Source organism: Diabrotica virgifera, chromosome 5 (genome assembly GCF_917563875.1).
Source record: "Diabrotica virgifera virgifera chromosome 5, PGI_DIABVI_V3a".
NCBI lineage: Eukaryota > Metazoa > Arthropoda > Insecta > Coleoptera > Chrysomelidae > Diabrotica > Diabrotica virgifera.
Window position 1 is genome coordinate 162,719,241 of NC_065447.1, and position 72,089 is coordinate 162,791,329.

General features: G+C 32.4%; 1 protein-coding gene across 1 annotated transcript; it reads left to right on the forward strand.

Moving 5' to 3' along the window:
• The first annotated feature begins 19,312 nt into the window (after positions 1 to 19,312).
• On the forward strand, positions 19,313 to 49,452 carry LOC114328461 (uncharacterized). The gene is made up of 2 exons (XM_050651639.1): positions 19,313 to 19,425; positions 48,920 to 49,452. The coding sequence occupies exons 1-2, from the start codon at positions 19,379 to 19,381 to the stop codon at positions 49,344 to 49,346; spliced, it is 474 nt and encodes a 157-aa protein (XP_050507596.1). The 5' UTR covers positions 19,313 to 19,378; the 3' UTR covers positions 49,347 to 49,452.
• Positions 49,453 to 72,089: the final 22,637 nt, after the last annotated feature.

A 72,089-nucleotide genomic window follows, 5' to 3' on the forward strand; every position in this document is an offset into this window, starting at 1 on the left:
AAACGAAAGTAGGTTTCGTCTCGGTCTTCTACTTCGTAGAAGTGTCTCGTTTTTATTAGTTCGATAATTTCTTTTCTTTATGTTCTGATGATTCTTCATAATTGTCTTTTCTGTTTTCAAAAGCTCTCCTAGTACTCTTTTATCTAAGGTAGGTAATAGCTCATATCCACCTTCAGTGACTGCAGTAGTAGACTTATTCCAATACCCGCTTACATTACTTTTTTGTATGGCTAAGTGTAATAGAAAACATAGTGGGCAAGGTTTTTTTAAGAAGGCTCTATTTAGAGGGCTAATAATTGATAGTTAACTAAGCGATGGTGTTCCATTAGGTATTGATCCTTGTGAGATATATAATAATATACTTTAAAAGAAACAAAGATTAAAATTTTATTTAAAATTAACAAAGTTTGTCTCTGTAGTCAAAAGATGTGTTGATTATTCTATGTACGTTATTCGTGCAGAAGGTCATTCGTTCATCAGCTCTCCATGTTTGTTTTTGCTTTATTTCAATTATTAGTTGGTCTATTCGAGCGTTAATATTAGTCTATTAGTCAGTATTAGGATCTTCCCTCCCACTTGGTGTAATACTTGTAATATATAATTATTCAAAAAGATTTCCTTATTATATGAGTCTTGTTATTTTCTGGGCCATATCATTATCATCAATCAGCAAACTGTATGCACTTATGCAGGCCTCCCTTAATTCTTTTCACAGTTATCTACATTTATTTTTCCGTCCTACAAGATTATATGCTAGTTATTATTGACCTTATAGTTTTCTTGTAATTATATTTTCTTCTGTTTCCATATTCTATTTTCTCACACTAAATTTATTTATTAAAAAAGTATAAAAGCTATGTTTAAAATAATAACCTATTTTGCCACCAATAAAATATTTTTATTTTCTTTGCAGATCTTCATGTAACCAAAATAACAATAACGTTACCAAAGCAGCCTCAAATGGTGTTAGAAAACCTGCGAAGCGGCAACTGGTCAAAGTGCTTTCGCTAACACCACCTGTAATTAAAATTCCAATAAAATCCATCACTAACGATGTCCAAAAGAAGAAAACAGACCCAGCAGTTTCAATTATTCCAACTGATGAACAGATACCAGTTACAACCAAACGAGTCATTGCAGTTGTTGAGGAGCACAAAATGGATACTACAGAGCCAGTTGTTACAGCTGTTGAGCAACGGATACAGGAAGCACAAGAGTATAAAATGTATGTATAAAAAATATTTTAAACTTATTTTTAAACACTAACCTATTTTATCACAAATAAAACAGTCTTACATTCTTTGCAGATCTTCATGTAATCACAATAACAATATTGTTAGCAAACCAACCTCAAATGGTGTTAGAAAGCCGCTGCAGCAGCAACTGGTCGAAATACTTTCGCCAACAGCACTCACGATTCCAACAAAACTAATCATTACCGGTGTCCAAAGCCCAAAAACAGACCCATCAGACCCAATTATTCAAACTGGTGAACAGACACCGGTTACACTTGAACCAATCCTTGCAGATTTACAGGAGCATAAAATGAATACTTTAGATGCAGTTGTTACAGCTGTTGAGCAAAGGATGCCGGAAGCACAAGATTACGACTATTCAAATGGGTGCCAGGATTTCACAACCTATCATCACAAGATATTTGACAGATTACGGAGGAATTATCTCTTATCAAGAAATGTTGTTACAGCTATTGAGCAACAGACACCGGAAGCAGAGGAGAATAAAACGTATGTATAAAAAATTATAAACTTAATGTTAAATCAGTAATCTGTTTTATAACAAATAGAATATTCTTATATTCTTTGCAGATCTTCGTGTAATCAAAATACCAATATCGCCACCACACGAACCTCAAGCAGTGTTACAAAACCTGCACAACAGCATCTGGCCAAAGTCCTTTTGCCAACATTACTTACGATTCCAACAAAACCAGTCATTACCGATGTCCATAGGGTAAACACAGACCCATCAGATCCAATTATTTCAACTGATGAACAGACACCGATTACAACCGAACCAGTCATTGCAGTTGTTGAGGAGCACAAAATGGATACTACAGACACATCTGTTACAGATTTTGAGCAACAGACACCGGAACCACCAGAATACAACTATACAAATGGGTGCCAGAATTTCACAACCTACCGTTACAAGAAATTTGACAGGTTACGCAGAAATTATCTTTTATCAAGACATGTTGTTACAGCTGTTGCGAAACAGACACCGGAAGCTGAGGAGAATAAAAAGTATGTATAAAAAAGTTATAAACTTAATATTTTTCTAAAGACATGTCTTTGTGGAATCTTATGCAAATTATTATTTTACTTGGGCAAATATAAGCTACAATTTAAGTTGGAAATTTATTGAGTTTCAATTTCCACTTGGGAAATCGTTATCGAAATATAAAATTAATAACGGTTTCTGAAGTGGAAGTCGAAATGTCAATAAATTTAATTTACAACTTAAATTGTGGCTTAATTCTTTTGAGTCCCTTTCACTTTTCAGTATCGGGACGGGCACGTATTTTCACGTGTGTACAAATTTTGATAAATGTATCTTGTTGTATGCTAATCTTCTTGCTTCTGCTATTGTTTTTCCCTTTCTTTGAATGATTTTTGCGACTGCTGTATCCCAATCTTCTCTAGGTCTTCCTCTATTTATTTTCTTCTGTATCCTAGCTTCCCATATTTTCTTTACCGGTATGTTGTTTTTCATTCTTTCATGTGTCATCAACTTAGTTGTTTTTCTTCAATATACTCAAGTACTGATTTCTTCTTAAGTTCTGTCCGTATATATGTGTTTCTTATTCTACCTCTCATTGTCACTCCTCTAACTCTTCGTAAATACTTCACCTCTAGGCTTGTATCTTACTCTTAAGTTTTCTTGTTAGTTGGTTTTCCGTGTAATTTCTTTCTTGTTTAAGAAGATATTTTTTATTGAATGGAATAGTTTTGATGTTTTACTAATTCTCTCTTCAATATCTTTGCCAGCCTTCCATTATTTTCAATTGTAAAACCTAAATATTGGAAATGGTTTACTTGTTCTATTTCCTCTCATTTATTACGAGTGGTTCTTACGATATTATAATAGTCTTCGTTTTATATGTATTTATCTTCATGCCATGTTTACACAATGCGTTATTCCACCTCTGCAGGTTATTTTGCAAGTCTACTTCTATTTCTGAAATCATAACTACGTCATCTGCGAATGCACATTCAGAAATGGTTACACTTTGGAGATTCCTGTACCCTACATGCAATTTCTTTAGTTGCGGCACAGTATATAGAGATTTCACAGTAAAACCACTCCTCTGTCGGCGCTTTGATCTCAAGAAGTAATACCGGCAGTACGCAATTGGTAATTCACCGGTGGTGGATGCGGGTTTTCCCTGTTAAAATCCGTACGTTTCTATGCGACTAGCAATGCGAGAGTGGGGCAAAAGCGACTAAGAACATTGCGCGGTCGCTATGCACGACTACAGATTTTACTGCCAATTTTTCGGAGAGTGGTTCTACTGTCCCTCTTTAAACTGTGGTTGCGGTGTACACTCTTTCATGATTTCATCCATAAAGACGTTGAAGAGGGTTGTATTCATGGCACCTCCTTTCCTCTTTTCCTTAGTCCGTCAGTTGTTTCGAATTCTGTTGATTTCGTGTTTTTATGTATTACGTAGTTCCTGTTTCTCTTATATAAACTTTAGATAATTTCAACTAGTTTTTCGTTAACACCTCTTTTTATAAAACTTTCCCGCACAGTTGGCCGTTTCATGCTTTATTTTTAGACAGTAAAGTTTTTTCATTTATTTGATTTACCGTAAATATCTTATATGGTATTCTATTGATTCTTGTTTACATACTTCTTTAATAGCCCAATAAATGACCGTTTTGGAGTGTAATTTCCAGGGGCAACTCCGAATTGCATGAAAATTTGGATTTAGGTTCTGCTTAGCCTCCACTTCAAAGTTGAATTTGTGCCTTTGGTTGCTTTTGCCTGGGTGGTGACATTTACCCCTTCTCGGGGGGTGAAAAACGCGTGTTTAAAATGAGGCCGGAAATGGATAAATTGACTTATTTTAAGCACCTTTTGTTCTATAAAGTTTTTTACGTAAGTCAATACTTTTCGAGTTATTCGCGATTTAAAATGTTGATTTTTCGACAAAAAAACTACGTTTTCAGACTGTTTTTCCCAAATAACTCAAAAAGTAAATATTTTATCGAAAAAAATATTTTTAGCAAAAGTGTAGCCTATAAAAAAACGAAAAAAATAATGTACCAATAAAGTCTACAAATTGAGTAGAAGCAAAGTTGTAGCTCATGAAAAATACGTTCTTATTCTTTTAATTCCAAATCGAATAATTCAACGCGAAATCACCGAAGAAAGAAGCGTTTTTCGGGAAAACCTTATTAATATGTTGAAAGTATCGAAAAAAAGCTTATTATTTGTTTTCTGCAAAAGTTTACAGCGTCAAAAATAAACGAGTTACACTGAAAAAAAAGTTGGCCCCTTTTTTTTGGTAAAAAAAAATCGTGAAAACCTTCCTCTATTTAGCACCCTAAATGAAATTAATCGTTTGGCTTTACAATCTATTTTAACTGTATGTGTATTTTAACTGTATTGTGTTTATATGATCTGTAAGTTTGATTGGTTTGAAGTGCTTATTTTTGAAAACATTTGGTTTTATAGTAAAAAAAAAATTTCTAAAAATTTTTGAAAAATTTCATTTTTTCAAAATAACTTAAAAAGTATTAGTGATAAGGAAAATCTTAAAGTGTAAAAAAATGTAGGTTTTGCTATTATAAATATGGTAGTTTATTTTGTTTCTCCGTAAGACAAAAATTGGTTGATATATGGCTGGTCAAAATTTGCATAAACTCATGATTAGTGACCCATTCAAGCTTTCTCAATTATAACCATTTCAAAAATAAACACTTTAAACCGGTGAAACTGAGAGATCATAAAAAAAATAGATAGGTAAGTCAACTGTTTGTAAAGCGGTAGCGATTAATTTCATTTGGGGAGCTAAACACGGCGAGATTGTCATGATTTTTTACAAAAAAAAGGGCCAACTTTATTTTGAGCGTAACTCGCTTATTTTTAGTGCTACAACTTTTGTTAACAATTAAAACAAAGCTTTTTATAAACACTTTAAAAAAGTTTAAATGGGTTTTCCCGAAAAGTGCTTAATTTTTCGGTGATTTCACCTTGAAATATTCGATTTGAAATTAGACGAATAAGAACGTATAATTCATGAGCTACAACTTTGTTTTTATTTGATTGATAGATTTTACTGATACATCGTTTTGTTGGGTTTTTTATAGGCTACACTTTTGCTAAGACTATTTTTTTCGATAAAATGTTTACTTTTTGAGTTATTTGTGAAAAACCGTCTGAAAACGTAGTTTTTTGTCGAAAAATCAACATTTTCAATGGCAAATAACTCGAAATGTATTGACTTACGTAAAAAACTCTATAGAACAAAAGTTGCTTAAAATCAGTCAATTTATGCATTTGCGGTCTTATTTTGAACGTATGGTTTTTCACCCCCGAGAAGGGGTGACTGTCACCCCCCAAGTAAAAGCAACCAACGGCACAATTTCAACTTTGAAGTGAAGGGTAAGTAGAACCTAAATCCACATTTTCATGCAATTCGGAGTTGCCCCTGAAAATTACACGGTATCGCCGAATTTCCCGTTCATTTACTGGGCTATACATATTTCGGCTAATTGTTGTATACCCTTCATTCCCATATATTTCAGCATTTACGGTAGTATCTGGTCGTGTCCGGTGTCCGGGCGCCTTTCCGTTTTTAAGTTTGCCTATTGCTCCTACTGTATATCTTCGATTGTTATCTCGATGCTTGTCCTCTATTCCTCACTATCTGCCACTTTACTGTTTTGTTCATTCCTATCCTTTTTATGGTAGTTATTATTCTTGGAAGTGTTTCCAGTATCTTTCAATACTTTTTTTGTGACTATTTTTCCTTCTTGGTTTTTAATTCTTATATCGTTACTAGTTTTGTCTGTTCTCAAGGTTTTTAATGTTCTGTAAAAATGTGGCTTATTTTCCAAGTAAAATAATAAATAGTATGAACTTAGTTTTAAAACAGTAATCTGTTTATCGCATAACTAGAATCATTTTATATTTTTTGCAGATCGTTGTTTAATCAAAATAACAATATCGTCACCACACCAACCTCAAACGGTGTGAGCAAGCCTGTGCAGCAGCAACTGGTCGAAGTCCTTTCGCCAATATTACTTACGATTCCAACAAAACCAATCGTTACCGATGTCCAAAGGCCAAAAACAGACCCATCAGATACAATTGATGTACAAACACCAGTTAGAACCGAACCAGCCATTGCAGTTGTAGAGGAGCACGAAATGAATCCGACAGTCCCAGTTGTTACAGCTGTAACGCAACAGACACCGGAAGCACAAGAGTATCACTATTCAAATGTGTGCCAGGATTTCACAACATATGGACACAAGAAATTTGACAGACTAAGGAGAAATTATCTTTTATCAAGTAATGTTGTTTCGCATATTCACGGTGGCAGTTGAACTTAACAGTATAATACAAATAAAATATACCTATGTACAGGGTTATTCACTATATTTTGACCCCCCTGTAAACTGATTGATTTGCAGAATTAGAAAAAAATGTAAAATACAAAAGTTATTTGATTTTTAAATTATGATTTTTTGACATATATATCGTACTAGTGACGTTATCCATTTGGGCGTGATGACGTAATCGACTATTTTTTAAATGGGAATAGGGGTAAAGTGCTAGCTCATTTGAAAATTTATTTTATTCCCTATTCAGTAATATAAACATTAATATGATTAATTATACAGGGTGTACAAAAAAATTTTTTTTAAATAAATTAACTGACACAAAAAGGAGAATGTATGCAATTTATTTATTTAAAATACATTTTACTGCTGTTAAAAAACCGAAATAAAAGTTTATTGCACAAATAAACATTGATTTTGGCTTAAATTCAATGTTCAAAATGCCAAGAGGCAGATGGGTTGAACATTGAATTTAAGTGAAAAGTATTGTTTATTTGTTCAATAAACATTTATTTCTGTTTTCTGACAGCAGTAGAATGTATTTTGAATTAAATAAATTACATACATTCTTCTTTTTCTGTCAATTAATTTAAGTAAAAATTATTTTTTTGGACTCCCTGTATAATTATTCATGTTAATGTTTATATTACTGAATAGAGAATTGAATACCCTTTCAAATGAGGTAGCACTCAACCCCTATTCCCATTAAAAAAAAAATAGTCGATTACGTCATCACGCCCAAATGGATGACGTCACTAGTACGATATATGTGTCAAAAAATCATAATTTAAAAATCAAATAACTTTTGTATTTTACATTTTTTTCTAATTCTGTAAATAAAGCAGTTTACAGGGGGGTCAAAATATAGTGAATAACTCTGTACTCAATTCTTTTTAAAACAGTCATACTAGACTAAAAATTTGTCAAATAGACAATAAACAAAAAAATTTTAGTAATTAGTCGGTATTTGATATCAACTTTTGATAGTTGCCACAGATTTAAAAATAAAATCAATTAAATATTTCAAACTTTAATATGGAATTACTTAAGAATTATTAAAATATTAAGGAACTATTTTTAAATTTTGTGACTCAAAATAATTAGCCATAAACATATTTTTTTAAATAAACATTTGGTAATATAATTACAATTTTTTTTATTCACACAAATATACCTACATCAATCACTAAGGGTTATTAGCGGGGGTACAGGGCACAGACGGTAAGATACACATATTTTACATAAAAATACTTTACCACTTTAATATAAACATGCGTGCATAGAAATCGGCCCACTTTAAAATTTGGTCATTTCTGATGTCTCAAATTTCCTAAACTTGTTGTCCGTTTTGTGGATTATTTTAATATCTTCTTCTTCTTGTGCTACTCCTATCGGAGATTGGAAATCATCAAGGCTATCCTGACCTTGTTTACAGCTGACCTAAAAGTTTATTAGTGGTGCAGCCAAACCACTCTCTCAAATTCCGCAACCATGAGATTCTTCTAGGATTCTGTTTTCCTTCTATTTTATAGCCTTATTCCTTAACAATATCGCTTTCATAATATTGTTGCTAAACAGGTAAATTTTCATTGTATACCGGGTGTATGACTCAAACTGTGGTTTTTTTCTCAAAATTCGCATCACCCTGTGAAATATTCTAGCATTTAAAAAATACTGAAATTTAAACTTAATTATAGCCTCAGGTTTCTGAGATACAAAACATTCTGTTTTTTTATTCATTCGTTTATGTTGGATAATAAAAAAGTTAAGTACTTTAACAACTAGCGATGTTCTTCATTAGCACAGGGTGTTTCTAAATAAGTGCGACACACTTTAAGGGGTAATTCTGCATGAAAAAATAATAACAGATTGATTTATGATCGTATGTCCGCAAGTGCTTCGGATGTTGAATTTTTTCTTACAAACTGACGATTTAGTTATTGCTTTAAAACCGGTTAAAATATGAAAATAAAATTTGGTGCGTTTTAAGACGTAGTTATTGCACATTTTTTTGACATTCAATTAAGAATTTTATATTCACCATTGGCGTGCCTTTAATATGAGTAATATGATCGGTCATATTCCCACTATGTGCGCCAATGGTGAGTATTAAATTATTAATTGTATGTCAAAAATGTGCAATAAGTACATCTTAACCACCAAATTTCATTTGCATATCTCAACCGGTTTTAAAGCAATAAATAAATCGTCACTTTGTAGAAAAATTTCAACAGTTCCTATCTCGGAAACGAAGCATTTGCAGATATACGATTATAAAGCAAACTGTCCTTCAAATGTTGAAATGGTTGCTGGTGTGAGCACATATTATTTATGTAGGGTAATAGGTCTATTACTCACAATCTTATTCGATTTTATTTATTTAAATCGTAAAAGTAAAAGTTGGGCGATCGGTTTCGATGTTTAAATTATACATAATCATCAGGCCCTTAAGAAGCTAAGTTAAAATACTAGGTTGTTCAATAAGTTTTGCGGTTCGATAAGAAAAACACAATTTTATGATTTGAAATACACTTTATTATTCAGTATGGTCTTCCTGAACATCAATACACTTATTTCAATGAGATTTCAATATATAAATTCCATCCCTCAGGGAGAATCAGGAAGGGCTACAAAATACGATTCCACAGCTGTTATATACTCATCATTTGATGAAAAACGCTTTCCACGCATAAATTTTTTTAGGTATTGAAGCAAATGGAAGTCGCTAGGAACCAAATCTGATTAATACTGTGGATGCTCCAACAATTCGAACCTTACTTCATGGATTTTAGCCATTGCCAAAATGCTCATATGACACGGTGCATTGTTCTGATGAAAAAGAATTTTTTTCTTTTGCACACCAGGTCTTTTTTCATGACTTTTCCTTCAGCTGGCCTAAAAGGTTACAATAATATCCAGAATTTATTATTTTGTCAGTTTGCAAGTAATATACCAAAAAAGTTGTCTAACATCCCAAAAACTTGTACTAAAATGTTTTTGGCCGATTTTTGACCATAAACTCATTTTGGAGCCAAAAAACCAGATTCTACCACTCTTAAACCTCTGTTTTGATTCTGGATCATGGTGATAGATCAAGTATCATCCATTGTGATGAATGGATACACAAAATCTACTTTATTATTTCGAAAACGCCCTAAATATTGCTGAGAAAATCGCATTCAAATGTGTTTGTGTTCCGTTGTCAGCAAATGAGGCACCCATTGTGACCACCGCTTTTTGAAAGCCAATACTTCGGCCAAAATATTGCTTATACTGCCCAATGTAATGCTTAGGGATTCTACTAAATCACTTTCAATTACTCGACGAGTTTCCAATACCATATCCTGTGTTTTTTTTACGATTTCTAGTGTTGTTGCTGTTTTTGGGCGTTCTAGACGTGGATCGTTTTCAAGGCTTGAACGACCACGTTTAAATTGAGCAACTCACTTTTTACTGTAATAATTGAAGGCGAAGAATCTTTATATACTTTTAACATTCGTTCATAAATTTCCTTTGCTTTTAAACCTTTCAAAAATAAAAATTCAATCACTGCACGGTACTTGATTATTTCCATTGTAAAAAATACTGTGACCCATCGATACTAAATGTCTTCTAAAAAAATAATGAATCGATAGATTGAAATAAAACTTCACATACGTTCATATGAAGAGTGTAGCAACATAACAAAAAAAATTAGGCTAATAGCAACGCCTTCTCTTATCGAATCGCAAAACTTATTGAACAACCTAGTAATTACAGTAAAAGAAGTCCGTCAAGGAAACGTTGGTTTAAAAAGCTACATTAAGTATGGATGTTTAAAATATTTAGCTAATCTGCCCCAGGTAACATTTGAGCTGTGGATTTGACTTGTTTACATGTTCGTCATACTTTTAACATGTAAACAAGTCAAATCCACAGCTCAGATGTTACCTAGGGCAGATTAGATAAATATTTTAAACATCCATACTTAATGTATCTTTTTAAACCAATGTTTCCATGACGGACTTCTTTTGCTGGGCTTTGACGCACATATTTTTGTTAAATACTATCTTGGTGGTTAACATGTACATTGCACGTAAGCACTGATGATGACTGGTAAACTAGTCGAAAACTAGTTATGTGATTTTGATGTGGCCCGTTTGAGGGTTTTTAAATATACCTTTTATACAGGATTTTACTGTTTTTTTTTTCAAATCACTTAAATCCTACAACAGGTTTATAGGCCTGGATTCGCGTACCAAAAAAAGTCGATTAATAGCAAGCTGAAAATTTGTTATTAGCTTAAAGGTGTCTAGTCGGACAAACTTTGATGGACGGGAACACTGGAACAGGGGAAGCTTTAATTGTGGAACAGGTTAAAAATTTGGAACGTCAAACTACGAAAACGTGCAATGTATTTTGTCGGACAGAGCTTCCAATTGATTTGTTACCATTTCATTAAACTCTCATACAAAAATGAGACTTTATCCCCAATAGTCCAGAGAAATAAGATTTTTCTCGTGACACATCCCCCTCCAGGCTGAAACCAAATTTTTTGAGTAGTATGGACATCTATATTATTAACCTATATGTTTCCTGCAGCCAATTTTGATGATATACATAGTTATAAACAAATTCAGATCAAAAAACGCTAAATTTTCGCTTTTTTCGTCTATTACCAAAAAGTTAAGCACTTTAAACAAATTTGAGTGTAAGAAACTCATAAATCGTATAAAAAACTTCAATATGGCGTTCGCTGAATATGTCCATCCTTATTGGTTGCTTAGAAAATTGCAAAATAAATCATAAATTTTGAGTTTTTAAAAATATTCATAACTTATGTAAAAATTAACTTAGAACCTTCTTATTACACGGAATGCTGATACTTCTTGTACTTAAATTATATTTTAAATTTCAAAGCAATTGGTCAAATAGTTTAAAAGTTATTTAATTTGTTTATCCCAAATTCATTTTTTTTTGCAACACTACAAGTCAGAAAATTATGAGGCTACAATCATACTTCGGACAGTTTATGAAAGAAGAACATTTATACTATTACCATTTTTAAAAATAAATGACAAAAAATAATTTTAAACAGTGTAAAATTATTTTGAAAGAACATGTCGATTTTTTGCTTACTTATAAACAATTAGAATAACTTTTTAACCATTACCTGTAGAAAAATTATTTTTTCATATTTAGAAAGACTGAATTTTTATACATATTTAGAAAGAAAAACAACCTGTCCTAGGACAATTAGGGACAAAGTTAGCCCCCCCATTTTTTTAATTCACATGTTTTTGCAAAATAATTTTGCAATATTTATAATTATTTTTTGTAATTTTTTTTTAATTAAATTAATACTGTAAATTTCCTTCTTCCATAAACTATCCAAAGTATTACTGTAGCTTCATCATTTTCTGACTTACAGTGTTGCAAAAAAAATAAATTTGGGATAAACAAATTAAGTAACTTTTAAACTATTTGACCAATTTCTTCGAAATTTAGGGTATGAATTAAGCACCATAAGTCTCAGCATTCCGTGTAATAAGAAGGTTCTAAGTTAATTTTTACATAAGTTATAAATATTTATAAAAACTCAAAATTTATGATTTATTTTGCAATTTTCTAAGCAACCAATAAGGATGCAACTCTTAAATACAGAAAACCCCACAACGACAGGGCAACAAAGACAGTACCAGTTAGCTGAACCTGAAATACCAGGGCCCACAATAGCTGAAGTAAAGTCCGCAATTTCGTCCCTAAAAAACCATAAAGCTCCAGGCCCAGACGGCATACAGGCGGAACTACTAAAAAAAGGGGGAGAAAAACTACATCTTGAGATATATCATCTTATAAGAGAAGTCTGGGAAAGAGAAGAAATACCGAAACACTGGCATGAAAGCCATATAATACCTATTCACAAGAAGGGAGACAAACAAATATGTCGGAACTATAGAGGAATATCGTTGATTAACACAACATACAAAATTATATCCATAATACTGTTTAGAAGACTAACTCCATATGCAGAGGAAATAATAGGCGACTACCAAAGCGGATTCAGACCGGGAAGGTCGACCATAGACCAGATCTTCGTCCTACGCCAGGTGTTGGAAAAAAACTGGGAATTTAACCGCGACGTACACCAAATCTTCGTGGACTTTAAACAAGCTTATGATTCTGTTAGCAGAGAGGCATTATGGCAGACTATGGTGGAAATGGGAGTACCTGGAAAGCTGGTACGATTAGCACAGGTTGGCACGGAGAACGCTTCCGCACGAATCAGAATTGGCAGCACCACGTCGGAGGAATTCCTCATTGACACCGGGCTTAGACAAGGAGATCCTCTCGCCCCCCTGCTGTTTAACTTCGCACTGGAACATGCAGTAAGGAAAGCTCAGCCACAACTGACAAACGGATTTGCAGCCCAAGGATCAAAAATACTATTAGCCTTTGCGGATGACGTGGACACAATTGCACAATCTACCAGAGATGCAAAAGAAGTTTTCACCCTATTCGAGAACGGAGCCAAGGAAGTTGGTCTTAAGGTCAACGAGGACAAGACCAAGTACATGGTGGTTACGAAGAACCCAAGACCAAGGGTTAGACAAAACGTAACAATTAATGAATACAACTTTGAAGTCGTCAAAGAATTTAAGTACCTGAGAGCGATTATAACATCTGAAAATAAATATGAAAAGGACGTAGCAGCCAGGATCATTGCAAGAAACAGGGCATATTACTCATTAATGACCCTACTTAAATCAAAAATACTCTCAAGACCAGCAAAAATAAGAATATATAAGACAATAATTCGTCCCACAATAACATATGGAAGCGAAACATGGACTCTGAATCAGCGGGAAACGACAAAATTACTGGTACTTGAAAGAAAGATACTGCGGACTATCTATGGGCCTTGCAGAGACGAGACAACAGGAGAATGGAGAAGAAGACACAATGATAAACTCCAGACAATATATGGAGATGAAAACATAGTACGCTACATTAAAGCAAACAGAATACGATGGGCGGGTCACGTGCTAAGATCAAGTGACGAAAGACTTCTGAACGCCACATTCTGGGAAAGGCCCGATGGAAAAAGGTCAGTTGGTCGCCCAAGAAAGAGATGGAAGGACGCAGTAGCCAGTGATCTACGCAAAATGGGAGTACAGCAATGGGAAATAGCTGCTCAGGACCGACAACAATGGAGGGAAATAGTAAACGCGGCCAAGACTCACATTGAGTTGTAGAGCCAAATGATGATGATGATGATGAACCAATAAGGATAGACATATTAAGCAAACGCCATATTGAAGTTTTTTATACCGTTTATGAGTTTCTTACTCTCAAATTTGTTTAAAATGCCTATTTTGTTAGTAATAGACGAAAAAAGCGAAAATTTACCGTTTTTTTATCTTCATTTGTTTATAACTATGTATATCATCAAAATCGGCTGCAGGAAATATATAGGTTATTATTATAGATGTCCATATTACTCAAAAAATTTGGTTTCGGCCTGGAGGGGGTTGTGTCACCAACCGGCTATTTTTTTTCCTTATTTCTCTGAACTACAACTGGGCATTTAAATAAGTCCGACAAGTAGAACATGTCAATGACAGAAATTATGACAGATGACAAATAGCAGTCTGATTTTTGCATTAAAGTTTAATGAAATAGTAACAAATCAATTTAAATTTCTGTCCAACAAAATACATGGAACGTTTTCGGATTCTGACGTTCCAAATTTTTTACCCGTTCCACAATTAAAACTTTCCCTGTTATAGTGTCCCCGTCCATCAAAGTTTGTCCGACTAGACATCCTTGAGTTATGATACATTTTCAGCTTGCTATTAATCAACTTTTTTTGGTACGCAGGATCCAGGCCTATTAGGAAGTTCAAAATGTCAAGTGGGCCAAATAATTTTTAAATGGGCCGATTTCTATGCACGCAAGAGATGTTAAAATTAAAGAACATTTTTTAAATTGTCACTAAGGGCACAAGAAATTTTTCGTTTTGGTATACTGGGTTTTGGTATATACAGTTTCACTGATAAATTGGGTGTTTCACTTGGTACATAATACCGTAGCAGCGTCTTGTTGAAAATATATCTGTACGTAGGAGTATGTCCTATTCGGAGTCGGTAGATGATTACTATTTTTTTAGGTCTTTTCTAATATTTGTTAAGATGAGTGTGGTTTCCTACTTGAGCTAGGTATTCTTTTATTGTGGTTGTAATGTGACCTTTAATGTTTACTTTGAAAGTCATAGTTATAGGAGTATGCTAATTGAGACCTCAGCGCAGCTTGACGGTTCTTGTATTTCTGGAATACACACAATGAAGTAAACAGACGTATAAAAATTGCCAGGGCCACATTCATAAAGATTAAAAAATTCTTCTGCAACAAATATATAAGCATCCATCTACGATTAAGAATGCCAGGAGGCTACATATTTAACACGTTATTATACGGTATAGAGGCCTGGACTCTCAAACAGTACAACATAAAAAATACTGAAAGTTTCTCGATGTGGTGCTACAGTCGAATGCTGAAGATAAGTTGGGTTGAAAGAGTCACAAATTTTGAAGTACCTAATACAAAGGATAGGAAAATACCCAGAAATCTTGGGAAGTGACAAGCAAATTTTATACCTCCTGTGTCTTCTTTTATCCAGCATTCGCTTGGTTTGCAAGTACTAGAAACCACGAAGGCGTAACCAGTAACTTGGTCTAATTAGATGTTTTGTTTCTCCGGAAATAAGAGTTCAAATTGTTTTAAACAGATGTTGCTGCGGCATCCATATCATTTTGTTGTGATTCGGTACTAGGAAGCTTGCTTTGTTTCAGTTCGTTTAGAGATAGTCATATATACAGCCTCTCAAGATCTCTATCGAGAGTGAAACTAGTAAGGGCGCTTATGACACTCTCTGAACGAACTTAACAGGTTGACTGCCAGGCGATCGTATACGACCGACAGTTCAATAAGTACTTTCTGCCACGGCGGTCGTATACGACCGATTTGATACGGTCTGTGATATAGTTCCTGTTTTGGCAGAGGTCGTGTAGAGAAGCGGATTTATTGCATTATTCGATCGCTGTGGCATACAGTCGTCACATACACATATCAGTTTTCATTTTGGCAGAATAGAGGAGAAATGATATCGAAATTTTGATATGTCTTTATTTTGAGTAAAGAATATAAAAATGTAAAAAATATGAATTATTCCAAACTAAATAACATACAAAAAATAAATAAGAACATGAAAGAAATTAAAATTTATCAGTTATTTGGAATGCTTGTTGAAACAATCTAAACAATGGTGTGGTTGACCTTCACAAATGTCACAGTAAGTTACTACTTTTTTGGTCCGATTTTTTGTTATGTTTCCCCGAATCTTCTCTTTATAACAACTTTACTGTACTTTTTTATTTTATCATATTATGAATAATTTGTATTACAACCAAACTGCCAATATTAAAGTGGATGACCAATTGACAGAGGCAGTCTCCATATATAGAGGAGTGAGGCAAGGATGCATCCTGTCCCCGGTGCTGTTTAATATATACTCTGAATGTATCTTCGAGCAGGCGCTGGGAGAACTACAGGAAGGCGTATTAGTCAATGGAGTGCGTCTGAACAACATTAGATATGCCGACGACGCTGTAGGTTTTGCAGTCAGTCTAGATGGTTTGCAAAGAATAATGTCGCGCATATCAGATATAAGTAGAGAATACGGATCTCAATACGAAAAAAACAAAGTACATGGTAGTCAGTAAGCGCGAAATATTAAATACACAGCTTTCGGTTAACCAACAACTAATTGACAGGGTCGACAGCTACACATACCTTGGTACCAATATAAACAGCCAGTGGGACCGCTCAAGTGAAATAAAACAACGCATAGGAAAAGCTAGATCAGCGTTCATAACGATGAAGTCTCTTTTCAGAAGCCACGATTTACCTCTTGCTACCAAACTCTCTATCATCAGATGCTATGTATTTTCTTCATTATTATACGAAGTAGAAGCCTGGACACTTTCCAAGGCTTCTTTGAGAAAACCCGAGGCATTCGAGATGCTGTGTTACAGGGGCATTTTGAGAATTTCGTGGATGGATCGTGTAACTAATGTTGAGGTTCTACGTAGAATAGGCAAGGAATGCGAGATTATTAACACAATCAAAGAGCGCAAACTAGAATATCTTGGCCATGTTATGAGAAATGAACAGAGATATGGCTTGTTGCAACTCATTCTTCAAGGCAAGGTATTTGGAAAAAAAGGACCAGGGAGAAGAAGAATATCTTGGCTTCAAAACCTGAGAAAGTGGTTTAGTACATCGACAAACGGACTATTCAGAATAGCAGCAAGCAAAGTTAAGATAGCCATGCTGATAGCCAACATCCGGAACGGATAGGCACCTTAAGAAGAAGAAGAATTAATTTTGCACCAAAGTATGAATTTGCATCGATCTTGAACAGAACAGAACGACCGCTTGGCACCACGGGAATAAATATGTCGGCTACGCCCCGGCGTGGCGGTCGTATTCGACCGCTGGCATATTTTTTCAAAAATTGGGACTAATAAATAAAATTGGTGCAACATTAGTAATGGAAGTATTTCAGTTGGTTGCCAAATACACTTTTTTTAACTTGGCACCATGGAATTTTTAAACATTTTTGTGGCAGTCAACCTGTTAAATATACGACGTCTCTTGATTTCGTTTTACAGAGAATTCTTTCTTTTATAATTTCTATCAGAATCCAGGTTCAAATCAGCAACGTTAATAATAGTCCAAGTAATGAAGCTTAAAATAGGACAAAACCTCGCAATTTTTACAGAATGGATCGATTTGCTTGAAAATTTGAGAGTAAGTAGTGGATAGTCCAAGGATCAAAATCTATATGATGCCGAAAGGCGCTTTTACCATAGGGGTGGTTGCCACCCCATGTCGGGGGTGAAAATTTTTTATTATATTTTGACCGCAAAAGTTGGTAAAAACATTCATTCTAAGCAAAAATTGTGCTATATATTTTTTTGATAAAATTAATAGTTTTCGATTTATTCGCTATCGAAAGTGTTAGTTTTATATTAAAAAAATTAATGTTTTTAATCAGATTTCTGCAAATAACTCAAAAAGTTTTCGTTTTACCAAAACAACTTTGCTTAACAAAAATGTACCTTTTGAAAAATCAACAAAACCGTTTTTTTTTTAATTTTATTTAAGACCAGTAGTAATCGAGCTACACTTTATTATAGTTAGCTCTTCTTCGTCAAATGCTAAATATTGCCGTTTCAAAGTCAAAAGACGGGAAAACTATGCATTTTTCGAGGATAATTTGTTTAAACTAATTTGAAGTATTTAAAAGTATCTATCTCTATAAATAAAAAAAGTCTTTAGCTCAAAAATTAAGTGGCTTATAATGAAAAGAATATCAGACCCTCTATTTTTCAGCGAAAAAATGATCGAAAGCAAACCCCTAATCACCACCCTGATTAAAATTAGTCATTGACCTTATTTCGTCTTCTTTATTTATGTATTATTAATAGGTTCTAGAAGTTTAACTGGTTTAGAATGATTAGTTTTTTAAAAAATGGAGTCAAAAGCAAATATCGAATTTTTGAAGTTAGGTAAAAAATTCCTTTTCTCCAGAATAGAAAGATTATCATCAGAGATACGAAAAAATATTTAAATATGAAATTGTAGCTTATTTAATTTTCAAGAACCTGGTGTGAGAACATTTTTTCTACGGTAAAAATTGAGTGAGATATTGACAATTAAATCTTGTAAGAACATGCAAAAATCACCTTTACCAACCCTTTCAAAGTCACCACTTTTTGCGACTGAGGATTTTAAAGGGATTTAATATTAATAGTCTTATAGACCTTGTAAAAACCTATAAAACTATTTTTTACCAAACTTTCTAAGATAAAAATTAAAAAGGTTACGGTTAAAAAATCAATATATATTTTTGAAAAGAAAAAAGAAATCCAATTGGAAGCATAATAATGTAAGTTAGCTTTGCTTTTAGTCATTGACCTTATTCATTCTTCTTTATTTATCTATTATTAATAGATTCTAGGAGTTTGACTGGCTTAGAATGATTAGTTTTAAAAAAACAGGAGTTAAAAGCGAATAACGAATTTTTGTAGCTTGGTAAAAAATGCCATTTTCTTCAGAATATAAAGATTAGCATCAGAGATACGAAAAAATGTTTCAATATAAAATTGTAGGTTATTCAATTCCCTAGAACTTGGTTAAAAAAATTTTTTCTACGGCAAAAATTGAGTGAATGGTAAATGAGTATATAACGAAAAACATTGATTTCTTCTGTATAAAACTCACACTTTCGATTATACACGAAAAGTATTAATTTTATCAAAAAAATATATAAAACATTTTTTGCTTAGAATGAATGTTTTTATCAACTTTTGCAGTCAAAATATAATAAAAAATTTCCACCCATAAGATGGGGTGGCAACCGCCTCCATGGTAAAAGCGCCTTTCGGCATCATATAGATTTTGATCCTTGAACTATCCACTACTTATTCTCAAATTTTCAAGCAAATCGATCCATTCTGTAAAAATTGCGAGGTGAAATGCTTCGGTTCCTGGACTATAAGTTTAAAATTTTCACTCAGTTACTTACAAGTACGCCAATGAGCTTTTTATATTAAAAATTCACAAAAAGCCGTCTATTGAAAGCTACTAAAACATCAAAAATAATTTGAACACTTCAATTATTCGCCTATTATTTGTTTAAACTTGTTTGTGTGTTTTATTAAAATTAACGTTTTATTAAAATGAGTTGGAAAGATTTTGATATTTTATTCGGTGAAATTTTCAAAGAGTAAGTATCAATTTATATTTATTAATAGTATATTTATTTTCTTTTATAAAAAGTTTCTTAGTTTTTTGGAAATTTTATTTGGATATAAATACATATTTGCATTTTTATCATGTTTTTTGCACCAGATAATATGCTATTACTTTACAGGTATGATTACAGTTTTTTTACAGCTAATTTAATGATTAGTATTGATTTTCGCAACTTTAAGGAATTTTAATACATAATTATGACAGAATTCTTATAATTATTTAATTCATGGAGATTTTAACTTCTAATAGTGTAGTAAGATTTTTCATCACGTGTTTAATTATGTCCAGTCAGAATATATTACATCGGTAATTTTCTACCGTACAAAATTACAGTGGGAATTTTTTTAAGTAGATTTTTTTGTTTAATTGCAACCAATTTCCTAGTTTTGACAACTGTCACATTTAAGAAAATATCCATGATAAACTTTTAGTTATGCATCTAATGGTAGGGGAGCAAAGTATTCTAAATGTGCAGTCACTCGAGCGTTATGGGGACCTATTGATTTGTGAAGAGTAGGGGATTTAGTGGGGACTTTCCATTTTTGATTTAATTTTCCATTTCCAACAATCGCTTTTTTAGATTATAGCGCCATCTATCCATAATTCGAAAAAATGTCTCTAATAAAAGTTACTTAGTTTTACGTAAGGACTCCAAATGTGCAATAAAAAATGAGGGCTCCCATTTAAGTTAAAGTAACCCCCCACCCCACCTCCGTGGGGAGTCGTGTTTGGTGCCATTCGATACATTTTTTAAAAATATTGAATAAGTGTATTTTTCAGTTTTTCGATCTGATGTTCATTTGGCGAAATATCGCGGGATTCGTATTTAAAATTTTAAATTTACCCCCCAACCCTCTCCGTGGGAAGTCGTGTTTGGTATCATTCGATAGATTTTTGAAAAATATTGAGCAAGTATTTTTTAGTTTTTCGAGCTGTCATTCATTTCGCGAAATATTCGCTTTTTTCTTTGAAAATTTTGGGACTCGCCCATTTCCTTACGCCCCCCTCAAATCGTCAGATGTTTGAAATATAGACTGTTTTGCATGTACTTGACTTACCTTATCTTAATCTGACGATTTCGAGCTTTTCAAAGGATAGATTTTTTTGGCCCCCCTTAACGAACTCCCCTGCAATAAGGGCCAATATGGTAGAGGTACATTTACAGGGTACAAAGTTTCTCCCCATGTAATAATCTGACGCACTCAAGTAACTGCAAAAATCCCCGCTTGGCCTCACCTGCCGTGATATTAATGACGATTATTTCATTCATGGGAGATTCTGACCAATAGAAAGCTACAGAAATAAAAATTAAACTGATTATTTTTTGACGATTTTAACTTCGAATCGTATAGTAAGATATTTGATCACGTGTTGATCTTAAGATATTCTGTCCAATCAGATTAAAATTATACTGATAATTATCTACTGTAGAAAGTTACCGATATAATTTTTTTAAGTAGATTGTTTCTGTTTAATGGCAACCAGTTTCCTAGTTTTGACAACTGTCAAATTTAAGAAAATATCCATAATATACGTATTAAAAAATAATCTTGCGAATATCACACGACACTAAGAATAAATAAGAAAATAATGCTTCATTTTTACTCAGATTTGTTGTCATTGGGCAATAGCCGCTCGAGCCCTGCGGGCTCTCGTGTCTATTGCCAGACAACAAATTTTCGAAAAACCCACTCGTGTCCCATTATTTTCAATTTATTCTCACTCTCTTGTGATATTATACCTGATAATTTTTGATAATTTCCCTTCGTCAAGTATAGTACGTCAGATGCCCTTCGTTGCCATGAAAAAATACATTCAGTGACATTAATGACAATTAATGTTTTAAAAATTATAAAAGTGATGACATGCAACCGTCAAATATTTATAACAACTGTGTGTTTAATTGTACTAATTTGTACTTGCATAAATAAATTAAAATAAAATTTTGGTTTTGAACAGTTTTATTCATGAAATAAGTAATCGCAACAAATTGCACTCGATCTCTAAAATTAATATATAATTTTTGCCCTCGTGACACTTATACATAATTTCACGAGCCGAAGGGTCGTGAAATTAAAACTGTCAAAGTGTCACTCGGGAAAAATTCAATAATATTAGTGCTCTTGTGCAATTACTACCGATTATTTCATTCATAGGAGGTTCTGACCAATAGAATGCTACATAAATAAAAATTAAACTGATTATTTTTTGATGATTTTAACTTCCAATCGTATAGTAAAATATTTGATCACGTGTTTAATTCTGTCCAATCAGATTAAAATTATACTGAGAATTATCTACTGTAGAAAATTACCGATAGAATTTTTTTAAGTAGATTGTTTCTGTTTAATGGCAACCAGTTTCATAGTTTTGACAACTGTCACATTTAAGAAAATACCCATAATATACGTATTAAAAAATAATCTTACGAATATCACACGACAGTAAGAATAAATAAGAAAATAATGCTTCATTTTTACTCAAATTTGTTGTCATTGGGCAGACCCATGCGGGCTCTCGTGTCTATTGCCAAACAACAAATTTTCGAAAAACTGTCGCATTATTTTCAGTTTATTCTCACTCTCTTGTGATATTATACCCGATAATTTTTGATAATTTTGCCGTCAAGTATATTACGTCAGATGCCCTTCGTTGCTATGAAAAAAATACATTCAGTGACATTAATGACAATTAATGTTTTAAAAATTATAAAAGTGATGACTTTCAACCGTCAAATATTTATAACAACTGTGTGTTTATTTGTACTATTTGTACTTACATAAATAAATTACAATAAAATTTTGGTTTTGAACAGTTTTATTCATGAAATAATCGCAACAAATTGCACTCGATCTCTAAAATTAATATAGAATTTTAGAGCTCTTGTGCAATTACTACTGATACTTTTTGATAATTTCTCGTCGTCAAGTATTTAACGTCAGATGCCTATTAAGTGACATTAATGCCAATTAATCTTTTTCAGCATGTCACAGAGAACAACAATCAATAATAAACATGTTTAGCAAATATTTAGGCGAAGATATCAATAAAATATTATTTAAAATGATTTAAACAGACAGTTTTATTCATTAAATAAGAGTACAGGGCAAAAACAAGGAATATCACATTTTATACATATTGAGATAAACACCAATAAAGGTTTAATTCTTATGATATCTAAAAACTTCTTAGAAGATTTTTGACAGAATTCTAACAATTCTTATTCTAAAATCTGCATATAATATTAATCTATATTATCTTATTAATTTATTAATGCACTAAAAAACTACTAACATTCCTTATTTTTATAATCTTACTGAATTACTCTCGAGCTCGTTTGCTCTCGGGACACTTTGATATAATTTCACTCCTCTTCGTGTCGTAAAATAATTAAAACTGTCAAAGTGTCACTCGGATACAAATTGATAATTCTAGAGCTCTCGTGTAATTGCTACTGATAATATTTTAAAGTTATATTCAAATTATAGCCTTAGTAGCTCTTTCTAGTTTCTTTACATTGAAAAAAATATTTTTTCTACAACCGTGTTAAAAATGCAATTTTTAGCACTCCATACGAGCGTTAAAAATGCTACTTTAAGGCACTAGTGCTTTAAAATTTTTATGGCACTGCAGTTCGTATTGACGGTATACGCTGTGAGCTCGTACGTAGAGGGGATATTTACAAATTCGCGAGCGCCAGTAGTGACAAGTCTGTAAACCTTTACCGGAAATTTGACATAAATGTCAAAGTGATTAATTTAAAATTAAAATTAAAAACACTAATTATAAAAAATATTAGTTGGTCAAAGCTGTGATATATATTTTTACCTTAAATATACTTACGTTTTAAATACTGAATTTAAGTTTTTTAATGTTCCGTAAGATGTAATTATAAATTAATCTATTAATCTTAGCGCCATCTACACGATAATTTTGAAAGTATCCGAATTAAGAAATTCATATTTTTATCAATAGAACTTTAAAATGATTGGAAAAATCTTAAAAAAATCGATTACAATTTAATTACTTTTTTGCGTTGTAAATATTAAGCGATAACAACTAAATAATAAATTTAAAAATTACCGGTGAAAGTTGAATTAGTAGTCCGCTAGGAGCGACACCAACGAAGCTCAGAGCGTATAGGCAATTTTGATGTAATGTCAAAAAAATATAAAAATGGAATGTCAGCCAAGTTCAAGTAAAAGTTTTTGTAGATATTGTCCTGTAATTACGTTTGTAGAAAAAATATTGTATGATATGCGTAGTTAAAAGTACATTTTTAAGGCACTCATGTGAATTGCAGAACTCGCTTCGCTCATTCTGCAAACTTTCACATGCGTGCCTTAAACGTGTACTTTTAACACTTATATCATAAATAACTATTAAATGATTTTTTTTCAAGCTCCTAATTTAGCTGAACGCTGTCATAACAATGTTTTTAAAAAGGTCTTTAAGATCTATTTCTAATGATGTGGCACACCATGATAGAGGCAGTATACTCCCCATTGATCTTCCAAATTGTTCGGTTTTTTGATCGTGAATATTTAGGATGTTTTAGATCATATCCAAATATATTTTTGACAAAAATTCTTCTTTTTTCTTTAGGTACCGTCTCTAATGGAGGTTGGCGATGACTTTTTCAAATTGAACTCTATTTTAGACTTTTTTGCAATTAAAATCGATGTTCTTTTTTATAAACATTTTATTAGTTTTTTCGTACTTGACCTTACCAAAGGCCTTTTCATAACCTATGAAACACAAATATGCATATTTTTGTTAATCACGACATTTTTGCAGAAGCACAATGAAACTAAACAAGGCCTCTCGATTTCACATACTGTTCCTAAAAAAATTTTTTCTGGGTCCCTATCCCCTTCAGGCTGTTTGTAAATCTTGTTATGAATTATTATAGGCGAGCGGCAGGCACCCCTAAAATGACCAGGTACTGACCATTTCTCACCTTTGTGAAGACTATGAGATCTGTTGTAGACTGTCAGTCTTATTGTCATAAAAATATTAATTTTTTTAAAATAAAAGGTACAGATTCGTGATTTGCAAAGTTAAATCGTAAAAGTTAAGTGACAAAATTTGAAATTTATCTTTTTATTTACATTTATGTTAAAATATATACTCCAAAGAAGCTTTGCGGGGAATTTAGATCTAATCTGCTATAGAAAAAAATTGGTGCAACTTTTAATTTTAAGAGAAAAGTGACTTTATTTTTCTTTATTTTTAGGGTAAAATTGCGATTCTAACAATGTTCCGCCACCTAATATTCAATGTAAACTTTATTTTCGTTTTCAGCACCATCAAAAACATAAAGTAAGACCAAAATTAGCCATTCACCACCCACGGTCAGTATCTAGGAACATAAAATGTTATTTTGGGAATCTTTAACGTCGATATTAAAAGTTGCATACTTTCCAGAATACTTCTTTGTACTCTGTATTTTAAGAGAAATGTGATTAAAATACTAAATTTCAAATTTTGTCACTCAACTTTTGCGATTAAACATTCGTGCGAAGTTATTCGTTCTGAAATTAAAATAGAAGCCCTGACTATAAACGATATTAAAAATAAAATGAAAAGTATCTGGACAGCACACAAAGTTGAACTGAATAAAATATTTAAAAAAATAAAAGTGGTACAGGAACAGATGATCTGTACAGTGGCGTAGCTAGCATTGGTGACACCCGGGGCGATAATCTCTGATGTCACCCCAAATCCTAAAAATAAAGATTGTTAAAATCAACGAAAATCTGATACACGTATGTTTTGAATAATGAAAAAAATAAGAATTAAGTATAGATAATAAACCGAAAGCCTTGTTTGCGCCATTGTTGCTCGAAAGTAATTCTTGCTTTAATTTTAGCTTACTAAAACTTCTCTCACATAAAGCAACCGATAAGCAAATGGTTATAAGTTTATTTTTTATAAGTATATAATTTTAATGCTACCTGTAATTTTGGGAGAGATTCGATGAAATTCCATTCCACAATGAATTTTAAAAAGTCTACGTACAGCTAACCATATTATATAGGCTGTAATATTGGCTGCTTGTAAATGTCTTCTGAACCTTGGTATTTCTAGCAAGAGGTCTGCTTCTGATACCTCTTCATGGTAAAGTCAAAAAAAAGTTGAAACAGCTAATTTCAACTGTTAACTGAATGCAGTCACACCATGAATAATAGACCTTGATTTGGTTTCGAGTTCAAAATTGAATAGGTCAAAACAGTGCTTCTTCTTAAAGTGCCCTCTCTTCAATGAAGGTTGGCTACTACAATTATTGAAAACTCTTCTCGGTTTTCAGCTGTTCGTATTAGCTGTTCAAAATTTAGCCCTGTCCATTGTTGGATGTTTTTGCTCCACGATAGTGTTTTTCTTCCTTCTTTTTCTTCTTCTTCTTCTTCTTCTTCTTCTTCTTCTTCTTCTTCTTCTTTGTCTAGCCAGTCACGTCCACCTCTGAACATAAGCCTCTTCAACCCTTTTTTCCATTGTTTTTTGTTGCACGCTACTTGTAGCCAATTTTTCCCGGCAGTTCGTTTCAGATCATCTGTCCATCTCATAGGAGGTCTGCCTCTGGGTCTTTTGTGTTGGTATGGTCTCCAGGTTAGAATTGTTCTGTGCCATTTGTTTAGATCGCTCCTAGCTACATGTCCAGCGTATTCCCATTTTAAATTTAATGATTCTTGTACCACAGTTCGTTTTTCTCCTAGTTCTCTCTATCCCACGTTATTTCCTTTCACTGTAAGTTGAGCATATTGGTACTTTTTATATCTCAGTATGTGGCCTAGGTATGATGTTTTTCTAAATTTCACTGTGTGGAAAAGTTCTCTTTCCTTGCTTATTCTATGCGGCAAAACAGTCCAACATATCCTTTTGAAGTTCGGTTCGAAGCAATGTGAGTCCTGTATCGGTAGCTAAGTCACTATCCATTCGTTTTTGACGTATAATTCGTTTTTTGGTAGGAATGTCGATGTCGTCGTATTCTTATTTTTTCGTGACAAAATCTATTATTTCATATAATATGACCACGTTTTTCTTCAATACAAAGTGCAGCTATTTTGATCCCTGATTAATCAACGGTTATGCCTTTACTTTCCAATTCAATCTGACAAAAATTTATTTCTCTTAGAACATCATTCCCAAAAAAAATTACAAAGAAATGTCAAATTACACACAGCTTATGTGGAGACCTCTGGTGTCTAAATTTTCATGTTGATGACATAATTCCTCAATTACAGCAACAAAACTATACTTATTCTGCCAATACTTTAACTGCAGCATAGTGAGCACTCCAACGCGTTGTGAATAGTCGTTTAACAGATGCTTTGCTGTGTTTAATAAGCACTTCCCAGCAGGCTAGTGGAAGCAGAAAAAAATTGCCCCTACAGTTACGCAACTATTGCCACTACGAAAAAGGTTAACTACTCAGGATGTATTGTGTGCAAAAGAGTGCTGACCACATAAATTAGTTGAATGATCAATACATCCAACGAAAATGGCCTTTTTGTTTTTTTGCTTTAAAGGCGTAGGCGCAAAATTTCGCGCCAATTTGTTTTAATTGCATTCATTTTTTTTTGGAATCCTGAGAAAACTAATAGGTATTTTTGATAAATTTAAACGCAGAATGCAATATTACATTATTACCGAGGGCCGAAAGTCCCTCAGACTAACCAAAAATTTCTTTTGAATGGGATATTTCATATTAAAAATCACACTTTTTCTTTTTTTTTTCACCCCTGTAACTTATTCAAATAAAGATATAGAAGATTTCACGGACTTTCGGCCCTCGATAATAATACAATCTTTCATTCTGCATGTAAATTTTTCAAACATACTTAGTTTTTTCAGGACTTTTGACGCAAAAAATTGGGAAATTTTGCTCCTACGTATTTAATACTAGCTTGGATTCCACTTTGTATGCCGCTTATAAGAGCTGCATTATCGTATCCCTGTGAAAGATGCTTCATAATAATATAAATCATTAATTTCAAGATTCTTGAGAATTTCGTCACTTAGATCAAGTGCTTTTTTTCTTTTAACGGGTAAAAATCCAAGAAATGCCTCTTTAACCTCGACTTTTCTCGGCTTCGTGTATTTACAAAATAATATCGAATTGTATTTTGATTGTAAAGTGGGTAAAGTTACAAATTAACGATTTATTTTTTTTAATCAGGTCTCTCGGGTGTCACCCCCGAGCGGGTGACACCCGGGGCGTACCGCCCCCTCCGCCCCACCCTAGTTACGCCACTGGATCTGTATAAACCCAAACTGTTTTAGTTCGGCCAAGCTGATGGATTTTTTACTTCTTTACTTTCTTCTGGAGGTGGAGGTGTTTACTTCTTTTTTTCTTCTTTGCAGCCATTCTTAAAATTAGCACTTTGTAGACCCAGTTCAATATATTTAAGTGAATTTGAATTGTATGTTCAATTGCATAGAATCAGCGCTATTGACCAATGAGGTTGACTAATGAGGACCCGGCTTAATTTCGTTTTTCAACTTCTATCTTATTGAATGAATAACCAACTGATTTTGCAGCCGATTGAATTCTTTTATCAAGGTATCGTTTCTATTTACTTTGAATGGGTTTGAGGAGAAGGTTTGAGATTATACATAGTCGATGAGACAAAAGTTAACTTAAGTTTATGAATGATAAAGCAGTCTAAATTCTATTAACAATACTCGGTAGTTGCTTTTGTATACAGGGTGAGGCATATAAAGGGCCTATTAGAAATATCTCGAGAACTAAAGGCAACAGACTTATGAAAATTGGCATGAAGGAGTTTTGAAGAGTGATCTATTTAATGAAAATATTTTCATCTATTTGCTACTTCCGGTTATACCGGAAGTTGCTTATAACTTCGTTTTTTCTTAAATGGGACACCCTATATATTTTTACATTTTTGGATTCTACTCGAAGTCTTATTTCTTAAAATATAAAGTTTTGTATTGTTATACAGGGTAGTTTAAAAGATAATTACGTTTTTTTTTATTAATTTCGTAGCAAATTTCACACCCTGCAGAATTGGAGTAGTTTGACAGCAAAAACTTTATTTATGTTGAAATAATTTTTAATATACTCTACTATTGTCAGAAATTATTAGTACAGCTATTTGTTGAATTTTAGTATAGAGGGTTGGTCGAAACTCGGAATGAGTATTTTCTGAGTTTTCTTAAATGGAACACCCTGTATTTTAGTATTATAATGAAATGATATTTATGTTACTTTTTTATTTCTTAAGCATTCCCTATACCGAACTGCTTTAATTTGTGCTTAATTGTTAATCCCAACAACAATCTTAACTGCGTAAGTATTTTGATAGCTCAACCACTATTGGGAATTTTAACGATCAGTCCAGATTAATATGAATTTATTTCCGAAAAATTATTTGTGACTGAATATTCTCAAGGCCAACGTAATAAAATTTCACGTATTTTTTGTTGCAATTAATGTTTGGCTTGAATCACCAATAACTCACAAATTAAAGCAGTTAGGTATAGGGAATGCTTATAAAATAAAAAAAGTACCATAAAATATCATTTCATTACAATACGAAAATACAGGGTGTTCCATTTAGAGAACTCAGAAAATATTCATTCCGTGTTTTGACCAACCCTGTATACTAAAATTCAATATATAGCTATACTAATAATTTTGAACAATAGTAGACAATATTAAAAATCATTTAAACGCAAATAGAGTTTTTGATGTCAAAGTACTACAATTCTACAGGGTGTGAAAATTGCTACGAAATTAATAAAAACACGTAATTATCATTTAAACTACCCTGCATAATAATATAAAACCTCATTTATTAAGAAAGGAGACATCGAGGAAAATCCAAAAATGTAAAATATACAGGTTGTCCCATTTAAAAAAACGAAGTTATAAGCAACTTCCGGTATAACCGGAGGTAGAAAATAGATGAAAATATTTTTATTAAATAGATCACCCTTCAAAACCCCTTCATTCCAATTTTCATGATTCTGTTGCCTTTAGTTCTCGAGATATTTCTAATAGGACCTTTATCTGCCTCACCCTATATAGTTAATTTCACGGATTTTGTCTGATGACTGAAATTATAGCTAATAGAGGTACACTTAGAATGACAGTCTCTTAGGTAGAGACAATTTAGAATTTTAAACACAGAGGTGTGATTTTTATTTCAACACCTAGGCAATTGCATCTAGTTTCATCGGTAAATAGAATATATTGAACACGGAATTCTACATATTTATTACTTAACCCATTCGCTGCCAATCAGCTGCTAGCGCGTAATGTGGTTACTTCAGTCAGGTGCCGTTCACGCGCCAGCGAGTGATACGGATACTTCAGTGTTTGTTCGTAATTTTCCAGATGATTCTTTAACTTATTTATGTAAATTATAATGATGATGTTTCTTCTGCGATTCCTTCACTTCAATGCATGTATCCACCATCCACTTTTCCTTAGCCTATTTTATTTTCTTCCTTATTAATTTATGTTTTTATCTGTATTTAGGATATGGGTTCTTGTTTCTATATTTTCTTCTTTGGTACATGATTCCCAGTATTTCTTGAGTCATCCAAGGTTTCCGGCTTCCTTCTTTCTTTTGTAGGATTTATTTCTGTGTTTTTATAATAGAATCTTTGATTTTGCACTACACAATATTCACATGCTCAGTGTTTTTCATTTCTTTTGTTAATTTTTTTATTTCTTGATTGATTAAAGTCTTAAAGCCTTAACACATATTTCGTTTATTTTGAACAACTGAGTATTCACCTTAGAACTTTTGGATTTTATTATCTTTTTTACCCTCACTTTTATTTTGGAGACAAGGAGGTTACGGTCTGATGGGACCTCTACTCCAGGTAGTACTCTAAAAGGTAACAATTGCTCGTCAACTGTTGTGTAATCACACAAGTTTATGTTCCTTATAAGATTTATGCAGACTAGCGGAAAAAAGATTCCCAAAAATGCTTCAAGTTTTTCTGCAGTATAAATTTATAATTTATAAGATTTGAAATTAACATTCCATAACGTCCATTAGTAGGTAGCCACTAGTGTACGCATTATCTTCTTCTTCTTCAGGTGCCGTCCTCGTTCCGAAGTTTGGCTGTCATCAAGGCTATGCGTATTTTTGATACCGTAGCTCTAAATAATTGGCAGCTGCTGCACTTGTACCAATCTCTTAAATTCTTCAGCCATGAATGTTTTCTTCTGCCAATGGATCTTTTACCTATTATTTTCCCCTGAACAATTAATTGTAGTAGCTGGTACTTTTGTCCCCTCATTATATGTCCCAAGTATTGCAGTTTGCGCTTTTTAATAGTAAGCGCAAGTTCTTTTTCTTTCTGCATCCTTCGCAACACTTCCATGTTTGTCACTCTCTCTGTCCACGATATTCTCAGTGTCCTGCAGTACATCCACATCTCGAATGCTTCTATTTTCCTTGTATCGATCTTTTTCAGTGTCCAAGCTTCCATTCCATAGAAAAGAACTGACAGCACGTAACATCTCATGAGGCGAATTTTAAGATTTAAACTTAGCTCTCTTCGCATAAAACTGTTTTCATTTTGATAAAAGTAGCTCTAGATTTTCTATTCTGATCTTGATTTCTTCAGAGTTGTCGTTGTTTTCATTAATAACAGTTCCCAGGTAATTATATTTTCTAACACGCTCAATTCTTTGATCATGTACGGTTATGTCAGAAAAATTTTGTGGAGATTTCGACACTATCATTATTTTTCTTTTTTTTTTATGTTAAGTGATAAACCGAACTTTTCGCTGCACTCTACTATTTTGTTTATCAGTGTTTGGAGATCTTCCGGGGTTTCTGCTTTTAACACTGTGTCATCAGCGTATCTGAAATTGTTTATTAAAGTGCCATTTATTTTAACTCCTATATCTTGGTCAGCAAGGGCTCTGTTTATAATATCTTCTGAATATAAGTTAAACAAGGTTGGTGAAAGTATGCATCCCTGCCTTACGCCTTTTTTGATCTGGAGTTCCTCGGTTGTTTCCCGTTATACTTTAATATTCGCCTTCTGGTTATAGTAAATATTGAAGATAATTCTGAGGTCCCTTTTATCCAAGTTTTTCTCTACCAACAGTCCCATCAGGTGTTCGTGGCAAACTTTATCGAACGCCTTGTTGTAGTCAATAAAGCACATAATATATGTCCTGGTTAACATCTAGGCATCTTTGGCACATGATATTAAGTTCAAATAGTGCTTCCCTTGTTCCAAGCCCGTTTCGAAACCTGAATTGAGTATCACTGATGTCAGCGTCTAGTTTTTTGTGAATTCTTGTATGTATCACTTTAAGAAATACTTTTAGTGTGTGTCCCATTAAGCTTATTGTGCGATGGTCGGTGCACAGTTTTGCGTTTGTTTTCTTTGGAATAGTTACAGAAGTTGACAGAAGCCATTCCTTAGGTATTTCTCCTGTTTTATAAATGCAGTTAAAGAGGTCAACCAAAACATTTACTGTTTCATCTTCCACCAGCTTAAGAAGTTCCGATGGAAGTCCATCTGGACCCGGTGATTTGCCATTTTCATTGTTTTTATAGCATATAGTATTTTTTCTTTAGAGATTTTTGGTCCTTCCTCACCTTGTATGTTACCAATATCATAATCCTCTCTTTCATCGGCAAAGAGTTCTTCTATATAATTCTTCCAGGTCGTAAGCTTTTCTTGTAGGTCAGTTATTATTTGGCCATTTGCGTTGTATAGCACATTGGGATGCTGCCTTTTTTGTATACCTGCCAATTCTTTTACCTTTTTATGTAGGTTAAACGTGTCAAGGTTAAACGGGGAAAGATGATGAAGAAATAAAGAGAAGAATAACACAATCCAGAAAAACAATAGGTTGTCTAAACAGCGTACTGTGGAATCATGAAATAGGAAAAAGAAGAAAACACAATATCTACGAATCTCTTATTAAAAGCAGTCTATTGTACGGAGCAGAAACTTGGCGGATAACCGAAAACAACAGAAGAAAACTGGAGGCAGTAGAAATGGACGCTTTTAGAAGATCAGGTGGAGTGTCACGCAGAGAGAGAATACGTAATGTTGAGATAAGACAGCGAATGGGGGTTGACGGCTCTCTAACAACAGACATAGAAAGAAAACAGCTGATATGGTACGGACACGTCCAGAGGATGGATAACTCAAGACTCCCTAAAATAATTATGCAATGGGTACCACCAAACCGCAGAAAGAGAGGAAGACCCAAGAAATCTTGGAGAGAGGGAGTAACGAAGGCGATGAGCGCAAGAGATCTTAGAGAGGGCCAATGGGATGATAGAGTGTCATGGAAATTAGGCATCGGACAACGTCGCAAGACGTTTTAAAACCGATTTATATATATAAACGTATCATGTTTTAATTGCAGTTCTTCAGTTTCTTCACATTTTCTTTTGTAAAAGTTTTCTTTCGCTGACCTTATTTCATCTCTAATTTGCTTGTGTATCTCGTTGTATTTTTGTTTGCATTTTCCCTTAAACTGTCTTCATTCCTCCATGAGACTTAAAATTTTCTCTGTCATCCATTCTTGTCTTTTTGTCGTATCTCTTCTGCTAAGGATAATCTGAGCGGGTTTTATTAGGGCTTCTTTTAAGTCTTGTCACTTGTTTTCCACGTGCGTGCTTGGTTCCTTTGTAGACAACATTCTTAGGTTACCGTTTATCTGTTGCTTTAATTCTTCTTTGATTTTTGAGTTCTGTAAGCGGCTGGTATCTATGTAATCTGCTTTTACCCTTTGTGAAGGTTTCTTAAGTTTAATGCTTACACGCGCCATCAAGGGATTGTGGTCCGAGGAAACATCTGCGCCTGGGTACGCCTTAACCGATTTTATGCCCTTTTTGTATCTTTCATTTATCAATACAAAGTCTATTTGATTCCTAACTATTTTCTGTGTGTTATGTTGAGGTGATGTCCACGTATAAAGCCTTCTTTGGGAAGTTTAAAAAATGTGTTTGAAATAATCATATCGTTTTCTTGGCAGAACTGTAACATTCGGTCTCCTCTCTACCCATTATAAGGTGTCATAATTAATTTTTTTATCAGTCACATAAACCTTATGCAGTATTTTTTGTAGATGTCAAACCCCAGAGACAGTTTTAGAAATATTTGACTTAGTTCAATAACAAAAATGCCTAGAAATACTATTTCTGGAGAGGATCGACAATTTGTTCTCAATTTATTAGATTATTTTACGAAGGAGAAAGAAAACAATGGAACTTTACTACCGTTATCACAAGTTAATCAGCGAGTTGCGGATGCTTTGAAAATTAGTATTAGTAGTGCGATACGAATAAAAAGGGAAAATAAAAAGAAATTGTTAAAAAATGTTATCAGTACACCCATAGTACCAAACACTGCATCGGAAATAGAAACTCAAGAGGTCAGGGATGCTGTAGAAGGGTTGATTATGCTGCCTACACAGCTACAAATATATTGCAACGAACAAGGGTGAGTATTAGAGACGTTGTGTATAAAGTGAAAGTAAAATTATACTTCCTTTGCCTAATTTAAGCTAAAGCCTGATTCTCATTAGACGTGCAAGGAACCGAACCAGCAACGGCAAGGCACGGGCAAGGTTTTCGGAGCCAATTCACACTGCGAAAGGCTTTCCGCGTGTTGGTTGCTTTGTGTAGTGAACAATGTTGAAATTGAACGTTAATAAAAATTGCTCTAATATTAGATGAAGAAACAAAAAATGGAAACAAATATTGCAGAAATAGAAAAAGACGTTGTTGGGTGCTTAAAATGCTAAAGAAACGCACAAAAGAAGGAGAATTTGCAACCTTACACTCCGAACTTTTAGACGATCGAACAAATTTTTTTAAATATAACCAAATAACAGTGAATGAATTTAACAACTTATGGCTGCACATTGAACCATAACATTCAAACTAGTTCTTGAGTCACCCATCAGAAAAACCAATGAAACACCAAGACAGTACAAATTACTGCATATGCAGACGATGTAGTTCTACACTTTAACACGACTAACTGAAGCGTTCAAAAACATTGATCCTGAAGCACGAAAAAGGGAGCTTTAAATAACGAAACAAGAACGAATGACATGACCGTCAAAAGAACACCTGACAATGAAAATTTTATTCCAATAGACAACTATACTCTTGAACGTGTGGATGCCTTCACATATCTGGGCACAGAAATCAGAAAAGTTCCGTAAGGATCGAAATTAATGCACGTATTTCCAGAGGGGAATCGTACATACTACGTTGGATATTAAAAGATTGATGACATCGAAATGATTAGACAAAAGAATCAAAATGACTATCTACAGAACATTGGTTAGACCCGTATGGTTGTGAAACCTGAGCAATGACGAAAAGGGATGAAGCCCAACTCAGTTCATTCGCGAGAAAAATACTGAGAAAAGTATATGGCCCGGTGCAAGCAGAAGACGGCACATGGAAAATCAGTAGAAACAACGAGGTTAATGATTTGAATAAAGGTTACGATATTGTACAATCTGTGAAAAGTCAAAACTGTCATGGCTGGGACATGTACAGAGAAAAGACAATGAATAAACAACAAAGAAAATATTACAGTGGAAGCCGATAGGAGGGCGAAAAAAAAAAAAGAAAGGGCCAGAACGAGAGGGATAGATGACGTGGAAGACGCCATGAAAACCATGAACATAAGACAATGGAGAAAAAGTACACAAGAGAAATCCGAAGGGAAGGACATAGCCAGACAGGCAAAGACCCATCCAGAGTTATGATGCAAAAAGAAGAAGAAAAATTGGCGCATATTGAGGAACCTCTTCAAAAACAAAATACTTCTTTTCTCTATCGTCTTTATAAAATTGATTTTATACAACCAAGATTGCAGATTGTTTGCCGGCAGATTGCAGATTGCTTACTGTCCACTGAGGTAAAATCTCGAGAGAAAATCTCGAAATTAGTCTCAAGGGGTTGTCTATTTGAGATCACTTGCGGTCTTGAGATCGGCGTAGGAGACTCGCTGGTAACTTTAACTTCGAGGACAAGACAATACCGTGACGACTAGGGAGTCAACACACAGCCCACTGTGTGACTTCATCGCGCGTGTATGTATCATTCTTCAAAATGGATTCGCGTCAGCCACGAGCTTTTATAATAATTACGTATCTTCTTCTTCTGCAAGTGCCATCTCCGCGTAGGAGGTCGGCAATCATCATAGCTATTTAGACTTTGGAGACGGCTGCTCGAAAAGTTCAATTTTTATGTACATCCGTATCATTCTCTCAGGTTGTGCAGCCACGATATTATGCGTCTCACTATGTGCTGTTTCACATTATAGGGGAGTGAATATAGATTTTCACTTCGGAAAAAATCAAAAAAGATAGAACTTTTTGTAATTTCATTAAAAAATGTTTAATAAACAACATATCAAAAAGTTCTACACGACAAGTGGGTGTTTCATTTTTTATTAAACAAATGAACTACGAAGTTTGATGTTTTTTAAATAACTCCGAAAGTATAAATTTTAGAACAAAACTGACTTGACCATTGAAAAATTCAGAAAATTTTACAAAAAAAATCTTATATAAAGAATTTTCCAAAATTACATCTGTATCTTCTATAATTTTTTATTTATAAGGCTAAAGTCACCCTTCTCACAAACATTGGCGCACTGTAAACTAGCGTACGGCGAAGTGCACGGTTAAGTTATTTGACTGTAGTTATTTAACTAATGGATCAAATAAAATTTTACAAATTGAACCTAAAAGAATAATAATTTAAGCTATATTATGATTATAATAAAAAGAAATAAAATGTATGGGCATAAGTACGGTGGGGGCGGAAATAGAGCCTTACATGAATTTTGTTTAAAAATGTAAAAATATGTAACTAATACAATTTTTCTTATAAAACCCTCAATTTTGCACAACTTACTTTTCAAGCATCGTACTAAATGATGTTTCATTAAAAAAAATCTCAAAAATTTAAATCAAATGATATGACGTCTTAAAAAATGTAATTTTTGAAATCTTCGTAGTTTTATAGAATTACCACCATTTTAAGACGATTTTACTCAAGTTTGAACAAATCTATTACAGTTTTATAAGTGCTTTTTTAAAGCTTGGAATGCAGTCCTTAAAATGCACTGAATTATTTTACTTTAAAAATGAAATAGACTATTTCTTTTTGAGAAAATTAAGAAAGATAACAAAAATTTAATACAAAAACCGAAAATTCCCAGCTAAAAAAAATGTTTATATAAAGTGATCAAAACTTGTTTCTGTAAAACTTACCTAAAATACATTTAATAATAAACTTCAACAATAATAAATGTTCAGCAAAAAATTTTTTTTTTAGCTCTTATACAGTATGTCTGCGTAACTTGGAACCTATTGATAACTTTTTTATTATCAGTTTTAGGAAAAAAAAGTTATTCTTTATAAAATACTCTGCATCGTATATAATCTAAAATGCAATCATCAAATATCAAATTTAATGAATTTTATACGGGGTATGTCAAAAAACATGAATTTCACTCAAGAGTAAAGTATCGTTATATTTCACAATAGCGAAAATTGTTATGAAGAAAAGTTGTTTGGAATTAAAAAATTGTTTTAGTGTTCAATTACATCATTCTAATTAAAATATTGTGAATAATAAAGGCACTTAACTCCTAAGAAAAATTCATATTTTTTACATACCTCGTATAAAATTAAAAAAGTTTAATATCTGATGATTGTATCTTAGATTTTAGACCAGGGAGAGTATTTTATGAAGAATAACTTTTTTTCGTAAAAGTGATAATAAAATAGTTATCATAATTGTAATAAAATGATGATGAGTATCCGTAATTTGAGAAAAAATTGAAAAAAGATTTTCGATTAGAATAATGTAATTTTATATTTAAACATAGTTTTTAAGTTCAAACAACTTTTCATAATAGCATTTTTTGATATTCTGAAATATAAAGGTATTTTACTCTTTAACGAAAATCATATTTTTGACATAACTCGTATAAAATTAATAAAATTTGATATCTGATGGTTGAGATTTTTGACTATCCAGAGCATTTTATGAAGAATAACTTTTTTTCGTAAAATTGATAATAAAAAAGTTTTCCATGCGGTTCCTAGCTACGCAGACATACTGTATAAGGGCTTCTGTATAAGAATTTTCAAATTGCAATGCCATATTCGGATTCAGTATAATCAAAAACAAAATAAAAACATATTTGATCAAAGTAAAATGATGAATTTAACGATATTTTTAAAATTATTTATACAAAACAATTGTTATTGCTTAAACAATTAATAAACAATTAGCGGCCAAATCTGCGAGTAGAACTTTTTACTTTAACAAGTATATAAACTAACAAAAAAAGTTGTAGAAAAATATAAGCTTGTTTGAATTTTTCCGAAACAATGCATATTTTCGTTCTAATTGCACTCCCCTATTATAAGAATTTTGAACGTGCGAGGGTTTTCTCGTGCGATAGTTTTGACGCAATTGTCCTTTTCACACAATAAGAACTGAGTCGCACAAAGATATTTTTCTGTGTTGTTTGGTATATGATTTTTATTTATACTTTGTGGCTGAGGTAGGTACATGATACAATGTCTGATATGTATCATGATGATATGTCGTTACAAATGGGTATTTTTTGTCCATACTTTTGTCCTAATATACTGTAATGCGTATTTAATTCATTTGCAATTTCTATTTTGTCAGTTATTATTTCTTATGTTTTTAATTAAAAGCCTTAATTTATTTTTATAATCGTTTTTCTACTAATAGGTCTGGATCCCGCGTATGAAAAAAAAGTTGATTAATAGCAAGCTGAAAATTTGTTAAGAGCTTAAGGGTGTCTAGTCAGATAAACTTTGATATATGGGAACACTGGAACAGGGGCAGTTTTAATTGTGGAACAGGTTAAAAATTTGGAACGGTCAGACCACGAAAACGGCACATTTATTTTGTCCGACAGAATAGACTTAAACTCTCCGAACATAGATTAAACTCTCATGCAAAAATCAGACTGCCATTTATCACCAAATGGGCGTTTTAATGAGTGGAACATGTAGAATATGTCAAATGACAGGAATTATGACAGGTGATAAATACCGGTCTGATTTTTGCATGAGAGTTTAATCTCTGTTCGGAGAGTTTAAGTCTATTCTGTCGGACAAAATAAATGTGCCGTTTTCGTGGTCTGACCGTTCCAAATTTTTAACCTGTTCCACAATTAAAACTGCCCCTGTTCCAGTGTTCCCATATATCAAAGTTTATCCGACTAGACACCCTTAAGCTATTAACAAATTTTCAGCTTGCTATTAATCAACTTTTTTTTCATACGCGGGATCCAGACCTATAATTTATTTGTGAGATCTTAGATTAGCTCATCTAGTTAGCTCATACAATCTATGTAATGAACTACATATTCTAAATGGGAAATAGGCCACAATTGAACTAAATTGAACTAAAAAAATGATTTTATTAACGTTTCGACATCTGATTTGGGCGTCGAAACGTTAATAAAATTATGTTTTTTAGTTAAATTGTGGCTAATTTTTTAATTAATTTAATTGTTTATTATAAACACGGCGATTTCACCGAACGTTCCAACCACCGTCTAGTGAGAAAGGCTCAATATGATTACATGCGCCACCATTGGAATGTCGTCGTGCGTTCTAAGTGTCGTCATCAAAGAAACATGAAAAGTAAATTACGTTTCATGGAAATAAAACACTGCTAAATAAATATACGTCCGGCCATTTATGAAACTCTCCGAAAATAAAAATGTGTCATGAGCATGAATCACACTCGTTTCATTGGTAGGCGGACTTTGAGATTTGTTTAGCAGTGTTTTATTTTCATGTTTCATGTTTCATATTTTTCGTTTCAGGTTTCTTTGGCGTGCGGCTTGCCTAACCCTCGCACGTTTAAATTCTGATAATGTGAAACAGCACTATGTTTTTTTTCCTTGAGTCTTTCCTGTATCCTTGTATCTAAGACTTCCATTTCTTTATTCACCTTTCTCAGAAACTCTTTGTTTGTGACGTCCATGACATTTTCTGGATTCTTCTATACACCTACAACTCAAATGATTCCAGTTTTTCATTAATGCCGCATTCAAGCTCCAAGCTTCCCTTTCGTAAAACAAATTCGAGAACATGTAGCACTTAGCCAACCTTACTCTTAGCTCTAACTTTAGATCTCTTGTGCAGAGCACTTTTCTTATTTTGTTGAAATTCGCTCTAGCCTTTTCTATTTTAATTTTAATTTCCTGGAAGTAATCATTTGTGGAGTTGATCATTGTTCCAAGATATGCATATTGGTCTAGTCGTTCGATATTTTAAGAACTCCGTTCACTTTTATTCCAGCTTTTTCACCCTCAAGAGGGATCTTATTCGAGTAGGCAATAAATAGAACTGGCGACAATACACATCCCTGTCTCATCCCACGTCTAATTACGTAAACAGATGTTGAAAAACTAAAAAAAGATGAAAAAAGGTGAAAAAAAGAAGTGTTGGATAAGCAAATGGGTGGATCATCGAATTGACTTGTGAGCCGGTGCAGCTCTCGTAAATGATTTGCGATTGAAGGATGCACAGCAATTCAAAAATTGTATTAGAATGTCTGCTGTTTAGTTTGGACTGCTTTTAGATTTAGTAAAATACCAGATTTGCGAGAATATAAGTTGTAATAAATGCGAGCATAAATTTGTAATTTCCTTTTTATGTGTATTTCGTTTGCGTCACAATTATTAAATTTTATTGAAAACTCAATATACAAACTCTTTTTTTTTAAGTCCTGCAGAACATGTGGTTAACATTTCATTCGAATTTTTTTAATCGAGAAGAGAAATCGCGCACTCATTTTTAGAAAGTCAATATCTACTACTATTTCACTAAAACCGAACCTGAGACTAGTCTCAACTCTTCTAACAGAAACAGAAGACTAAAGACTAGATCTCGAGACCATAAGTAAGCATGTTCACTTGTGACAAGTCACAGCTTGTCTTGGAGAGTTCTTTCAGATCCATATACATTTGTGAGTGCAGTCTCGAGACTGCTCTCGAGACTATTTTGCCTCAAATGGACACTTAACGTTAGAACAGAAAAATAAGCAAATATATTATACAACGTTTCTAATACAAATTTTTGGTGACTTAAAATACTGTGGGATTTAATTAATCCGTTCTTTAACGGTAAAATATTGCAAAACCTCTAAATTTTAAAGAACCGCTTGGATTGACAGGAAATTTGGTATACACATAGCTAACATGTCAAAGAAAAAAAGTGATATTGTGCCGATATGTGCTTTTGTCCTGGGGGTGGTTTTCACCCCTCTTGGGGGTGAAAAAATATTCGTCCAAAGAAAGTCAGGAAATGAATAAACTGGTTAATTTTAAGTAACTTCTGTTCTATAGAGTTTTTTCACTAAGTCAATACTTTTCGAGTTATTTGGCAGTGAATATGTTCATTTTTTCAACAAAATAACCACGCTTTTAGACGGTTTTTCGCAAATAACTCAGATAGTAAGTATTTTGTCGAAAAAACATTCTTAGCAAAAATATAGCCTGTAAAAAATTTAAAAAAATGGTGTATAGATCACGTCTCTACACCTAGTAGAAGCAGCGTTATAGCTAATGAAAAATAGGTTCATATTCGTCAAATTCCAAATGGAATATTTTAATGTGAAACAACCAAAAATGAAGCACATTTCGGGGAAAACTCAGTGCAACTTATTTAAAGTGTTTAAAAAAAGCTTCGTTTTTGTTTTATAAAAAAAATTCAAGCATCAAAATTAAACAAGTTACGCTCAAAATAAAGTTAATCCCTTTTGGTTTTGGTAAAAAAATCGAAAAAATCACCCCCTAATTAGTATCTTAAATGAACTTAATCGTTACGACTTCACAAGTTTCTTGACTCGTGTATATATTGTTTATATGATCTGTAAGTTTCATCGGTTCAAAGTCTTTATTATTGAAAGGGCTGTAGTTAAAAGGGGTTGAACGAGTCACTGATCACGAATGTATGCAAATTTAGAAACACCAAATCTTAATCAATTTTTGTCTAACAGATAAACAAAAAAATACATGATATTCAGAAAAGCAAATCTGACTTTTTTTGTTTTTCGAGATTTTTGGTATCTAACAATTTTTAAGTTATTTTGAAAAAAACGTATTTTTCAAAATTTAAATTTTTGAAAATTTTATTTGAAACCAAATTATTTCAAAAATAAGCACTTTGAATCGATCAAACTTACAGATCATATAAACACAACATAAGTAAAATAATTTGTGGAGAGGTAACGATTAATTTCATTTAAGTTGCTAATTAGGGGGTGGTATTCCCGATTTTTTTTTTGCAAAAACAAAAGGGACCAATTTTATTTTGACCGTAACTTGCTTAAATTTAATGCTATAAACTTTTTGTAAAAACAGAAATAAAGCTTTTTTAAAGCACTTTAAAAAATTTATAATGAGTTTTCCCCAAAAAGTGCTTAACTTTTTGGATATTTCACGTCGAAATATTCTATTTGAAATTTGGTGAATATGAATATATTTTTCATTGACTATAACTCTGGTTCTACGAGATCCAGAGACCTAAGGCGTATACCATTTTTCTTTTACTTTTTTACAGGCTATATTTTTGCTAAGACCATTTTTTTCGACAAAATACTTACTTTTTGAGTTATTTGCGAAAAACCGTCTAAAAATGTGGTTATTTTGTTGAAAAATGAACATATTCACTCGCAAATAACTCGAAAAGTGTTGACTTGGCGAAAAAGCTCTATAGAACAAAAGTTACTTAAAATTAGTCAGTTTACCCATTTCCGGCTTATTTTGGACATATATTTTTTCACTCCCAAGAGGGGGTGAAAGTCACCCCCAGGGCAAAAGCACGCATCGGCACAATATCACTTTTTTTCTTTGACATGGAAGCTATACGTATGCCAAATTTCATGTCAATCCAAGCGGTTCTTTAAAATTTAGAGCAAAAACCGTGAAAGAATGGACTAAATACAAATTTGAAAATAATAGGATTTGTGAAAATTAAAATATTGTTTCTATACGATTATTCTTTTTAAGTATAGATATATTATAGATACAAGTTCAAGCCCATTTCAGTTTGATGTTTTGAACGAAACTTGGATATTTTTGAGAATGTCGTTTAAACATAGTAGATGACAAGATATAAAGCAATTGAGCAACCTCATCTTTAACGCTCTTGAAATTGTCTTTGGAACAGTCCTTTCATATCTTGGTAATTTTTGCTGTGGCAACTTTTGCTAGATCACATTTACGTTTAATCTCTTCATGTAATGACCCTGTGTTTGTGATCAATGATCTCAGATATCAGTATGGGCTTACTTCCTCAAACCGGTCAATTGTGGTTATGTGTGGATGATTATTATGTAGTCTATCCACTGCACTATCATGATTTTTGTCTTTCTTTTTCTTCATAAGGAGCCGAAAACGCTTGTCAATCGTTAGCTCTCATGTTACCCAGCATATTAACATCATCATCATCACCATCATCAACCCGTACGTGTCCACTGCTGGACATATGTCTCCCTCAGCTTTTCTATCTTTTTCTGTTTTGTGCATATTAACAAACATTGTCTAATTTACAGCCGCCCGAAATAATTCAGTGCTACTTTTCTCAAACCATTGGCGTAGGTTTTTAAGCCAAGAAGTTGTACACACTTCTTTTTCCCGTTATTATACCTTACATGACAAGGTGAAGTATGTCATATTTTTTTGGGTGACGCACTATATGACTAAAGTATTCCAATTTATGTCTTTTAACCGTGTTCACTACTTCACAACTTTTATCCAAACGTTGCAAAACCCTTTCTTTGTGACTCTTTCTACCCAACTGATTTTCAGAATACGGCAGTAGACCCAGATTTCAAATACTTCTAGGTTCTTCAGAAGCGGTTCTGTCAGGGTCCATGTTTCAAGCCCGTAAAGTAGTACTGGTAATATATAACATCGAACCATTATTATGCGAAGTTTCTAATTGAGATCATGACTGCAAAGAATTTTCTTAAATTTCATAAAACGTGTTCTTGCTTTGGCAATTCTACTTTTAATTTCTGTACTAGGGTTCCAGCTTTCATTAATATAAGTACCTAGATATACTAGGTAACTTACGCTTTCAATTGAGTTCTTACCAATTGTTACGTTATTGTTATTATTATTTATGGTTGCCTGTTTACTAATAGTAATAACCATAAACTTTGTTTTTCTGCGTATCTGATATGGTTCATAAGCACTTTATTAATAATTATGCCCTCTATTGCGTTTTCCAACACGTTATTTAAGATTGTTTCAACGTAAAGATTAAACAACAGTGGTGACAATATACAGCCTTGTCCAACTCCACGCTTGATTTTTACTTCTTCAGAGCACTGATTCCCAACCCTAATACATGCAGCCTTAGACCAGAGTAATAAGACAAAAATATACCCTGTTCGTGACACTTCAGCAGCCAGGGTACTGAAGCGTTTTTTCGATAGGTAATACCTATAGGAACAAATTAAAATTATTTCCTGCGTAGGATCTGGCGGCCATTTTTATTTATAAACAATTAACTCTCAAAAAATGGCATTTTCCCGTTTTTTTTTAAATCAACGGAAAACAGTGAAACTTATGATTTTTTTTAGTACAAATATCTTTGAGATTATGGAAAAAGCTTTAAAACGACGTATTACAAAGTTATACTATATATATACAAGTTAGAGTATATACTCATTTATTGTAAATATAATTTCGAAAAAAGGTCGGAATTGCAAAAAAATATACTCTCAATAACTGTTGTAAAAATTAGTGTACAGCTTTGAAATGTTTGTCAAATGAGTGTTCTTTGGTGCTTAATATGTGATAAAAATTTCAAAGCGATTCATTCAATTGTTTGAATTTTATTCAAATTGTTTTTCCCAGAGAGCATTTTTTTGCAATAACATAAGTCAGAAAAAAATGACCTTAGAACCATTTCACAGGTGTCAAATGAAAGAGCATGAGCTACATTTTCAACATGGTTTAAAAAAGTGAATAAAAAATGCATTTATTAGTAACAAATAATTATGCAAAAGTATCGTCAATTTTTCTTTATATACTTTTTGAATAACTTTTTCCAAAAAGATTAACTTTTTTACCCTGTTTTAAGTGCACAACTACCAAGTAATGTTATCTATATCATAATTGATATAAAATTATTATAAATATGTATATTTTCTTATAATATAACAAAATTAAAAGTTTATAAGGAAAGATTTACGATACTTTTGCATAATTATTTATTACTAATAAATGCATTTGTTGTTCACGTGTTTTGACCAAGTTGAAAATATAGCTCATGCTCTTTCATTTAACACCTGTAAAATGGTTCTAAGTTCATTTTCTTCTGACTTATGTTATTGCAAAGACATTCTCTCTGGGATAAACAATTTGAATAAAATTTAAACAATTGAATGAATCGCTTTGAAATTTTTATCACATATTAAGCACCAAAGAACCCTTATTTGACAAACATTTCAAAGCTGTACACTAATTTTTACAACAGTTATTGCGAAAATATTTTTTTTGCAATTCCGACCTTTTTTCGCAATTATATTAACAATAAATGAATATATCAAACTTTGTAACACGTCATTTTAAAGCATTTTCCATAATCTCGAAGATATTTATACTTAAAAAACCATAATTTTCCCTGTTTTCCATTGATTTGAAAAAAAAGTGAAAGATGCAATTTTTGACACTTAATTGTTTATAAATAAAAATGGCCGCCAGATCCTACGCAGGAAATAGTTACAATTTGCTCTTATAAATATTACCTGTCGAAAAAACGCTTCAGTACCCTGGCTGTTCAAGTGTCATGGAAAAAACCTTATTACCCTGGACTACCTGGCCCCAATACAAATTTGAGATGATTCCAATGTCCTTACCGTTCAGACCTGAAATCTTAAAAATATGTAGAATTTTTTTATGGCGAACTGTATCAAACCCTTTTGGATCTTTGCATCTTTGGCTTAAAACTTGGGTTGCAAATAGTGCATCAACGGCGAAAAATTGAGTACTTGAGATTTTGTCTTTGATATGTTTAATTACAGACCAAATATTTGACTTTCGTTTTTGACTAGTCGTATAAGATCAATCAGCTCTGCGTGATTATTTGCAAGAAGGGCCGTGTCATCTGCGAAACGTAGGTTGTTTATATTATGACCATTTGATGACCTTATTCCATCCTTCAAATTCTTTTCTCATCATATGCTCCCCATATATATTAAATAATTGTGGATATAGTATACATCCTTGTCTGACACCTCGTTCTGGACGAAATTCGTTTGAAAGTGCTTTAATTGATCCAGTAGTGTGTTCGTACATGCTCTGAGCTTCGCTGGTATCGCTACTAGCGGATTACTAATGCAAATTTCGCCGGTAACTTTAAATTTATTATTTAATTATTGTCATCGCTTAATATTTACAACGCAAAAAAGTAATTAAATTGTAATCGATTTTTTTAAGATTTTGCTAATCATTTAAACGTTCTAATAATGAAATACTAATTAAATATCGGATACTTTCACAATTATCGTGTAGATGGCGCTTAAATTATTTTATAATTACATATAATATTATTACGATATATTAAAAAAACTTAAATTCAGTATGTAAAACGTAAGTATATTTAAGGTAAAAATATACACCACAGCTTTGACCAACTAATATTTTTTCCTATTAATGTTTTTAATTTCAATGTTTTAAATTAATCACTTTGACATTTATGTCAAATTTCCACCGAACGTTCACCGATTTGTCACTACTGGCGCTCGGGAAATTTTAAATATCCCCGAAATTTTAAATATCCCCTCTACCTGCGAGCTCACAGCGTATAGTTCAGTTATAAGGCTTTGGCCACACGGGCGATTTTTTACGGCGCGATAATTTATGGCGCCCATTGGTTTGACTACCTCCTCCACCAATGGGCGCCGTAAATTATCGCGCCGTAAAAAATCGCCCGTGTGGCCAAAGCGTATGCGAAATACGGTGTTGTGGTACGCCTACTTCTTTATGTAGTTTCATTAAGTATTCGCCATAAGTGTCTCCACTTAATACTGTCGAACGCCTTATGATAATCTATAAAGCATATTGTAGGTACAGTGCAATATTGAATTCCCTAGATTTTTCGAGTGTCTGTCTTATATTCAGCAAGTGTTCTCGAGTACCTCTACCTTTGGTAAATCCAAATTGCTCTTGTGGAATTTCTCTTTTTTTTCTTCTTTTATGGCCTTTGAGAACTGCGCCAATCTAGCCAGCAACACTTCTTAAAATAAATGCCTAACTAAACTACCATAAACCAAAATCATTACAAATCCAATCGAACAATCAAGGGTAGGGAAGGAAAAAAACTTTTCGCACCCAGAGGGTATTCCTCTTTGAAGGAATGTTTTTAGTCTCTCATTGATTATATTTTATGAAGCATTATTTTACGGGCATGTGACATAAGAAAATAGTTCTATAATTTTCGCATTTATGGAAACTGCATTTTTTTGTGTATTGTGGTTATCGTAGATTTTGTCCAGTCTTCTCCTGTAGGCCTCCTTGATTCTCTGCCAGTTGTTCCGCTATTAGCTTCTTCTTCCGGCTCTTTGTTAGCTTCTTCTTCAGGCTCTTTGTTAGCCTTTTCTTCCGGCCCTTTTTCGAGAGCTGAGAATCTGTTCTCTGTCGCAGCTGGTTTTGTTAGCCAGTAGTCTGTTAGCACTGCTTGCTTTTTAATTCGATTGTCAGGACTTTCATTGTTTCGTAGACGCTTTTTATACTGTACTGTCTCCCATACTTCTTGATCTTTTGAAGTGCTGGGTTGTATTGATTCAGGTGCTATAATTGGGTTAGATTGTTGTTTATAATTATTTATGTTGGGATAATTGTACTGGGATTGTAGGATAGGCTGTTTGTTGCTAACATACCTTGAGAGAAGCATGGCATTTGCCCTGGTATTTGACTGTAGATCAATGGAGTGTTGGCACCTGGAAGGTTTTGGTAGATCGTGTGCTGCATGTGATTTTCCATTTTACGTCAATTTCCTAGGTTACTTGGTCTTGTAGATTAATGTCGCAAAATAGTTTTTAGTTCCTGGACTAGAAGTCAAATAACACTGTTTTGTTGATTTGTACAAACAATTAAACTATCATTAGGTTTTATTTTTACGTTCTAAATCACTTTCACATTAAAGAACGATAAATTAATTTAAAACGATGGTTTTGTTTCTAATTTAAAACACAGAGTAGATGAAGTAATTTTACGCCAGTTTCTGTGGCTTTGAGCACTTCTGCTGTTATCATATATTGACCTGGTGCTTTATTATATTTGAGCTTACTGATCGCCAGTTTTACTTTGTTTTCAAGTATATCAGGTTCTTCTTTCAACTTGTCAGAAATTTGGTTAACAAGTTCTTGGCATTGATCGTCTTTATATAGGTCCCTGCAATACGATCTCCATGTGTTCAGTCACATGAAGTTCCAGTTTTGTCTTCAATGGCCCAAGTTCTGGCTGTGAAGTCTCTTGTTAGGTAGCGTATTTTTCTAAATATATCTCTCGGCTGATTATTCTAATCATGACTCTCATTGTCTTTGCACACACTTTGGCAGTATTGTTTTATGTCGGACTTGCATCTTCGTTTTATGTCTTTATTGAAGTTTCTTAAACTAGCTTTTTCTCTTTCACTATGCACACCACTTTGACAAATATATTTCTATTCTCAATTAATTGACAGGTTTTATCTATTATCTACTGTTTCCGTTTCACTGGATTATTTATCTTCGGACCATCAATTGGTGTTGTTACACAATGTTTAACAGTAACATTTAAAAATCTGCTATACTTACCTAAATATGTGGAAATATATTTATATTAGAAATATCATATGAAACTGTACATAAATAAATTTATGAATCTTGTACCGGGTGTCCCAATAAGAATGGCTCTCGGCCATATCTCAGAAACCGTTTATACTACAGCTTTGGGAAAAAAAATTTTATAACAAAAGTTGCCTCGAGAAAAGCCTGGAAATTATTTTCATAATTGTAAGTCCTCCACTAGAGGGCGTAATTGAATATCAAAAATTAAAAAATTGAAATATTACAAAATTTGCCTAATGAAATGGCACTGGAAATCCGATCATCGTATTCTTCATAAAATTCTGCGCATATTTTATTTCACAAGTTTAAATCTACCTGTGCAAATAAGAGGTGGGGTGAGTGGGAACCTTGTTATGAAAAAATCGCTGGAAGTCCGGTTCTGCTTAATCGATTTTTGCAAACTTGGTCTTGTTGAAAACAGCTCTTTTTCATCAATGTAATAGTTATAATTTGGAAACAGCCTATTACGTCGTATGCCGGCTAGGAGGCTTTATTTATGTTTTTTTAGAAATCTTTTAGAAATTTTTAAGCCTCTTTTAAAAATTTTTATACTCAAAGCAATTATCTTTTTAGCTACTCATATACGAGTAAACCTGGAACATCTAGAATACCGTCTTCTCCGCTTAATAAAAAACAAAACAGAAGCATCATGAATGAAGAGTACATCCACAAGAAGTTTCGGTATAAAAGATATTTCGAAAAGCAGAAATTTGAAGAAGCTGTGGAGAAATATAGAAGAGAAGCAATACAGAGGTTTTCCAACTTTGATCACAGTTATTGTGCACAAACCTGTTCAGATGGATTTACAAGATGTTTGAATACTGGCGAAGCTCCAAATTTTCCTGCAACCATTGATGAACACTCACAACTTACAAAGGCGTCAAGTGAGACAGACACAGCAGACGATAGATCGTCAACTCTTACAAGTAGTGAAACTGAAGAGCAAATGTTGCTTCTTTACGACGAACAAAATTCAGCAACTTTCAGTGGGAAAATATGAGAGTTTGCCTTGATGACGACTATGTTTTAAAAAATTGGTTAGTTTGTGTTTTTTTAAATAGGTTATAGACCAAGAGGCAGCGCTGAAAAAACTATTTGAATTTACTAAAGCTAGATTTTTCACAGTTGATTACTGTGAGTGTGTAGAGAAACATACTGCGGTCGGTCAAGCGAAATGTAGAACAGGGGTTAGTGAGAGGGTATCAAAGTTGCTTTCCTACGAAGGTAATTATTTCCATTTACTACGGCTGAAAATCAGTACACACATTCTAAATTAAATATAAATAAAAGTTATTATAGTCGGTCAGCTGTATGACGGGACAGAGCCGGTCGGTCGGCCCCAATAGTCGATTGAGGAAATAAAGCATTTTGGGTCGCACTTTTTTCGTCCAGCATGGATTTACTTGAAATTTTCACAGAAGGTATGGAATAGTACAAGGATCATTCTATATATCATGCCGCTATCATACGCTAAAACCTTAAGGGGGTTGCCACCCCATCTCGGGGGTGGGAATTTGTTATTACATTTTAACCATGTAATTTGATGAAAAGAGTGATTCTAAGAAAAAATGTTTTTTACATTTTCTTCGTAAAACTAATATTTTTCGAGTTATTCGCGCTTGAAAATAACAGTTTTTCGACGAAAAAATCGACTTTTTTAGAGGGTTTTTGAGAATACCTCGAAAAATATGCCTTTAATCAAAAAAACTGTAGATATCGAAATTGTAACTTTTAGTACCACAAACCAAATTCTTTTCCTATAATATCTTTAAGACCAATAGAAACCGAGATATGGCATGTTAAATGTTAGCTTTTTTTGTCAAATGCACAATTTGAAATATTCAATGCCAAATAATGGGAAAAATTTGCATTTTTCGAGGAAAACTTAAATAATCTTTTTTCAAGTATACAATTAGACCTTTCAAGAAAAAAATAATAAAAAGTTTCTAGCATGAGAATTAAGCGACTTACAAAAAATGTCGGTACCTGCTTTTCTCTACGAAAAAATCAGTGAAAACAACCCCCTAACTACCTTCTTAATTCAAAATTTATCTTCACCTTCCTGTAGTTCCTTTTATATTTATATTATGAATACACTCAAAGAGTTTGAATTATTTAAAATGCCTAATTTTGGAAAAATTGGAGTTCAAACAAAATTTGATTTTTTGCAATTTGATATTTTTCACCTGTTACTTCAAAATATCTCCGAAAATACTTAAGATATGAAAAAAATTAGTAACTTCTAAATTGTATCTTTTTTAATGACTAAAATTACCCTGTGCATAGATTTTCATTATAGTGAATAGTTAGCCAGATATAGCTGTTTAAACCTCTATTTACCAGCAAACACCCCCTTATTCCAGCCTTTTAAACCCGCCCCAATTAAAAACTAAGGCATCTTACGGAATTTAATTTACACAGTCTTATAGCTCTTTAAAAATTCTACAAAATCGTTTTTGAGTGGTCTCATTACTGAGAGGATATCAAAGTTGCTTTCCTACGAAAATAATTAAATCCATTTACTAAGGCTGAAAATCAGTACAGAGTAAGATATAATATTTTTCCAAAATTAGGCATTTGAAATAGGTCAAACTCCTTAAGTGTATTCATAATAAATATAAAAGGAACTAGAGAAAGTTGAAGACCAATTTTGAATTAGGAAGGTAGTTAGGGGGTTGTTTTCACTGATTTTTTCGTAGAGAAAAGCAGGTACCGATATTTTATTGATTATAAGTCGCTTAATTTTCATGCTAGATACTTTTATTATTTTTTTGAAAGGTCTAATTGTATACTTAAAAAAATATTATTTAAGTTTTCCTCGAAAAATGCAAATTTTTCCCATTATTTGGCTTTGAATATTTCAAATGATGCATTTGACGAAAAAAGCTAAGTTTTAACATGCCGTATCTCGGTTTGTATTGGTCTTAAAGATATTATTGGAAAATAATTTGGTTTGTGTTACTAAAGGATACAATTTTGATATCTACAGTTTTTTTGATTAAATGCATATTATCGAGGTATTCTCAAAAAACCCTCTAAAAATTCGATTTTTTCGTCGAAAAACTGTTATTTTCAAGCGCGAATAACTCGAAAAATATTAGATTTACGAAGAAAATGTAAAAAACATTTTTTTCTTAGAATCACTTTTTTCATCAAATTACATGGTTAAAATGTAATAACAAATTCCCACCCCCGAGATGGGGTGGCAAACACCCCCAAGGTTTTAGCGTATGATAGCGGCATGATATAGAAAATGATCCTTGGACTATTGTCTACTTTCTGTGAAAATTTCAAGTAAATCCATGCTGGACGAAAAAATTGCGAGCCAAAATGCTTCATTTCTTCAATCGACTATTGGGGCTGACCGACCGGATCTGTCCCGTCATACAGCTGACCGAGTATAATAACTTTTATTTATATTTAATTTAGAACGTGTGTACTGATTTTCGGCCTTAGTAAATGGAAATAATTACCTTCGTAGGAAAGCAAATTTGATACCCTCTCAGTAACCCCTGTTCTACGTTTCGCTTGACCGATCGCAGTATGTTTCTCTACACACTCACAGTAATCAACTGTGAAAAATCTAGCTTTAGTAAATCCAAATAGATTTTTCAGCGCTGCCTCTCCTTCTATTACTTATAAGTCAAACATAATAAATTTATATACAGTCGGAAAAATGAAAGAATAGGGCTTTTCATCGATTGTCATTTGTTTCAAGCTTCTGTCATATGTTGTATAATCTGTGTATAATATTAATATACACGGATTATTCGACTTATGACAGAAGCTCGAAACAAATGACTGTGAATGAAAAGCCCTATACCCATGAACGATCACATCAATCACTTATTTTGTATTTGCTGTCTTTTTATATAAATAACAAACGTTTGTTTGAATACGTTTGTCAAATACAAAATAAGTGATTGATGTGATCGTTCATGGGTATTCTTTCATTTGTCCGACAGTATCAGTTACGCAAATGACAAATATCTGTTTTAGATGTGCTTAGTTAGTGAATGTAATAGGTAAATTGTTTTAAATGAATTTTAAAAACTGCAGTGTATTATAATTATAAACTTTTAAGATCAGTGCCAAATTGATTAAACCTTTCTCCGAGTAAAAGCACTTGTTTTTGTCGTTTTTTTGTGATTTTTCAACATCTCTTGAATGACTTACACTTCATTGGCTTTGTTAGAAATCTATTAGGAAAGGAAGATCATTGTATACTAAATAATGGATCTAGGACGTTTCATCGCCGCCAGTTCATCACTGGCAGTTCATCACCGCCAATTCATCGCTGGCCGATTCATCGCCGGGCGATTCATCGCTAGTCAGTAAATCGCTAACTGATTTATTTCCGAATTTCCGACCAATTTTCGACAGTTACATTTATTATTTATTTTTAATATTAATTAGGAATTCTAGGAAATGACCTAACCTAACCTAACCTAACCCAACCCAACCTAACACCATAAATTTGAACATATATATTATTTCTACAAAGGCCATTTAACACTACAAATTTAGTACTATTTAGTATAAAATTTAGGGGAAGTAGAAATAGAACAGTAAATATAATACTATTTTTTATCTGTTTAATTGACATAAGTTTTGAACTGAATTTAACGTCGTGTCGAGTTATCTCCCATAATACAAAATCAACTGACTAACGCGATGAAACGGACGGCGATGAAACGGACTGGCGATGAATCGGCGGCATCGAAACGGCAGCGATGAACCGGCGGCGATGAAACGTCCCATTCTGTAAATAATAACCTGCCAAAAAATGGACAGAGAGACTAACAAAGAATGTTAAACAACTTTGGTATAATGTATCAACATTAAACCATATTAATTTGCAAAAAAATGATCCTATTGGTTTATATTTTAAATTCACTGCTATTTATGAATCTCCTATATATTTGTTTGTTAAGTAATTTATCTTACCCTGTAAAAATATATTTATAAACACTAAGAGCCAGGATAGGTTAAATTTGCTAGTAATCATTTTAGGCATCATAGAGTCTATAACTTAATTACTTATGTAGTAGAACCTAAAAGAAAACGTATAAGCACTATGCCGTTACTTTTTAGTGGCACATGCGTCGACAGTGGCTCATCAAACTTTCCACTTATGGAATTTTAGCCAATCAACCCCTTCACCGTCTACCCAACATTAAAAACGTAATTTTTCGTTTTTATTATTTTAGGTGGGATGCAATCAATTTTAAAATATCAAAAATTCATACACATAGTTGATGATTATACAAATATCGTCTATTTTTTATAAACCCGTAAGTTGAATGTACATGACCTTCAAAAAATTTTTTTTGGAAGAAGCGTATAATTTTTTTTGAGATATGTAGCTGCAGGTATATTTTTTTATTTCGTGTATTTTATCAAACACTACATTTCTAATTTTTTCGTAAGGTTCGCCACCTTCAAAAAGCCGAAAAACTGTTTTTTTAGGGAGCCTTTGAAAGTTTGAACGTGTTTCTCCCATTTTTGGATGTTTTAAAGCACTCAGTTACTTCCATTTACATATTATTATACCTATAATACCATAATATCATATGCACATATATATTATACCTATATTACCATAATACATATTATACCATATTTAAAAAAAAACATTGATTTGATCTATTTTGAAGTCTATAAAATAGGGAAAATCCCCAACAACCCCCTAAAAAATCAGTTATTCGGATTTTTAAGGTGGTGAACCTTACGAAGAATCTGAAAAAAATTAGAAATGATAAAATACACAAAATAAAAAATAAACCTTGATCTATTTTGAAGTCTATAAAATAGGGAAAATCCCCAACAACCCCCTTAAAAATCAGTTATTCGGATTTTTGAAGGTGGTGAACCTTACGAAGAATCTGAAAAAAATTAGAAATGCTAAAATACACAAAATAAAAAAATAAACCTGCAGTCGTCTCAAAAAAAATTATACGCTTTTTTCCAAAAAAAAAAATTTTTTTTTTGATGTTATGTACACTCAAACTACTGATCTATAAAAAATAGATTTGTGTCTCAACTATGTGTGTAAAATTTTAAAGATTTTAAAATTGATTGCATTCCATCTTAAAAAATAAAAACCAAACATGACATCTTTGTTAGTGGGGTTGGGGGAAGGGGTTGGTAGGTTAAAATTGCGCCGAGTCTTATACTTTAATCACACAGAAATAAAAAAAAAATGAAAAAAAAATAACTGGAGGTTAGGGAGGGTAATATTTAATTTATTTATCCCGTCTATAATATAAGTGGAAAGTTTGATGCGCCACTATTGACGTATGTGGCACTAAAAAGTGACGGCATATTGCTCATACGTTTTCTTTTAGGTTCTATTATTAAATTATAGACTCTTATCGTGTCTAAACTGATTAGCAAATTTCACTTATACCATACCGGCTCTTAGTCTAATATTTTCTTCTTTAATTATTTTTTATAATACTAACCACGAGTCTTTCAAAGTAATTCTCTCTCCTGACTGTAATGTTTTTTCGTTTTGTTTTACTATGGTAGTATTTGTTGACAAATTATTTGATTTTAAAATATGTTACTTAAAATTATGTTTAAAAAACTATTGTAATTTTAAAATATTCTTCTTTTATTCAATTTTGTCCCATTATTAAGGATTGGTTACTCTGGAAGATTCGTGTTTCCCTGAACATTCCTAAAATATTTGTCTTCTTGTACTAGTGTAAGTTAAAATTTGTTTTATTTTTACAATTTATTTTTATAAGTACACTAAGCATCAAAATTAACGCACCACCTTAAAAATGGGACATTTTTGACGTTTCGTATTTCCTAAACTTGTTATCCAATTTGAGTGATTTTTTTAGTATATTGTAGCTTTATTCTTCAGCAATATCGTTGTAATAATATTATTTCTAAAGAGATAAGTGTCACTGTATACCGGGTGTAACAATAATAGTGTATTTTTTCCTCAAAGTTTGAAACACCCTGTGGAATAATTTAGCGTATATAAAATATTGAAATTAAAACTTAACTGTAGCCTAAGGCTTTCTTAATATTTTTTTTTGATTCATTTGCTTATGTGGGATAATAAAAAAGTTAGGTACTTTAACAACTAGCCATGTTATTCATCAATACAGGATGTTTCTAAATAAGTGCGACAAACATTAAGGGGTAATTCTGCATAAAAAAATAATGACCGTTTGCTTTATAATCATATGTCCGCAAATGCTTTGTTTCCGAGATACGGGATGTTGAATTTCTTCTTACAAACTGACGATTTATTTATTGCTCTAAAACTGGTTGAGATATGCAAATAAAATTTGTTAGGTTTTAAGGGGTAGTTATTGTGAATTTTTTGACATACAATTAAGAATTTTATATTCACCTTTTACGTGCATAGGGGTATAAATATTTTAGATACATCCCGTATGCACGCCAATGGTGAATATAAAACTCTTGATTTTACGTCAAAAAATGTGCAATAACTACTCCTTAAAACCTACCAAATTTCATTTGCATATCTCAACCAGTTTTAGAGCAATCAATAAATCGTCAGTTTGTAAGAAAAAATTCAACATCCCGTATCTCGGAAACAAAGTATTTGCGGATATATGATTATAAAGCAAACGGTCATTATTTTTTTTTTCATGCAGAATTACCCCTTAAATATTGTCGCACTTATTTAGAAACATCCTGTATTGATGAAAAACATGGCTAGTTGTTAAAGTACCTTATCCCACATAAGCGAATGAATCAAAAAGCAAAATGTTAAGAGAGCCTAAGGCTACAGTTAAGTTTTAATTTCAATATTTTATATACGCTAAATTATTCCACAGGGTGTTCCAAACTTTGAAGAAAAAACACATTATCATCGTTACACCCGGTATACAGTGACATTTGCCTGCTTAGCGATAATATTACAATCGATATTCTTGAAGAATAAAGCTATAATATACTAAAAAATCACTAAAATCGGATAACAGATTTAGGAAATACGACCCATAAGATATGTCCCATTTTTAAGGTGGTGCGTTAATTTTAATGCTTAGTGTATTTTAACCCAGTCACAGCAGAATATACGGGACCATTATCATATAAAATGATGCGAGATACTAATTTAATAATTATTTAGTTTGTAAAGTTTCTACTACTGAACCTGATGATGAGGTGAATATTGTTACCTCCCTTATTATTCTTCTTCTTGACTGGCTTTACAAGTCGGGGTGAGTCTTCGCCGCATCCGTTATAGCCTTCTATCTTCTACGATCTTGCGCTTCAATGTCCTATTGTTGTACCCCAGTCCTAGAAAAATCGGCTTCAACATCATTCTTCAATGTTTTTCTGGGACGGCCTACTGAGCTTCTACCGTCTAGTCTCTCAAAAAATACTCTCTTTCACACTCTGTTTTCCTCTGATCTTACCACATAACCTGCCCATCTAATCCGGTTAGCTTTTATTTATATATAAATTTTTTTCATGGTAAAGGTTTTACCCAACCATTTTGAAGTAAAATCTTTACCATGAAAAAAAAAATTTTATATGTATGTATCGTCCCAGTGGTTGTTTTCATTGTTTTACCATAGAAAAACTAAAAATTAAAACTAGCTTTCATCAGCCGGAGTTGTACGGTGGACCTGAATTACAAATTTCTTAATGAGATGCAAGAAAATACATTCCTAAGTAGCCGGTACTTTTTATATATTGACCATTAGCTCTGAAGATGACTTTTATGTCGAAAGCGCTTAGCTAAGGAAATTAAAAAACATTTACACACTTTAATATACTTCTTTCACTTCTTTCATTAATTTCAAGTGTGTACAAAACCTATCAGTCTTTCAACTATATAATTATTTTATGTTTTGAAAATCATCCTTGGTTGGTCTTTTATATTGTCTTTGGAAGTTGTTTGTGGTTTTACCTTGTTTTTGTTCTCTCTTAATTGCTATACAATTAAATAGTTTGCGAACCCTTCGACCTCTTATATTTTATAGATACTTATTTTCAAATCGTTTCTAAATGGATTATTATTCTCCTGTTACTTAGAATATTAACTTTTTCATTATCCTTTTGTCAATGGGTTAAAGATACTCTTTATGTGATAATTATAATCTGGGCTCCATATTTAATCATCTTGACTTTACCCTGATTTTATATATTATTTGTTTGTATGAATGACATGCTGTTTCTTTAAACATGAGATTTTTTATTAACTTGAATTTCTATTACTAGTTATTCTACATTTATAAAAAATACTTTTAAAATGTATTCATTAGACTTAGACAAGACTTAACAAGGGTGGCTACGTTTTTCTATAGATATTTTATTTGTTTTTATTGTTATTAATTTGGCAACGGAGATATTTGGTAGTACTGACATCCTTATTTTTTTGTAATAAAAATAGTTCTCCTTCGTTCCTATTATTCGCTATGCATCTTACTATACGTCCAAAAAGGCTCAAAATTATAAAAATAAACAAATAAGAAAGTAAAGAAAAAAATTGTTAGTATTTGTGTCTATGTAATGGAAAAGTGTTATAAGGCAACAAATTAGCTACATATATATTTTTACTTTTATATGACAAAATGGCTCATGTTCAAAGCCAGATAAAGAACAAACTATATATTTTTTTAAATTTTTGTTTCTAAATACACACACCGGCAAAATTAGCCCAACACCTTAAAAATGGGACATGTTTGATGTCTTGAATTTCCTAAACCACTGGTCCGATTTGAGTGATTCTTTTAGTCTGTTATAGCCTTATTATTTAAGAATATCACTGTAATAATATTGTTGCTAGACAGAAAAATATCATTTTATACCGGGTGTACCAAGCATACTGTGTTTTTTTTCTTAAAGTTTGGAACACCCTGTGGAATATTCTAGCATATGTAAAATATTAAAATTAATACTAGATTGTAGAATTAGGCTTTTTTAATATTTTCCTTTTTAACTCATTTACTTATGTAAGATAATAAAAAAGTTATGTGCGTTAACATCTATCCATGTTTTTCATCAATAAATCCTCATAGTAGGGGAGGAAAGTATACTAAATTTGCAGTTACTCGAGCGTTATTAGGACCTATTGGATTGTGAAGAGTATGTGCTAAAATCAGAAAAAGGTTAAGTTATATTTTCCATAAAGTGGGGCACTTTTTATTTTTTAATTTAATTTTCCATTTGAAACAATCATTTTTCTCCGATTATAGCGCTATCTATCCATAACTCGAAAAAATGTGTCGAATAAAAGTTGATTATTTTTACGTAAAGAATCCAAAACTGAAAAAAAATTGGGGGCTCCTATTTAAGATTTTAAATTAAATCCCCCACCCCACCTCCGTGGGGGCTCGTGACACCCCACGGAGAGGGGTGGGGGTAAATTAAAAATTTTAAATACGAACCTTGCGACATTTCGCGAAATGAACATAAGATCGTAAAACTACAAAAAACACATATTCAATATTTTTCAGAAATCTACCGAATGGCACCAAACACGACCCCCCACGGAGGTGAGGTGGGGTTAGTTTAAAATCTTAAATAGGAGCCCCCAATTTTTATTGCAGATTTGGATCCTTGACCTAAAAATAAGCAACTTTTATTCTCAACATGTTTTTCCAATTATGGATTGATATATCCTATATTTCCTATAATCGGAAAAAACGATTGGTAGAAATGGAAAATTAAATTAAGAGAGTCCCACACTTTATGGAGAACTTAACTTAACTTTTTTTGGATTTAGCACCCACTCTTCACAATCCAATAGGTCCTCATAACGCTCGAGTAACTGCAAATTTAGCATACTTTTCTCCCCTACTATGAGGATTTATTGATAAAAAGCATGGCTAGTTGTTAAAGCACAACTTTTGTTAGATAACAACAATGTTAAGATAGCCTAAGTCAACAATCGAGTTTTAATTTTAATATTTTATATATGCTAGAATATTCCACAGGGTGTTCCGAACTTTAAGAAAAAAACACAGTATAATTGAAACACCTGGTATAAAATGACATTTACCTGTCTAGCAACAATATTATTACACCGATATTCTTAACTAATAAGGCTATAACAAACTAAAAGAGTCACTCAAATCGGACAACCGGATTAGGAGATTCGAGACATCAAACATGTCCCATTTTTAAGGTGTTCGGCTAATTTTGCCGATGTGTGTATGTGATACCTAAAAATGTAAAATTTATATTTTATGTACTAATTTAGTGCAAAAGACTGAGAAAAAGCATACAAATATATTAAATATATTATATTTTTGTGTATAGTTTATGAATTTCGTGTATGTATGTATATGTAGTTTTGTATATTTTAATAAAAATATGTACCTATAATGAACTTTATGGTTGTTTGTGTTTCTTTTCCTTCTCTTTTGGTTTTATATACTTTTAATCTATTGTTCTAGTTTTTTTTCGGCTTTTTGTAATCCAATATCGTACTTACCTACTTGTTTCAATTACTCTTTCATATATTTTTTCTTCCTCTTCTTCTTCTTTTGGCTTCCTTAATAGTCTCGCGCCTCTTTCATCCTCGGATGCCTCCTCATCAGATATCCAGGTTGTCATTCCATCTCTTCCTTGGCCTTCCTATACTCCTTCGGCAGTTTGGTGAATTGTCTCCTGCTATCTTCACTAGTCTTCCTTCTCCCATTCTGCTTATATCGGTATACCACTCTTTTTTTCTTTTCAGTCTCCAGTAATTTGTATTCTCTATATTCCACCTTTGTCTGCGGTCTATGCGACGTTGTCTATCCCATAATGATTTTCTTGTGATATCTCGGACTATTTTCATTTCACAGGTTTCCATCAGTATTCTTGTCTTTGTGGTGTCAAGTCTTGTTTCCGTAGTGTAAGTCATAATTGACCTAACTACTGTCTTATTGATATTGATCTTTGTTTCTGTCCGCAGATGTGTGTTGCGCCAGATAGTGTGTTTAAGACATCCTGCTATTCTATTAGCTTTGTTTATTTGTTGGGCAACTTCCGCTTCCTGAGTCTCCATAACTATGCATTAGCACTCCAAGGTAACTTATACTTCTTTCTTGCTGGATTATTTTGCTGTCGACTTCCAGATTGCACCTTATTGGATTTTTATAGTTTACCATACTTTTTATTTTGTTTGGTGATATTATAATGTTGAACTTTCTTGCTGTCATATTAAATTGATATAAAAGTCTCTGAAGGTCATCATCACTTTCTACAATAAGTATGGCATCATCTGCATAGCATACTATAGACATAATTTCTTTACCCATTCTGTACCCTATACTCAGGTTTTCGACTTTATGAACAATTTTATCCATATGGGTAAATTGAATGGCTCAGCTTTCACGTTGCCGACCCTAAGCCCGGATAAAGGAGGAAGGTTCTCGGTGAGGCTAGTAACCTACCCGGGGTAAAAAGAAAGAATACTCACAGACTCATAGACTGTTGTAAGAGGCATAAGCAGATAACATTAACATTGTGGGAAATACAGTCACCAATGTGAAGGAAACTTTCATTAAGTTAGAGATAGAGGCAAAAAATCGGTCTAATGGTCAACGAAGAGAAAACCAAATAAATATATGTGCATTAACAGACAAAAAACAAGAGGGAATAGGGCAAAATATAACAATAGACCCATATATATCTTTCAAAGAATTGATGGATTCCACCGTTACTTGATCGAAGTTCATTTTATTTAACAATAAAACACTGAAAACGTTTGTTTTCGATACTTCCACAAAATTTATTACAACTATTAGCCCAATAAATGACCGTTTTGGAGTGTAATTTCCAGGGGCAACTCCTAATTGCATGAAAATTTGGATTTGGGTTCTACTTGCCCTCCACTTCAAAGTTGAATTTGTGCCGTTGGTTGCTTTTACTTGGAGGGTGACATTTACCCCTTCTCGGGGGGTGAAAAACGCGTGTTTAAAATAAGGCCGGAAATGGATAATTGACTTATTTTAAGCACCTTTTGTTCTATAAAAATTTTTACGTAAGTCAATACTTTTCGAGTTATTCGCGATTTAAAATGTTGATTTTTCGACAAAAAAACTACGTTTTCAGACGGTTTTTCCAAAATAACTCGAAAAGTAAATACTTTATCGAAAAAATATTGTTAGCAAAAGTGTAGCCTATAAAAAACGAAAAAAATGGTGTACCAGTAAAGTCTACAAATTGAGTAGAAGCAAAGTTGTAGCTCATGAAAATACGTTCTTATTCGTCTAATTCCAAATCGAATAATTCAACGCGAAATCACCGAAGAAAGAAGCGTTTTTCGGGAAAACCTTATTAACATTTTTAAAGTATCAAAATAAAGCTTATTATTTGTGTTTTACAAAAGTTTACAGCATCAAAAATAAACGAGTTACACTGAAAAAAGTTGGCCTCTTTTTTTTTGGTAAAAAAAAATCGTGAAAACCTCCCTCTATTTAGCACCCTAAATGAAATTAATCATTTGGCTTTACCATCTATTTTAACTGTATGTGTATTGTTTATATTATCTGTAAGTTTGATTGGTTTAAAGTGCTTATTTTTAAAAACATTCGGTTTTATAGTAAAAAAAATTTTCTAAAAATTTTTGAAAAATTTTATTTTTTCCAAATAACTTAAAAAGTATTAGTGAAAAGAAAAATCTTAAGTAGTAAAAAAATGGAGGTTTTGCTATTATAGATATGCCAGTTTCATTGTGTTTCTCCGTAAGACAAAAATTGGTTAAGATATGGCTGTTCAAAATTTGCATACACTCGTGATTAGTGACCCATTCAAGCTTTCTCAATTATAACCCTTTCAAAAATAAACACTTTAAACCGGTGAGACTGACAGATCATATAAAAAATAGATAGGTAAGTAAATTGTTTGTAAAGCGGTAGCGATTAATTTCATTTGGGGAGCTAAACACGGCGAGATTTTCATGATTTTTTACAAAAAAAGAGGGCCAACTTGATGTTGAGCATAACTTGCTTATTTTGAATGCTAAAACTTTTGTTAACAATTAAAACAAAGCTTTTTATAAACACTTTAAAAAAAGTTTAAATGGGTTTTCCCGAAAAGTGCTTAATTTTTCGGCGATTTCACCTTGAAAAATTCGATTTGGAATTAGACGAATAATAACGTAGTTTTCATGAGCTACAACTTTATTTTTATTTGATTGATAGACTTTACTGATACACAATTTTTTTGGGTTTTTGTAACCTACTCTTTTGCTAAGGATATTTGTTTCGATAAAATATTTACTTTTTGAGTTATTTGCGAAAAACCGTCTTAAAACGTAGTTTTTTTGTCGAAAAATCAATATTTTCAATATAACTCGAAAAGTATTGACTTACGTAAAAAACTCTATAGAACAAAAGTTGCTTAAAATCAGTCAATTCATCCATTTCCGGTCTTATCTTGAACGTATGTTTTTTCACCCCCGAGAAGGGGTGAATGTCACCCCCAAATAAAAGCAACCAACGGCACAATTTCAACTTTGAAGTGGAGGGTAAGTAGAACCTAAATCCAAATTTTCATGCAATTCGGAGTTGCCCCTGAAAATTACACGGTATCGCCGAATTTCCCGTTCATTTACTGGGCTATATGTGACTACAACTGTTTCGGCAGAGTGCCTTTCTCAAGTGATTTATATTACTATGGGTTTGACTTTTTAAAGTTTTTAACTGAAGAGGTTGAAGAGTGGGGAGCTGTTGGTCTCGAGTTGGTCATTCAGAAATATATCTGTATTTTTCATTAATTTCCATAGATTCTAATAAAGATAGCTTAAGGTCTTTATTTTGAATATGCAGAATTTGAAACTGTTCATTAAAAGAATGATTATGATCTAGAAGGTGAAGTGAGTATGTAGAAGTGTCTGTTTTTCTATCGTTGAAAGCCCTTCTGTGTTCTGCTATCCATTTGTCAAAGGTTCTGTCAGTTTGACCGATGTAAGTTTTCGGACAGTCACCACAAGTTAGTTTGTAAACACCACTCTGTAGTTTTTTTTCTCTTTCAGCTCGTACTGTTCTTAATATATTTGCTTAAGTTGTTAGTTCTGAAAGCTGGTGTTATTCCTTTTTTTATGTATCTGGCTATTTTTGTTGTTATCTTGCCAATATATGTGATAGAGCAGAAGGTACTGGGTTCTTTCTGTGGTGGTGGATAGACTAATTTCGGGGCTTTCTTCGGTATAGCCATTGTTTACTGCTATTTGTTTAATGATGTTCAGTTCTATCTCGAAGTTATTTTTTGACATGGGAATTTCTGTCAGTCTATGTATCATGCTATGGTAGGCTGCTAATTTGTGTTGTGTAGGATGGGATGATAAATTGTGTAGGTATTGTGTATAGTTGTGTCAGTGTCAGTGTCAGTATCTGTATAGTTGTGTCATCTTTCAAAAAGTTGAGAGTTGTAAATATTTCACTTCAGATATCACTGAAGAGATAAAAGGAAAAAACCATGCAGTAAAACAGATGTATGTATAGCATTCACAACACTAATAAATCCAAGAGCCTAACGAACACTAAAAATCAGTCAGTGTGGAAGGCATTTATGGAATAAAATTATTTATGTGCTTGTTTCAAAAAATGATAAAAAACGCTGATATTCTCGATTTTTAAATAATAATGCGCTCTTTTTAAACATAAACTTTAATATACAGGGTGATCCTTGCAAGTCTAGCAGAGCCCATAAGATTAATTTTTATTGGAACACCCTGTATATTCTTCGATTTTTAAAAGCTGCTTAACAACCTGATTTCAACGAACTATATCATGTAGGATGTATTATGAAAACAGGGTGAAATTTTGAAATTAAATTTTATGGAAACCACCTATGGAATAAAATTGTTTTTGTCCTTATTTCAAGAAATTATAAAAAATACTGGGACATGTCAACTTTTAAATTTCAATTGACGCTTTATAAACATAAATTTAAATATACAGGGTGATTCACGCAAGTACAGCATAGTCCATGATCTTTAGTTTTAATGGACCACCCTGTATATTTTTATGTTTTTAAAGGTATTTTACAACCTCATCTCAAAAAAGTGTATTATGTAGGGTCCCAGGGGATGTTATTTATAGTATTATCCAGGGTCCATTATAAATAATACAAGGTGAAATTTTGAAATTATTTATAATTTTGTCAAGACATTAAATACAAAATCTAATAGATTTAATACTTAGTTTAGAAAATGTATCTCTATTTAGCTAATTCAAAAAATATTACCGGTATTTAAAGCATGATAAATTATTAATTTCAAAATTTTATGAAGGTGTTTAATATAAAAACGAAAATTATACCTAATTTAAAAATTTCACCTTGTATTATTCATCATAGGCCCTACATAATAGGTACACACTTTTTTGATATAATGTTGTCTAGCAGATTCTAAAAACATAAAAATATACAAGGTGATCTATTAAAACTAAAGATCATGGACTATGCTGTACTTGCGTGAATCACCCTGTATATTTAAATTTATGTTTGCAAAGCGCCCATTTGAATTTAAAAGTTGACATGTCCCAGTATTTTTTATAATTTTTTAAAATAAGGGCACAAACAATTTTATTCCATAAGTGGTTTCCATACTTTTAATTTCAAAATTTCACCCTGTATTATTCATAATACATCCTACATGATATAGTTCCTTGAAATCAGGTTGTTAAGCAGCTTTTAAGCATATAACAATATATAGGGTGTTCCATTAAAAATAAAGCTTATGGACTCTGTCGGACTTTCGTGAGTCACCCTGTACATTTAAGTTTGTATTTAAAAAGTGCACATTTCTATTTCAAATTCGACGAGTCTCAAAGATTTTTATAATTTTTTGCAAGGAGGACAGAAATAATTTTATTCCATAAGTGATTTCCACCCTATATATAAAACAGGGTTAGACCGGTGCTCATGTAGAGATGTGAGACGTGGATGCTAAAAAAAAGCAATGAAAAGAAAACAGATATTTTAAGGCAAAATCCTCAAAAAAATCTTTGAATCCTATCAAGATCCGAATACTAACCAATACCGAATGAAAACAAAAAATGCTGTCAAACATATGTATAGGGATAGCGACGTAGTCCAAGAAATTAAATCCCAACATTTGAGATGGTTTGGCCATGTCCATAGACTCCCTAATAACCGCCTTACCAAGTTAATCTGGGAGGAAGCCCTGACAGGGAGAAGGTAGCTAGAACGTCCACGAATGCGATGTAGAGATAACATTAAGAACAATGGGGCTACCCATTGGCTCAACTATCATGGATGATTGTTCGAGATGGAAACGGATTGTGCAGTCAGCCAAGATCTACCCCAGCCCAGGTTGTAGTGTTTTAAATCTAGCTACTACCTCATGAATAGATATATTGTTAGAATATTAGAATATTTTGTTAAAAATTACACTGGCTAAAAAGACTCGGAAATAATTGTAATATCTTTAATAATTTTTTGTATGTATAGTTTTCTTTATATGATTTAGACATTTCAATGTTCAAGAAGTATTTCATATAAAAGAAAATTCTCTTTTTTAAGTTCGGACGAATTAGTCAGCTCCTCAGAGATACAGTAACGAACCGGTGTTGCGATAGCGTCAAGGCAAGCTGAGATATCCTTTGAGGATGGAGAGACCTTCACGAAAATTGCTGCGAGGTCTGGAAAGGGATAATGGAATAGCTTTGACACCATAGGCGTATCGATAAATATTTGACAGAAATAAGTAAATAAATATTAATTTATTTATTGTTGGACTATTTATCAGAAGAAAATATGAATGGAGAGGCTTCTCTCTTATACCCCTACTATATTCTTTATATGAACATACAAGAATTTTTTTAAATTATCTGTAAGGTAGGTACTACATAAGGTAGGTAGGTAAGGTAGGTACATATTGTTAAATAATTTTTATGGGGAAAATTTAGAGAAATAATTTTATGTCAAAGACCATGAGATCATAAATTTTCATCGCCCTGTACATAGCCAAAATTTGTAAATAATATGATTTAACCGTAAGCAGTGTTTCGTGGAAAGAGAAAAACGTTAGTGATAAAGATTCTACCTACGGATTTAGGCAATTCAAACAATGAACTAAATTACGGTCGGTTTTAGAAAGTTAATGTGCCGCTTTGGAATAGACAATAGAATGTTCTAAATGGCTTCCTAGAAAGAAAACGACGGTAAACAACTTGTTTAATTTTAGAATATAGGGTTTTTTCTAGGATATAAGAAAACAGTTTTAATATCTCCTGGTAATTTGACAAGACAGAAAATTTGTATACAACACTATATGTTCTTAAGAAATGAAATTGGTATATAATGTGTAGAGAAAAGGCTTGTAATTGACAAAGAGATGGTTGGAGGGAAAACAGAGTGGTTGAGTCTCAGATTGATGAAGGAAAAAGAGTTATTGTGTAATTAAGATCGGAGAGCAGTCCAGTTCAAAAAATAGTAATTTTGTGTAAAGTGGTGAATTTGGTGGCCGTGTAAGCAGATTCCTGTTGAGACGAAATCGTGATCGAGTTGAGAAGTCAATCTCCTCATTTCCGAAGAGATTCCTGTTTCTGTCTGGAACGAGCAGCCGGTTTGTATCAATTTTGCACAAGATATCGAGCTGAGAGAAAAAATCTTGGAATTATAAAGATTGATATTGTTTGTATCGAGTCGGAGATTAAATAGAGGAGAGATTTCGACCGAGTGCTGTTTTTTGTTGGCGAAACAGTGTGGAAGGGAAGACCGTAGCAGCATCCGAGGAGCACGTGTGGGAGAACCGAGGACAACACAATCCATGAGAAGACGTAAAGAAGATAAAAAAAAGGTTAGTCAGATTATTTGTGAAAGGAGAAAGTTGTTGTGTATTACATACCATATTTGTTTTTGTTTGTCAATTTAACAGTTTTACAGCATAATTTATTCATTCATAAATTCATAGAAGATATAAGTAATCTATTTAAAAGATGAATTTTTTTTTATAATAAGAACAGTCTACCAAACCATTTAAATGAAATTTTATTAAAAGAAAAAGGAGATAGTAGAATAATTAAAGATTAATTCTATTAGATAAGAAATTATTACAACAGAATAAAGTTTAAGCATACATTTTGAATCTTATATTTATGGTAGTGTATATAAATAAATAATATTTATAAAATTTATATGATTTTGAGTATATTTATTTTCCCTGTTTTGTTAAATGTTAAATGGAAATCGGTTAATAAACAAAAAAGTTATTGCAAAACGGACGACAAAATCGCTGTTTTTGAATATTGTTAATAACAATTTTATTGTTTATTAAAATATGTTTAAATATACTTAAACTTGAGGGCATTATGGTGCTTGAATGATGTGCAAAAAATGGTCCAGATCTGTTAAACAGTTTTTGCAAAATTGAATTTGTTTATAAATTTTTTTGAAAAACGAGACAATTTCTGAGGCTGGTACAGTTAATTTGGCTGAATTTATTTCAATAATCCGGGACTTATTTCCTTCGTTAAGATTTATACTAATAGCCTATAACAAAAAGTACAAAAAAATTACATGTACGTACACAAAATTATTTGTTAATAAATAGCAGTTTTTAAACTTATAAACAATTACAATAATTTCGTAGACATTAGATCAAAATAAATGACAATAAAAAATACGGAAAGCTGATTAAAATACACAACTTCTAAAAAAAGTTTTAGGTCCTATGACCCTTGGGGTCTGAGATGGCCCCTTTTTTGGAAAAATCACTGTTACGTTAATTAACAACACTAAGAGCTGAAGTTAACCAATCTTTTATAAGAAAAATCAAAGTTTTTAAAAAAGTTCTTAGCAAGAAAAAATGTTAAAAATTGTTTAAACAGGAGTGTTATAAACAAAGAATATTTTGCGTTCCGACTAAATAAAAAAAATAGTGGGCGTAGCCGAATGAAAATAAATTCGCGCACTACCATTCGCTAGACCGTTGCAGCTCATTTTTAACATTGGCCGTATACCGGATTTGAAGCTTAATATTATATATATTTTTGTAGAAACTTAAATTTTATGAATATTATTCTGTTGCACATTTATTTAGTAGAATTATATTTTAAATAAATAAATTTAAAAAATTACAAGAAAAAGGCCACTTCAAAAATGGTTTATACATCCTGTTAGCTGCTTTGTTTTGGATAATTTTACAATGAAAATAAGGTAAATGTTATTATTCTAATATGGTACCATAGAAAAAAATATAAGTAAACTTGGTACAGTAGAACCCGATAGGTATAGGTGATTTTTCCGGGCGCTCGATTTTGAATCCTTGTGTAGTTCAGACTGTATCGTCGACCCCGTTAGGTGAATTATTCGGATTCGTATTTTTTGCACCTACTTACTTAAGAAAAAAGTTCCTTATAACAAATCCAGAGGGTAGCAAGAGGTACCGCAGTCAGAAAATTGTTTGAAAAATTTTTGTCAGATTTCATTAGTTTCATGTTTACTTATAAAAGTTGGGTGACAAACTGTTTAGTTTATAATTTTAATCAACGCAGCATTCATAGGTCATGAAGAAGTTTTCTGGAAAATTTCAAGTAAAAATATGCAACAGGAAAAAAGTTACGCGACCTTATAGACGAGTGACACTTCCCCAAAAAGAACACCTATTTCTCGAGATACTAACCACGGTGTGGTGAATTGCTAATTTTGGTTATACTTTATGTTTTGATGGTACTGAAAACGAAAATAAGGTTTATTTTGAATTTTAGATGGGGAAACATTGTCAAAATCATTTTTTTTTCTTTAAAACATTTTGTTCTTTGTACTCTAGATTTTAACATAAACTTGATTAAACAGCTAAATTTCAAATTTTGTCACTCAACTTGTGCGATTAAACTTTGCAATTCAAGAATCTGCACCTTTTACTTTAAACAATTTATAACTTTTTTTATAGTAAGACAGAAAGATTGAAGCATGTCCTCAAAAAGGCGAGAAATATATAATATAAAAATTTCAGAAAAAAATATTAAAATAGAACAGAGTTGTAGCGAGTTAAATGCAAAAAAACTTGATTTTATTTTTTTTATTTTTGGGGTAAAATTGCGATTTTGACAATGTTCCCCTACGTAAAATTCAAAACAACCCTAATTTTCGTTTTCACCACCATCAAAAATATAAAGTATGACCAAAATTAGCCATTCACCACACCCTGGTCAGTATCTCGAGAAATAAGTTTTTTTTTGAGTGTGCCGCTCGTCTATAAAGTCACATAACATTTTTCCTATTGCATATTTTGAATTAATTTTTTTGGAAAACTTCTTAATGAATTATATTTTATTGCTGTGTTGGTTAAAATTATAAACAGTTTGTCACTCAACTTTTTTAAGCAAACATGAAACTAACGAAATATGACGACAAAATGTTTAAAAATTAACAACTTCTTTTTTAATGTGATTAATCATTTTGGACAAATCTCATTGTTATCTAAATGCTTCAGATATGACACAGTAAAATTTTCAAAAGGAAATATTTACCTCGACCAAAAATACAGCGATTTAAAATAGAAAAATCATCAAAATTGATTTTTTGCATTTTTGTATAAAATTTGATTTTTGAACATGTTCCACTAATTCTAGAAAAAAAAATAAACTCCATATTCGGAATCAGAGACCTCGAAAACATAAGGAATGACCAAAAATTTGTCATTCACCTAAAGTTGATTTTTGTGGTCAGTATAACGTAATTTTCGGGGTTGCTAGCGCTCGCCAGCCGCGCCCACGATTCAGTCAGTCGACTACGCCCGCTATTTAACTTTAGTCGGAACGCAAAATACTCTTTGTTTATAACACTCCTGTTTAAACAATTTTTAACATTTTTTCTTGCTAAAAACTTTGTTAAAAACTTTGACTTTTCCTATAAAATATTGGTTAATTTCATCTCTTAGTGTTGTTAATTAACGTAACAGTGATTTTTTCAAAAAAAGGGGCCAACTCAGCCCCCAAGGGGTGTAGGGCCTAATTTTTTTTTTTTTATAAGTTGTGTATTTTAACCAGCTTTCCGTATTTTTTATTGTTAATTAATTTGATCTAATTCCTACGGATTTAGTGTAATTGTTTATGAACTTAAAAACTGTTATTTATTAACAAATAATTTTGTGTACGTACATGTATTTTTTTTACTTTTTTTTTCATATGCTATTAGTATACATCTTAACGAAGGAAATGAGCCCCAAATTATTGAGATTCATTCAGCCAAATTAACTGGACCAGCCTCAGAAATTAGCTCGTTTTTAAAAAAATTTTTATAAACAAATTCAATTTTGCAAAAACTATTCAACAGATCTGGACCATTTTTTGCTCACCATTCAAACACCATAATGCCCTCAATTTTAGATATATTTAAACATATTTTAATAAACAATAAAATTGTTATTAACAATATTCAAAAACAGCGATTTTGTCGTCCGTTTTGCAATAACTTTTTTGTTTATTAACCGATTTTTATTTAGTATATCTCATTCGATGTATTTTTTTTCTGAAAAAGTTACCTGTGAACCTCAAATCTCTAAATAAACAAGTTTTTAAGTTATGAGCAAAAAACTAAGTTTGACGTTTTGATTGTTTATTTAAAAATTGTTCCACTAAAAAATTGATGAATCCCAAGATGCTAGTCTTTTTGTAATATCTCGTACTACACGTTTCAACTGTCAAACCTCGTCTTTTCCGTTATGTCAAGTAAAATCTAACTTGATTGGCCTATAATAGGGAAATTGCATAAATTTTTAAATAATAAAATGATATTAAAAAACATAAGGTAACATGATCTTAAAACGCTTGCATGCGAAAAAAACAAATATTTTTAACCCGTACGCTAATTACGACGCTTTAAAAATGCTATAAAATTCAAATATCTTAGGATGCTCTTGAACGTCCTTCTATTGGTTCGACGTCACGGGCCACGGTCAACCGGGCCTAGCAGTCGGAAACAACGTGATTAGGGTAGGTATCACGGGTATATTACATTTTAATCGTCTTTAATGGAAAATTCCTAGGTATTATTTATGTTCATCTTATATGTACAGGGTGTTAGTAAATAAGTATGAAAAATTTTAAGGGCTAATTCTACATGAAAAATTAATACCAGTTTGCTTTATAAACATATGTCCGCAAATGCTTAGTTTCAGAGATACGGGGTGTTGAAATTTTTATTTCAAACTGCCAATTTATTTATTGCTCTAAGACCAGTTGAGCTATGAAAATGAAATTTAGTGAGTTTTAGGAGGTAGTTATTACGAATTTTTTGACATACAATTTAGAATTTTGTATTTATCATTGGCGCGCCTACGGGCAATAGTCTGAATTATTTTTAAATTCCACGTCTAATTTATGATAAAAACCTTCCATTCCTTTTTTTTTTTATATGATGCACCGTTTTTATGCAGAAAAATAAAACATCTTGGCGCACATTTTTCATTTCTTAATACATCATCAAGAACTATCCAATATAATAATACTAAACTAGAACAATAACAGAAAATATTACTAGTACCATTTCAACTAGGTACAAAGCTGCAAGAAATGTTTAAAATGATCTCCTTTACAGGTAACAGAAGAATTTTATATTCATCATTGGCGCGCGTACGGGTAATGGTCTGAATTTTTTGAAGAAAAAAATAGTACGCAACTGAGATATGTCAAACTAAAAATCATTTTTTAATTCCTCGTTCAATTGACGACAAAAAATCTTTCCTGCCTTTTTTTCACATGCGGCGCCGTTTTTATGCAAAAAAATTAAACATCTTAACGTTTACAAAAGTATTTGAACTAAGTTTCTATGAATATGGAAA

Coding starts and splice junctions, on each gene's coding strand:
- LOC114328461 (XM_050651639.1), top strand. CDS start 19,379: ATGAGTTGGAAAGATTTTGATATTTTATTCGGTGAAATTTTCAAAGA. Junction 19,426..48,919: donor TTCGGTGAAATTTTCAAAGA/GTAAGTATCAAT, acceptor TTATCTTTTTAG/CTACTCATATACGAGTAAAC.